This window comes from Rattus norvegicus, chromosome 2, assembly GCF_036323735.1.
Source record: "Rattus norvegicus strain BN/NHsdMcwi chromosome 2, GRCr8, whole genome shotgun sequence".
Taxonomy (NCBI): domain Eukaryota; kingdom Metazoa; phylum Chordata; class Mammalia; order Rodentia; family Muridae; genus Rattus; species Rattus norvegicus.
Window position 1 is genome coordinate 222,862,852 of NC_086020.1, and position 72,089 is coordinate 222,934,940.

Genomic DNA, 72,089 nt, shown 5'->3' on the forward strand with positions numbered 1-72,089 from the left:
GTAAGAACTGAAACATGGGCAGAAATGATGTGGACAAAGGACCGTATTAAAAAGTACTTTGAGGCAGCATCTGCAGGGTAGTTGTTCGGATATGGTCTAGCATGAGCAAGGAGCCCAGGTTGCCCTTTGACTTCTTCCTGTTGCTGTGTTTGGATGGAAAATGGGCTGCTTACGGCAAGAAGTATCCATGAGATAGAGTTCTGGGGTGACACGTGGTGACGGCTTAGATACGAGTTTGTCTACAGCTTTGTAGATGGTCCATGAGTGCTAATCCTTTCCTGTTACCTGACTTTCCCCCCACAGAATATCTACAGATGCTCAGTAGGTATTACAAGTGAATTTTAGTGGGAAATGAGTCTTCAGCCAACAAAGATTTAGAGAGTTGTTTCCTCTACAGAAAGTGGATATGATTGCCTAGAGAGATAAATGTAGCTTAGGATAAGTAGAGGCAAATTGCTGAATTTTCAAGCAAATGAATACTAAGAGAGGGCTAAAGAAGCATTAAAACACATTGGTTTCTTTCCTATTCTCATTATCCTCTTTTTCTTCCTTCTCCTTCTTTGGAGAAGTCTCCTTGGAATATATCCCTGGGTGACTTGGGGTTCATGATCCTCTGACTGCTGGGATCCCAGGTCCACACCTCCTTCCCAGTTCTTGTATTGTTTTCAGCATCACACGGTTGTTCCACGTCTAGCTTCATATTTCAGTGAATGTATAGACTCTGGATGTTCGGATTTGGGCTTGAGAAACATCCAAACAACTCTTTAGAGACAAGCGAAAACAAACGATAGTGACCTAATTATGAGATAAGCCATTTTTAAAGCAAAAAAGAATGAAAAGAGAAAAGAAAAGAAAAGCAGCTAGATTGATGGTTGCCATTGTGTTACTGGTTTCTAACATTGTACCTACTGGTAAAGCTGACCCTGTGTCGGCGAGGCTGAGCATGGTTTTCTTCTCAGCACAGGATCTGCCTAGCGGATCTGCCTGTAACACCCATCAGAACTGGTTCTCTCCTGGCCAACCTCTATAGCTGCCCTTTGGCTGCTGCCTTTTGTGTTTGTTGTTCTTCTTGACCCAGGAAGCACCGTTCCTGGGAACTTCATTTCATTCCTCATTGCCTGCTTTCCAACCAAGTCTACGTGATTAGGTGTTCTCTTTAGGGGTCTAATAGTTGATCTTAACTTGATTAACTGAGAAGCACCAAAGAGCTGAGCTTACCTGTGGCCGGGCCTGGCGGGGCATTCCAACAAGATAGCTCCTGGGGGAAAGGCGAACTTGGAATGTAGGTGACTGGGGCTCAGAAGAAGGGACAGGTCAAAATGACCTGGCAGCTCTGGTGTAGGTATTTCTTCTAATTCCTGGGGGTCCTGAGTGGAATCCACTCTTTTCTGTCTTCCCCATAATGGTATGGAATCCAGTATGAGCCACAGTAAATCTCTCTGTGAAGTTGATTTTGTTCTTAAAATATCTTCTCAGAGTAATGACTTACTGTCTGTATCACAGAGATCTTTAATTTCTTCAAATAGAAATGGAAGGTTCAAATGTAGATGAACGTTACTATGGCTTTTTAAAATGTTACAATGGTATATTCAGTGTGGCCAGTAACTAGGGAGATGGATGAACACCTTCCCAAGGAATTAGAAGCTGAAGAGGCAGCCAGGCAATGAATAGGAAGCAGCTAAATTAAAAATGAGATAAGCTTAGCGTATGGGGGAAAAGATCACCAGTCTTGAAAACGTGAAAAAGAATATTTATCTATGCTTTTCCTTCTTTATTTTTATCCCACTTAAGAAGTTCCATCATTTCATGGCTATGAAGGCGCCTGGGTCTTCATGTTGCCCTGACATGACCTATGAGTTGTTAGCGATTTCAACTTCTGGGCATGCGCGGCCACAGGACGACATCTCTCCTGCTTACTTCTCTTTTCTGCCTGTTGTCATTACAGTTCAGTTCACTCTCCCCACTCTCAAGTGTTATGAAGCACAGCAGACATCCAGGTTGTTGATTCTTGACTAATTGAATAAGCAAATCTATACTAATATGTTCATGATGCTTCAGAGTATTAGAGACAGGAGCCTTTTAGAGATATTGGATTTTTCCTCTGTGTCTTCATAGGATGACTTCACAGGTAGAGGGATGTCAGGGACGATACAGAAGCATGGTAGCATGGCTGTTTAGATAGCTGGCTGATTATTATTATTTTTTTTTTAAATTAAACTCTGGACCTTTCTAAAGTCATCCTTGTGTTGAGGAAATAAATCAGAACTTTAAAACCAAGTCTGTTATGGGTCACCACACAGGAAATTAAATTTGAGCTATAAATTCACATTGAGGAAACCAAGCTTACGGGACGAATTGAACCAGAGCCTCTGTAACATGCTCACTCCCAACACTCCAGCCTCCTTAGCTTCTTCCCATTCTTTACATTCATCAAACTTGCCCCTTTCCTCCGAGGGAGCTCTTTGCCATTACCTCAGCTCATGTTCTTTTTATTTAACCATGTGTAGGGTCAACTCCCTGAAGTGGTTCCCTTATCAGATATGCCTACTCTGTCGGACATGGCTTCCTCTCCACTGCTCTTTATCCTTGATGCTATCTATTTTCTTCAGAGTACTTATATATTGTTGAATAGTGTGTGTATTTACTTCCATTGTTTCTCTTGCAAGCTACTAGAGATCAGAGATTGGCTTTCTGTATGCTGAAGTAGAGTTCAGTGTTTTATGTACAGCCCCTACTTAGGGAAAGACTTTGAGTGCTGCAATTGAGCATGGAGCCCACAGTCTTGGTAAATCTAAGGCAATGCTCTTTTTGTTCTTCAAGGAGTTTTCTTAGGGCTTTGTGTTCATGTCCTGAAGCCACTGGGCCTCCACCATAGAACATTCTGTACAACCTCTTCTCATTTTCAAGCGTTAGTAGAAACGCATTGCCTAGCCACTTCCTGAGAAGACTTCAAGGATGGAGAGTTTCCAGTGTGTGTGTGTGTGTGTGTGTGTGTGTGTGCACGCCTGTGTGTACATGTGGAGGTCAGAGGACAAACTCAGATGCTGGTCTTTCCATCTTGTTGGAGACCGGATTTCTTTATTGTTCCCCCGTCTACCTCAGGATAGCGGGCCTGTGTACCTCTGGAGATTGCCCTGTCTCTGTCTTCCATCTCACCATGGGGCGCTGGGAATAACACTGCCTTACTGCCCCTTACATGGTTCTAGGAATTTGGGCCCAGGTCCTCATGCGTGTGTGGTAATAAGTGCTTTATGAGCGGAGCAAGCTCCCCAGTCCTGGCTCCCAGGCCTCCAGAATATCCTCTATTCGGAAGTTAGAAGTGAGTTCTCAGAGGAGAAGCTAGGTTGAAACAATGCTACAAGGCTAAGGATGTGGCTCAGGAAGTTCTGGCATGGAACCCATGCAGCTTAGTTACTTCTCTGGGCGGCGGGCATGACACAACAGAAGAGAAATGGAAGAGGAAGGGCTGGGAGGAGGATCAGAATGACCGTAAGTCGGCATGTGCGCCTTGGTTACGGTCTCTAGTCAACATGGAGGTGAGTGCTGAGCGGGTGGGGTAATTCTCGGGCTTCTGGAGGGGAAATTACCAGTTCCTTTCTATCCTTCCTGTGACTTAACCAGGAATAGAGACTTTTTCTAAGTTCATCATCAGGGAGGGAGGGAGGGAGGGAGAGAGAGAGAGAGAGAGAGAGAGAGAGAGAGAGAGAGAGAGAGAGAGAGAGAGAGAGGGAGGGAGCTGGGAAAACATTAATTACAAACACGTTCAATCCCAGTGTACTCACCAGAAAGATGCAAGAGATTTTCAGGAATGCAGGTTAACGGTTGACTTCAAAGAATGCAGGGCTCCAGGACCTAACCTTTAGGGCTGTTCTTCCTGGAGGGGGTGTTGATCTAAGTGTGTGCAAATGACTTGGTCATATTCTATGATTGTAATAATTACAATACATGATGGCTACTGCTATTCATACTCAGGGCTTCTCTAGGCTTTGTTTTCCTCTGACGAATTTCTCAAATGTTTCCAGCCTACTGTAAAAAGAAACAAATAAAAAAAAAAAAACAAGGTTTCTGTAACACATGTAAAATTTCTTGAGGTCTTCAGAAAAACAAAGAAAAGAAGACCTCCCCTAAGTGGCTACACACTTGTGTGTATCACCATTGAAGGGATCATCAGAAACCTCTAACCCCTCTCCCAAAGACTTAAGACCAGCAATGTCCAAAATCTATTTGGCTAAATGCCTCATGTTTCAAGCTGCATGTTTAGAAGAAACTTATTCCACATGCTATTAATTACTGTACACATAATTAAGGCCTTCCAACAAGTTAAAAGCATCTCAGAGATCCATTTCCCTTTAGAAACTGAAGTTTCTTTGGATTTACTTCTTAACTGAAGCATCGAGCATGCTAGCTCTCCCCAGCCTGGCCTCTGTTTGTAGCTGATGTTTGATGACCACACAGTCCAAGTCATTAACGTGAGGTCTGGCATACAGGAAGTGCTCTGTATTTATGGGATGGATAAAGAATTGGATGGCTCTAAGGTTTGTGATCCTTGGATTCTCACTCAGAAGCCCTGACTTCAAAAGAGCCATTTCCCTCCTTAAGAAAGTTTCCTAAGACTGGTCAATTGAAGTAGATAAAGCCGGGCAATCAGAACCTGTCCTTCCATAGTTCTAGAGTCTGGAAATGTAAAACTAAGAGATGTGCTCTCTCTGTTGGTTCTGGGGGGAGGGTTTTCATTGCCTCTTACAGTTTCTTGTGGCCCTAGTGCTCCTTGGCGGTAGCTAAATAATTTGCTTCTCTGCCTCTTCTTGTGGCCTTCTTCTCTCAGGGTTTCTCATCACTTATAAGGACAGTTACCAGGGGGTATTCCTGAATGAAACTTTCAGAACCCATACAGTCAGAATGGCATTCTCTACCTGAAGTCAACTCGTGGGTTGTGGGTTGTGAACCTATGTTTTAGAGAGCCACACTCAACTTCTGGTGGATTCGTGGAAATGTTCAGCATTTACAGTGGTGAGAAGGGCTAGTTCCTCTGATCGGTTTCCTCACTAGCGCTCCGGACTTAGATTTCTCTGGAGTTCTGTAGCTAAGAAGGCTGCGGATGTGGTTCATGATTAGGTCTAATTTAGAATAAAAGATGGGGTTGGGGGGGGCGAATCAACATTTCACCCACAGATGGGAAACGTTGACAAGTGGTTTGCTGGGAGAGGAAGTCACGTTACACCCAGCCCGATGATGCCTGCATGATGTATTAGGGATGGGTACTTGATATACAGAGGCATGAGTGATGACATCTTCAACAGCGTGGTGGTTAGCATGGTATAAGGCTGATTTCACAATAGTCTCCACGTTTGGCCCTCTAAGACAGAATGCCGGTTTGTATGGAGATTAAGTCGTAAAGACAAGGTCAGATACTCCTGGGAGCAACAGCTTGAAATGAAAGCCTCATGAATTCTCATCCGGAAGGAGACCAGGAGTAGACTGCAGCGACTACATCGAAACCATCTGCCTTGAATTTGGCAGCAGTAAAACCGGAGATCTTCCAGTGTACAAACACCAAAAGAAACAGCACCTTCCCCGTAAGGTACCGACGTAACTAAAGAGCCAGAGGGAGAAACTTTCAAAATTCTTGTCACGCTGGTAAACATCTTACTGAGGGGACATGATGGAGACTGAAAATCCTCAGGAGGTGGAACAAAAGTGACCTTTGGTTTCAGCCAAGCAAGGAAAAGGGTTTTGCTGAACCCCTTCCAACCCCCTCCCCCCCCCCCCCCAAAAAAAAACCGAGTCAGAGCTGACTAAGTGGAAGAATTGGTGAAGAAAAGGAACAAGGCATAGAGAGGAAACGGACAGAGGTGGGGCAGACATACCCAAGAGATTAGAAAGAGAATTTAGCCCCACAGGAAGACCTTGCTGACAAAGCTGTCAGCTGCTGAGGGACCTGGGAGTAATTAGAATAGAGGTTTTTTTTTTTTTTTTTTTTTTTTTTTTTGGTTATTGTTGTTGCTCTAAGGCTGAATTATCGAAATGACCTTTTGCCCCATAATGGAAAAACGAAATAAAAACGTGAAACATCCAGTGGATAGACAAGTCATGTATACATCTCTAAGTGAAAGTAGAAAGTACCTGTAACTCCAAGCGGTTTAAGCTAGATGCGTATTTGGGATCTTAAGGGGAAGATCGTAAAGGTAATTTTTCTCCTTCCCCTCCTGTCATTGGGAATTTGGTGATTTCCTTGCTGTTTCAAAGCACGGGGGATCCCACCTTAAAGGTTCACGTGAAGATACTGGAGATTTATACAGAAGGGAAGCTCACACTTGTCACATGGTCACCCTTGGCTCTGTGCCAGGAAAACAGCTTCGTATCAACACTTCGAGCCTCAAAGCGCTAGGATCAAGCTTTTTCTACAGCTTCAGCGTCGGCTTGCCCCATCGGATTCACCATCGGATTCACCCTCTCCCCGGCTGATGTTTAGTTATTATTGTTGACTTGACTTGATCTGAGGGTCACCTGCTATGCTGCCTAGTTCTTACATCAACTCAAGCCAGAATCATCTGGGAAAGAGGGATCCTTTATTGAGAAAATGAGAAAATGCCTCTGTCACATTGGCGTGTAGGCAGCAAGTCCATTGGGACATTTTCTTGATTGACAATTGATGTGGGAGGGGCCCAGCCCACTTAGGGTGATACCCAGTTCCCGGACAGGTGGGACTGGGATAAATGAGAAAGGAAACTGAGTAAGCCTCGGGGAGCAAGGCGGTAAGGGGTATCCCCTGCCTCCCATGCCTCTGCTTCAGGTCCTACTCACAGGTTCTCTTCTCTAGGTTTCTACCTTGCTTTTCTGACTTTGCCTCCCGTGCTGGATTGCGCCCTGTAAGTCAAACACATCTTTTCCTCTCCAAGGTGCTTTGGTCCTGGTGTTTTGCCACAGGAATAGAAACCCTAGTAAGATAGCCAAGAAGAAGGAACCCCGGTTACTTCCGTACTAGCATACCATTTAATGTACGGATCAGCAGTACTTTTCCCAGTTTTCCCTCCAGAAACCCGTTATCCCATCCTCACTACTTCTATGTGGGAGCTCCCTTACCCACTCACACACTCCCTCCTGCCTCCCCACCCTGGCAGTCCCCAACACTGGGGCATCGAGCCTTCACAAGACCAAGGGCCTCTCCTCCCACTGATGCCTGACAAGGCCATCCTCTGCTGCATATGCAGATGGAGCCATAGGTCTACCCTGTGTATTCTTAGGATGGTGGTTTAGTCCCTGGGACCTCTGGTTGGTTGATATTGTTGTTCTTCTTACGGGGTTGCAAACCCCTTCAGCTCCTTCAGTTCTTTCTCGAACTATTCCATTTGGGACCCTGTTCTCAGTTCAACGATTGGCTGCAAGCATCCACCTCTGTATTTGTCAGTCTCTAGCAGAGCCTCTCAGTAGACAGCTATATCAGGCTCCTGTCAGCATGCACTTCTTGTCATCCACAATAGTGTCTAGGTTTGGTGACTGTATATGGGATGCATCCCCATGTGGGCAGTCTCTGGATGGCCTTTCTTTCAGTCTCTGCTGCACACTTTGTCTCCGTATTTCCTCCTGTGAGTATTTTTGTTCTAAGAAGGTCTGAAGCATTAATATCTTTTAAGAAGTAAGCAGCTGAATCAATAAGGCTTTAGAACTTCGAATCTAAGGCTTTAGGGTTACAAATACTCCCCACCCCCAACTCAGTGTTTTCAGTACTGGGCATAAGCATTCTCAGGTTTTGGGGCCCCCAACAATGCTGCTGAGTCCTAGCCCCTCAGACAATGTCTGCTCTTCACAGCTACATCTGTTTTGAAGACTTGGTCTATTATATCCCCGTCTATCCCCTTCCTGCCTAATTGCCCCATTAGAACACACATTCATTTGAAATTTCCTCTTTGAGCAGTCGTTCTTCCGAACTGAAAAGTTGCCAGATCTCCGGTTTAGCCGGAGGTTCTAGTTCTGTGGAGTTTGTTCTGCTCTTTTATGGAGGATGGAGATGGTAGTGATTGGTGGTGGGTTTTAGTGTCTCATATATGATAAAATTAGCTTCTAGGGGTATTTCTCCAGTCACGGTTGGTCATTGTGTTGCTGACAGTTAATCTCTGTTTTTAATACAAATTTTAGGAGTTTTTATTAAAGTCCACTTAAAGTAAAATGCTTATTAATTACCAAAACAATACTCAAGGGGATATCTCAGTGGGTAAATTGCTTACCACCAATCCTGGAAGACCTTGGCTTGATCCCTGGCACCCGTGTGCAAAGCCAGGCATGGTATATGCTCATGCAATCCCAGTGCTGATTGGGTGGGGGTAGGGACAGGTGGGTGACTGGAGCTCCGAGGTGAGCTAGCCCAGCGGAACCCAGGAGCACCTGGTCCCAGTGAGAAAACCTGTCTCAACAAACAAGGTGGATGGTTCCTGAAGAACAACACCCTAGGCTGACCTCTGACTTCAGCACACATGCACACGCCTGTTGTATACGTGTACGCACATACACAACCGCACACAAAATAGCAGGGATTAATGTGTTTATTGTGTCAGCATTTTGGCATTTTCCTGTCTTTCCTGTTTTGTAACTTCCTTTTTCTACTAATGGATTACATTTATTTACTTTACACCCCTACCCCAGTTTCCCCTCTCCTGTCCTCTCAGTCCTTTATCCCTGCCTCCCCTCCTCCATCCACTTCTTTTAATCTTTTCTGTCATGGACAGCTTTTAAATATTTTCTTGGAAAAAGAAAGCCCTTTCTATAGATGTTTGAATGAGGACATTCTACATTCTAGGCACTGGGCTAAGGCGCAGAACGTGAAACAATGCTCGAAACACACCCCAGCTTTGTCCTTTTAGGATCTGACCATCCATTAGGCAATTCAGATGATAGAGAAATGATTTTTAAGTGAATATTGCAAAATTGAAGATGCAGAGTGTCTTTAATTTGAAAGGGCATTTTGTAATCCTATTACCAATGCAAGGGGGAAAAGACAGTCTTTGGAACATTTTATTTTGTTCTGCCCCTCTGCCTACCTGCCATTTACCACATCCTTTGTCAGCCCTCCCCTACATCGAAACCTCTTTCCCATCATTCTCTGCTTTCCCTTCATACCACGGGTGGTTCACTATCCCCGTTCTGTTATATGTCTCTTCCCTCTCTCCATCAACGGTTCCTTTCTAATTTCACACATTTTACAAGCACTCCATATTAAACACACAAACCTAAAGGTTTGACACTAGGGTCCTCATAGGATTGAGAACACAGAACTTCTGCGTTTCTGGGTCTGGATTTCCTCAGTCAGTATACAACGTTTCCAGTTCCATCCATGTACTTGCAAATTTCACATTTCACTTCACATTTCACTTTTCTTTACAACCATTGTGCATGGCTACGGTATTTTCCTTATTGGCCACCAGTTAATGGGCATCTAGACTGTTGGCATGTCCTAGACATTGGAACCAGAGTAGCTGTGAACAGGGATGGGCCTGTGTCCTTGTAATAAGAGGTAGGGTTCTTGGGCCTAGGCCTAGGGTGGCACAGCTCAGAGGTGTGGCACAGCTCGGTGATGTGGTACTAGACCCATCTCTGGTGTTTTGAGAACCTCCCCACGGGTTTCCACAATGGCTGAACCCGTTTGCACTCCTACCAACAGTGCCCCATTCCCCAATCCTTGCTAACACTTGTTGTCTTTTGTTTCCTTAGTCCTTCTGACTGCAGCAAGATGAAACCTCAAAGAAGCTTTAACGTGCATGTTCTTTTTTATTTTTCCATCTTTATTAACTTGAGTATTTCTTATTTACATTTCCATTGTTATTCCCCTTCCCGGTTTCCAGGCCAACATCCCCCTAACTCCTCCCCCTCTCCTTCTCTATGGGTATTCCCCTCCCCATCATCCCCCATTACCGCCCTCCCCCAAAGAATCCCACTCACGGGGGTGGGGGTGAGGGGGGAGGGTTCAGTCTTGGCAGGACCAGGGGCTTCCCCTTCCACTGGTGCTCTTACTAGGCTATTCATTGCTACCTATGAGGTTGGAGTCCAGGGTCAGTCCATGTATAGTCTTTGGGTAGTGGCTTAGTCCCTGGGAGCTCTGGTTGGTTGGCATTGTTGTTCATAAGGGGTCTTAAGCCCCTTCAAGCTCTTTCAGTCCTTTCTCTGATTCCTTCAACTGGGGTCCCGTTCTCAGTTCAGTGGTTTGCTGCTGTATTCTGGCTGTGTCTCTCAGGAGAGATCTACATCCGGTTCCTGTCAGCCTGAACTTCTTTGCTTTATCCATCTTCTCTAATTGAATGGCTGTATATGTATGGGCCACATGTGGGGCAGGCTCTGAATGGGTGTTCCTTCTGCCTCTGTTCTAAACTTTGCCTCCCTATCCCCTCCTAAGGGTATTTTTGTTCCCCTTTAAAAGAAAGAGTGAAGCACCCACATTTTGGTCATCCTTCTTGAGTTTCATGTGTTCTGTGCATCGAGGGTAATTTGAGCATTTGGGCTAATATCCACTTATCAATGAATGCATACCATGTGTGTTTTTCTGTGATTGGGTTACCTCACTCAGGATGATATTTTCCAGTTCCAACCATTTGCCCACGAATTTCATAAAGTCATTGTTTTTGATAGCTGAGTAATATTCCATTGTGTAGATGTACCACATTTTCTGTATCCATTCCTCTGTTGAAGGGCATCTGGGTTCTTTCCAGCTTCTGGCTATTATAAATAAGGCTGCGATGAACATAGTGGAGCACGTGTCTCTTTTATATGTTGGGGCATCTTTTGGGTATAAGCCCAAGAGAGGTATAGCTGGGTCCTCAGGTAGTACAATGTCCAATTTTCTAAGGAACCTCCAGACTGATTTCCAGAATGGTTGTACCAGTTTGCAATCCCACCAACAATGGAGGAGTGTTCCTCTTTCTCCACATCCTTGCCAGCATCTGCTGTTAACTGAGTTTTTGATCTTAGTCATTCTCACTGGTGCGAGGTGGAATCTCAGGGTTGTTTTGATTTGCATTTCCCTTATGACTACAGATGTTGAACATTTCTTTAGGTGTTTCTCAGCCATTCGGCATTCCTCAGCTGTGAATTCTTTGTTTAGCTCTGAACCCCATTTTTTAAATAGGGTTATTTGTCTCCTTGCAGTCTAACTTCATGAGTTCTTTGTATATTTTGGATATAAGCCCTCTATCAGTTGTAGGGTTGGTAAAGATCTTTTCCTAATCTGTCAGTTGCCATTTTGTCCTAACAACAGTGTCCTTTGCCTTATAGAAGCTTTGTGGTTTTATGAGATCCCATTTGTTGATTCTTGATCTTAGAGCATAAACCATTGGTGTTTTGTTTAGGAAATTTTCTCCAGTACCCATGTGTTCAAGATTCTTCCCCACTTTTTCTTCTATTAGTTTGAGAGTATCTGGTTTGATGTGGAGGTCCTTGATCCATTTGGACTTAAGCTTTGTACAGGGCAATAAGAATGGATCGATCTTCATTCTTCTATATGCTGACCTCCAGTTGAACCAGCACCATTTGCTGAAAATGCTATCTTTTTTCCATTGGATAGTTTTTGCTCCTTCATCAAAAATCAAGTGACCATAGGTGTGTGGGTTCATTTCTGGGTCTTCAATTCTATTCCACTGGTCTATCTGCCTGTCTCTGTACTAATAGCATGCAATTTTTATCACTATTGCTCTGTATGCTTGAGTTCAGGGATAGTGATTCCCCCGGAAGTCCTTTTATTGTTGAGAATAGTTTTAGGTATCCTGTTTTTTTTTTTTGTTATTCCAGATTCATCTGGAATAATGTGCATGTTATTGATGGCTAAGGGAGAGGAACTTATTTTTAAAATAGTCGCTCGCCATTTGTACTTCTCCTGAGAATTCTCAGCTCTGTTGCTTAGCCCACCTTTTAATCAGTGTGTTTCTTTTCCTGTGTTCATGTTTGGCTTCTTCTCATATTCTAGACAGTAATCCTCTGACAGGAGCATAGCTGGCAAAGATTTTTTTTCCCATTCTGTAGGCTGCCTCTTCAGTCACTAACACTTTCTTCTGTAATATAGAAGCTTTGTAATTTCAGAAGGTCCAACTTGTTGACTGTTGGTTATATTTTCTGGGTAGCTGGAGTCCCATTCAGAAGGCCCTCCATCTTCTTGTATCTTACTTAGCTACTTTTCTTCAGTGTTTTATGGTTTTAATTCTATAGGTCTTTTACTTCTTTGATTAGGTCTATTCCAAGGTATTGTATTCCGAGGCTAAAGTGAGTAGGATTGTTCCCTTGTTCTCTTTCCTCTCTGTCTTTGATAGGTAGACTACTGATTGGTGTGTATTAACTTTGTAATATGCCATTTTGATAAAGTCTTTATTAGCTCTAGGAGTTTTCTGGTAGAGTCTAGGATCAAACTCTAATGTAGAGGATTGTGTCATTAGGGAACAGGGATACATTGATTTTTTTCCCTTTCCCATTTGAATCCTTTTTATTTCCTTCTCTTATTGCTCTAGCTAAAATTTCACTTGAAACTTGACAACTTTGCCTTATGTTCAGTTACATGACTTTTTTTCATTTAACAAAATGGTGGCTGTTGGCCTGTCATAATGAATCTTCATTATGTTGAGATATGATTCCTCCATTCCTAGCCTCACAGTTTTTTTTATCATGAAGGAATATTATATATCTCAAAGGTCCTTTATGCATCATTTGAAAAGATCAGATGATTTCTGTTCTTGAGCCCATTTGTAATGAGTTACAACTATTGATTGACGTGTGTCGACTCCTCTCTGCACACCCAAAAGACGGCAACTTGATCATAGCATTGGATACATTCTTAAATTTGGTCTACAAGAATTTATTGGGAATTTTGGATCTATGTTCACCAGGCAGATTGTTTTAGAATTGTCTTTTATTTTTGTTGAGTTTAATTGGTTTTGATATCAGGGTAATATTCGCTTCATAAAAACAGTTTGGGAGTGGTCTAGTCTTTTTTTGTTTCTATTTTACAGCATAATTTAAGGATATTGGTGTTATTTCTTTTAAGGTCTGGTAGAATTCTTCACTGAAACCATGAAAGTGAAGATATTTAAATTTCAGCTAGAAGATATTTAAATGACTGCTTGTATCTTATTGACCTTTATAGTACAGATGCTTAAGTTATTTGGATCATCTTGGTTTTCCTTTGGTAAGTCATAAGCTTTTGGAAATTCAACTACTTCTTTTGAATTTCCATTATTTATCTTCAATTCTCTAAAATTCCCCAGTGTCTGTAATTTTGTCTCCTTTTTAATTTCTAATTTTATTTATTGGGATCTTCTTTCCCTTTTGGTTAATTTGTGTGCCGCAATTTTATTTTTTAAAAGACCAACTCTTTGTTTCTTTGATCTTTCTATTTCTATTTCATTGGTTTCTGCTCTGATCATTTTCATCTCGCTATATCTAACGATTTTGGGGTTGAATTGTTTCTGTTTTTTCAGGACCTTCAGTTTAATCATTAGATTGCTTATTTGGGTTTTCTCTATGTTTTTTCTAATGTACGCAGTTAGAACTACAAAATCTCTTATGACTATTCTCATTGTATTGAATACTTTGGGTATATTCATTTAATTCTTGAAATTTTAAAATTTTCTTCTTGATTTCTTCAATGACTCATGTTTTCATTCAATAACATGTTGTTTTACTTTCTAGATATTCATATGCTGTTTTCAGTTTTTCTTGCTCTTGATTTCTTGCTTGATATCCCATCATGGTCAGCAAGAACACAGGGTATTGTTTCAATGTCCTTGTATTTGTTAAGGTTTGCTTTGTGTCCTAATATGTAATCTATTTTGTAGGAGTTCCATAGAGTATTGAGAAGAATGTGTACTTTTTGGTGTTTGGATGAAATGTTCTGTAAATGTCAAGATATACTTTTTAATGATGTTATCTAATTACAGTGTTTATCTTTTTTATGGTTTCATTTTTCCATAATTTATCAGTTTAACTGTGAAAATGAGATATTAAAAGCAACCACTGTTGCCACGTCAGGGTTAATCTGTGATTTAGTATTTATTTTATGGATGAACCTCTATTTTGATTGTATATATTTAGAATTCTCTTAAATAGTATAATGTAATCTTATTTATTTCTTCTGAAAAGAATCAACTCGAAGCCTCTATTGTCAAATATTATAGCATCAGCACTTGCTTATTTTCTGGTTTCCTTTGCCTGGAATATTTTTCTTCCCATCTCTTTACCTTAAGATATTCTCTCTCTCTCTCTCTCTCTCTCTCTCTCTCTCTCTCTCTTTCTCTCTTTCTCTCTCTCTCTCAGCAGTAAGCTGTATTTCCTGAGGCATCAAAAATATGGATTCCATTTTCTTATCTAATCTCCTAGTCTGTGTCATTTGAGGCATAAATGCTATAATTTATATTAAGATTTATGATTGAAAGAACAGTACAACTGTGTATTGTTCACTGTCATTTTGTTGATTTTCTAGTGCTTAGGACTTCCATTGTCTTCTTTTGTTTAACAAGTATCATAGCATTATCTTTATTTTCAGACTGAACTATTTCTCCCAATACCTTTTGTTGGGCTGGCGTGGTGGTCATGAATTCCTTTAACCTGCTTTTATTATGGAATTTTTTTTTTTAAAAAGAACATCCTTATGACAGGTAGTTTTGCTGGGTATAATAGACTGTGTTGGCAAGTGTGATCCCTTAAGAATTTGGAAGACATCACTCACTCTGTACCCTTCTTGTTTTCATGGCTTGAGTTGAAATGTCAGCATTTGTTATAATGAGCCTTCCTTTACACATGCTTTGGCCCTACTTTTTTTCAACTTTCTGTATAACTTCTTTGCTCTACATATTTGATGGTTAGCTCTAATATAACACAGATAATTTCTTCTTTGGGTCTGCCTGTTTGATATTTTGTCTACTTCTTGTAGCTGGATAGTCTCTTTCCTTAGATCTGGAAATTTTTCATCTATGATTAAAAATATTTTGTTAAGTTTTTGAGAATTTTATATGATGTATTTTAAGTATATTGACCCCAACTAACTTCCTTAAAACCTCGTGGATAAAATCCAATCACCCAAACTTCATGTCCTAATGTTTTTGAACTCTAGTTTCTATCATCTGTATATATTCTTCAGGGTGTGGGATGGAATACTGGCAGTACTATGATTGATTTACCAAGAGCTATACTTTTGAAGGAAAATTTCCTCCTCTAAAAGCCACTAACTTTCCATAGATAGTTAATGGTGGGGCTCATGAATTCTTCCCACTCCATGCTAGAATATTAACTGTCTTGATCTTATGCAGTTCTTATTCAGGTAACCACAGCCACTGGGAATTCATGGATTTAGTGGTCCTGTCATACCCAGAAGGCATTTTTCCTATGGATCTTCCCTTGCCTCTGGCTCTTACAATATTTCTACTCCATTTTCCATGATGGTTCCTGAATCTTAGGTCTTCTATGATTTTACTAAGAATATTTTCTATGCCGTTTGTTATTAAATTCTTTCCTTTCTCTTTAATTTTTCATTTTGTTTTATATGTGAGTGTTTTGCTTGAATTATGTATGTACACCCCCATGTGTGCTTGATACCCATGGAAGTCAGAAGAGGGAATGGGATTCCCTGGAATTGGAGTTATCAATGATTGGGAATTACCATGCGGGTGGTGGGAATAGAACCCTGGGTTTTGGAAAGAATGAATATTCGTAACCACTGAGCAATCTCTACAGCTTCTTCTTCTCCCTCTTGTGTATCCATGATACTCAGGCTTTGCCTTTTTGTGGAGTACCAGGGTTCTTATATGTTATATTCATACATTTTTAAAATTTGGTGATTGACCTTTATTAATGATCAATTCTTCTATTTTGTCTTCATAGACTGTTTCTATTTCTCATATTATCTGTTCCATTGAGGAAGATTGTCCACTCAACTTTTCATTTACTCTATTTTGATTTTCATTTCCACCATCATTTTGATTCAGATTTTCTTCAGTATTTCTATCTCTTTATTATATCATTTTCATATCATGGGCTGACTTCCCCATTTTATTTAGCTGTTTGTATTTTCCTGAAAAATATGAAGTCTTATTTGAATCTTTTTTGGGGGGAAGGAACATATTTATAATTGTTTTTTTGAGTTCGCTACCTAGAGTTTTGACTAAGTTACTTTAATCCACAGTAATTAATGTTGGGTTGGTAATTTTTGGAGGAGGCACATTTTGTGGTTTTCATGTTACTTGCATTTTTGCTCTGGGATTTGGGTTATACTGTTGCTTAAGATTTTTGCTACTATTTTTGTTCTTTTAATTCAGGATGTCTCTCTTCTTTCAGTGGATTGTTTATAGTGTCCAGGAGAGTCTGGGTTATAGTACAGTTGTGGTGACATTTTCATCTGGTAGACTGATATTCCAGTCTGCAGGCTGTCTCCGGCCTGCCGGTATAGGGTGAGCTTTCACAGCAACACTCACTATCCAGTAGTTAACTCAGTATGACTAAACAGAATAGTGGGTAACTGGAAACAGGCACTTGCTAAGTATAGGTTAGTTTAGGAACTAAAAGACTCCACTGGTACTGTCTGTGCTATTGCATTAGTGTGAGGGAAAGGAAGTAAGTCTCGTGAAAGATGTTGGGCTGTTAGAGGGAAGTAGAGGAGAGACATTTGTAGGAATAATTGAGGCAGGAGAAAAAAAATGGGTAGATGTGTCAGAGCTTCAGTTAGCATAGGCTTTTAAAGAAAGGTAAGGATTTGTGCCCAGATAGTGTAAACCAGGTCAGCCTCTGGGCTTCGGAAAATATGACAGGAAAAAAAATGGGTATGAGAGAGAGAAAGTAAGAAAAGAAAGGGGAGAGACAGAGGCAGAAACAGAGAGATATAGACAGAAGAAGAAGAAGAAGAAGAAGAAGAAGAAGAAGAAGAAGAAGAAGACGAAGAAGAAGAAGAAAGAGAGAAAGAGACACACAGAGAGAGACAGAGAGACAGAGAGAGACACAGAGACAGATTGTGAGAGAGAGAGAAAGAGAGAATCATAAAAAGAATTGACAGTAGGGGATAGTATTAGCTTCCTTATGTGCCCTACTGTACTGTATTGATAAGACTTATCTGCGAATAGAGAGGTAGCTGGGTGGGGAGAGAAGGTATGGACTCTCTGGCAGATGAAGAAGAACTGTAGTTGAAGAGGTGAGTGGAGTAAGGTATAAGAAAATAAGGTCCCTGACCTAAAGGTTGAGTTTGTTCTTCTGCATTATTTGGTCTCTCTGGTCCTGATTTTTTTTTCCGGAGCTGAGGACCGAACCCAAGGCCTTGCGCTTGCTAGGCAAGCACTCTACCACTGAGCTAAATCTCCAACCCTCTGGTCCTGATTTTTACTGTTACCTTTCTTCTCCCGCTCCCAGAATCCCTTGCATGTAGGTTTGTTTGTTTGTTTGTTTGTTTGTTTGTTGACTGTTCTGTGAGCTGTGAACTGCTCAAGCAAACTGTCCCACTGAAGTTGCTGAGGCCTATACTTACCTGGCAGGGGAGATACCATGATCACGAAGGTGGTTTTCCCAGGGTGAGGCTTATCCATTGCACTCCGGATGTGCTGACCCCTGTGATTTCCCCAAATGTGGGAAACTCGACTGCATAATTTGTGGTAGTGGGGGACTGCGTTCGCGCTCTCCCCTGAAAATAAAATAAAATAAAATAAAAAAAGAAGAAGTTGCTGAGGCCTCACAGGGTCAGGAGCCACAGAGAAGCTGGGGTGTCTAAAGTGCTTTCAACCACATCCATGTAGCCTCGCCTCTCCTGTTTGCACACTGACAGTGGCCCTGGCAGCAGTTGTGGGTAACCCCATCTATGAAATCCCATCTTGAACCTCTTGTAGATTTCTTAATAAGAGTCTTTTAGTCAGTTTGCTTGGGGTAAAAACACTGCTATGGTAGTGCTGGCTAGCCAATCCAGTCAGATGGCAGAGGAAGTTCAGGGGTCTGAGGGCAGAAGATGTTAATGTTGATCAGGAAGTCCCGGGCCTGGAGAAGTAGTTGATGGAATGAAGAAACATTTGCGTTCTTTTCATCTCCCAAACTATAATCGGCCAGCCATTTCCTCACCACTTCCAGTTTGCCACCTTACCTTGAACCCTATTTTGAAGAATTATCTAATCATATCACTCTGAGAGAGAAACAGTATTGATACCGAAATGTTTGCTTCGTGAATGCATGGATCACCTCTGAGGTATATTTTCTTTAAAATCCTTTATCTTTGGAACTACAAAACATGAAGCAGTTACAATCACAGACATGTCTGTTTTGACTGCTCACACGAAACATATATTTTTGGAATACTTAGCAACCACAGCATCCAGTAACCCTCTGGCTGTGGATGATGGCAGAGAAGATGGGAACAGAGGAAGGTGGAACAGAACCTGGAGTCCAAGTCAGGGCTGTGTGTTCTTAGCTTGTTTAGCTGCGCCAGCCATGCTGCTTTCATAACCACAGACAAGCTAGGACAATGCCATGGAAATTTGGTTACAAAAGATTAGGGGAAGACATTTCAGTGAGACCTCTACAAACACTCTTAATTTAATTGTCTTAGATCATCATTTTACTCACTCTGCCTTGCGGGTTCTTTGTTCAGACAAATTTCGGAAACATTGTATTACGTAAAATTAAGTAGGTTTTCTTTCTTTTATTTATTTCTTTAAAATAGCGGGCTTTGCAGCATCTTTAAAGCTTTAATGTGCCTTGTGCCTGAAGGAGAAAAAGAGTATGCTGCATTTCTCTAATGTATCTGACCCAAGAGTCATTCTTCTGAGGATCCCTATTCTTAGTGCATGGGGGAACAATTGAGAAGAGATGTAGTTCACATGGTAGCCCTCATGGCCTGTCGTCCCACTTGACAGAAAGGAGTGCGAAGGGGGAGTCACACCTATGTGTGAAGAGCTTCCAGGGAAGGGAGATCTTAAAGGAAAGGGTTGTCTTGTCTGCTCTGAAGGATATGGGTATATGACAAGAGAGGTATAGCTGGGTCCTCAGGTAGTGTAATGTCCAATTTTCTGAGGAACCTCCAGACTGATTTCCAGAATGGTTGTACCAGTCTACAATCCCACCAACAATGGAGGAGTGTTCCTCTTTCTCCACATCCTCGCCAGCATCTGCTGTCACCTGAGTTTTTGATCTTAGCCATTAGTGAGGTGAAATCTCAGGGTTGTTTTGATTTGCATTTCCCTTATGACTACAGATGTTGAACATTTCTTTAGGTGTTTCTCGGCCATTCGGCATTCCTCAGCTGTGAATTCTTTGTTTAGCTCTGAACCCCATAACAAAGACACATGCTCCACTATGTTCATAGCAGCCTTATTTATAATAGCCAGAAGTTGGAAAGAACCCAGATGCCCTTCAACAGAGGAATGAATACAGAAAATGTGGTACATCTACACAATGGAATATTACTCAGCTATCAAAAACAATGACTTTATGAAATTCATAGGCAAATGGATGGAACTGGAAAATATCATCCTGAGTGAGGTAACCCAATCACAGAAAAACACACATGGTATGCACTCATTGATAAGTGGAAATTAGCCCAAATGCTAGAATTACCCTAGATGCACAGAACACATGAAACTCAAGACAGATGACCAAAATGCGAATGCTTCACTCCTTCTTTAAAAGGGAAACAAGAATACCCTTGGCAGGGAATAGGGAGGCAAGTTTAGAACAGAGGCAGAAGAAACACCCATTCAGAGCCTGTCCCACATGTGGCCCATACATATACAACCACCCAATTAGACAAGATGGATGAAGCAAAGAAGTGCAGGCCAACAGGAGCCGGATGTAGATCTCTCCTGAGAGACACAGCCAGAATACAGCAAATACATAGGCGAATGCCAGCAGCAAACCACTGAACTGAGAATAGAACCCCCGTTGAAGGAATCAGAGAAAGGACTGGAAGAGCTTGAAGGGGCTCGAGACCCCATATGAACAACAATGCCAACCAACCAGAGCTTCCAGGGACTAAGCCACTACCTAAAGACTATACATGGACTGACCCTGGACTCTGACCTCATAGGCAGCAATGAATAGCCTAGTAAGAGCACCAGTGGAAGGGGAAGCCCTGGGTCCTGCTAAGACTGAACCCCCAGTGAACGTGATTGTTGGGGGGAGGGCGGTAATGGGGGGGGAGGATGGGGAGGGGAATCCCATATAGAAGGGGAGGGGGAAAGGTTAGGGGGAATGTTGGCCTGGAAACCGGGAAAGGGAATAGCAATCGAAATGTAAATAAAAAACACCCAAGTTAATAAAGATGGAAAAAAAACCCAGCAATTTTTCTGAACTCTTTGTCCAATAGGGATGAATTCCTCATACTGGAACTATGAGCATCAAGGAATAAAGACTGGTGGGTGATAAAATGTAATGGCTACTTTATTTGTTCACTCATCCCATGGCAGGACTTTAAATTTCACTTGCTAAGCAAGTAAATATTAGCAAGAAAATTAGTAGTAGTAATTATCATTATATTATAAACATATAAATATTTTTAAACATTGCATAATCATTATTGTAATAAAGATAATAATCTTTCAAAAAAAAGGAAACCAACAGCACATTTGTGGGGAGCACAAGGGAAAGCTATGCCTTTGCTACAACTGTCAATCATTTCACAAGGTTAGCTAAGTGGAGACGTGTGTGGGAAATTGGCCCCAGATACAGAAGAGCTGGAAGAGGAGACACAGATACCCTCATAGCAAGACTTCCTTCTGTCACCACACAGATGGTAAGCACAACAGGGAGCCATGATGGTGTGACCAAGGAGGAGTGACAGAGGTGACAAAGTGACATTTGAGGCCATAACGGAGGCACACAAGACGACGGATGCTCTCTCCTCACATTAGCAGTGCCTGTGGAGAGCCCACTTAGCCCTTTGAATGCTCCCTGTGACCCCAGCATTCTCCCACTCAGCTCTAAGGTCATCAGAAATTACAAAATCAGAAAACAGGTTTTTTTTGTTTGTTTGTGTTTAAGTCCAATTTTTCTCTGATTCTTTGAAGATGTAGCACATGATAGAGTTCTCACAACCACTCACCACATTAAAGGCATATTTTTAAAACCATGAACAGCCAAGACCTAGAATTATTCTCCAAAGGCAAGTGTGTCTGGATGTGTGAGTCACTCACGCTGGTTTTAACTTCGTGATCAAGCTGATTTACATCTATCGATAACAGATTGGCTTTGTGTTTTTAGATGGCATTCTATTTATTAGCCCAGCAAAGCAGTGGATGGATGCTATAGTTGGAAAAAATAACCGTCCTCAGAACCTAGTATCTGACCATAAAGACCATTTGTTGTCCAACTTGATATACGTAGCCCGTGTTTGCCCCAGGCGAATGGTAACTGACATTTGACACAGAAGAGACCCAAGTCTGCCATCAGATTACAGTGTCTCCCTGGAGCTCTGTAGGGCTTGTCTCCACATTGGAGATCTAAGCAGGGCACAAAGTAGAGCTACAGGCGTTGAGCAGGCCTGCGAACTAAGCCTGAGCCCTGTGTATCACACATGACAGCAGCCTTCTCTCCTGAGGTCACACTGCAAATGGAAATTGCAAGCAGCACTTTGGTCCATAACAAGTGCTGAGCTGTGGGAAGGAGAGGGGAGAGGGGGGGAAGGGAGGGGAGGGGAGGGGAGGGGAGGGAGGGTGGATTCCTTGAGGAGGAGATGCCTTTCTCCTATGAGACATGAATTGGCAGCAACTCACAAGCAGCTCTCAGCGAAGGTCAGAGACAGTGGTCATCATTTTAAACCCCCACCCCTATAACTGGGTACTGCGTCCTTAAAAACCAACCAACAAATAACGAGTTAAAAGAAATAAAGTAAATCAACACACCCTTTCTTTTAGGATATTTCTATGACAGTCACCTTTCAGTGATTCGGCCTCCTACCTTAAGATCTGATGTAATTTCTGGTTGGAATACAAATCCCTCTGGGTCATGAACACACTGAGAAAATGTTACACGAAAGACTGGGGATATAGCTCAGTGGTCTAATATTTGTCTAGTATGTGCAAAGCCCTGGGTTTAACCATTAGCATTGACTAAAATAAATAAAAGCTGCACTAGTGTGCTGCACCACTCCTTTTGTAGATAGGAAATCTTTTTATGATGAGACTGTGACTTTTATTTTGATAAGATGTTGGGAGAATCTTTTTCCTTTCCTTTGCTTTCCTTATTTTTTGAGACAGGGATCTTTCTATGTAGCCCTGGCTGTCCTGGAACTCAGTCTGTTGGGTTGAACTCAGAGATCTGAATGCCTTTCCTTCCTCCTCTGCTAGAATTAGAGTCATGCACCACCACCACCCAGCTTCCTTCTTTATTCATTAAAATTTTATTTCATGCAATATATTTTGAGCATCTTTCCCCCCTCTCTGAATCCTCCCAGATTCTCCTTGCAGCCCTGTCCACCTAATTTCATGTTCTTTGTCTCTCAAAACAAAATAAAACAAAACGAGTAAATGAAAAATCAAAGCAAATAAATAAAAAGCCAATAAAAGAAACAAACAAAATTACCCAAACAAAACAAAATTAAACAAAAAGCCCACAAACCCCCACAGAGTCTGTGTTCTGTTGGCCAGCTGCTTTTTGTCTCAGGGTCTGTCTTAGAGTGTGGTTGATATATCCAGTGTTACTCACTGCAGAGAACTGATTTTTCCTTTCCCGACTTATCAATTTCAACTAACTTGTTGGGGCAGAACCTTGTCCACTTGAGGGAACCTTTTTACGTAGAGAACTTTGATTTTTATAGACAGCAGAAGACTCTTTCATATGTATATCTCTGCAGCAAAGATTTGACTCAATTCATTAGGCAAGGAGCTTTCTAAAGGATTTCTATAAACACTGTGTTTTGAATATCTACACGAAACTCAATTTTAATTTTGTAAAAAAATATGAATGCTAAATATATCCATTACCAAAGTTTAACACAGAGAAACCCAGAGACACATTCTGTATCATCTCACTCTTAATTTTGGCAGACAATCATATTAAAAATAAATTTTAAATTCAGGGCTGGAGAGATGATTATTCAGTCAGTGACCAAGAACCCTGACTTCTCTTGCAGAGGACCTGGTTCTAATTCTCAGCACACACATGGCGGCTCCCAATTGTCTGTAATTCCAGACCCCAGGGATTGACGCCCTCATCCGGGCTCCCAAGATCACTGCATGAATGTGATATGCAGACATCCAGCATTCCCATAAGCATAAAATGAATAGAACTTTAAAATTTTTTTTAAATAAAAATAATATTCTCAAGAAATGTTGCCTTTATCCAATTTCTGTATTGAAATTTCTTATTCTAAATGTGTTCTGTGAGAAAGTGGGCCCATAAATTTGGAATGTAAAAATCAGAGAAAAATACCAACAGCTCAGTAAGTAGGTAATTCCCCAGGCTTGTGAGAAGTCCATGTTTGCTTGCCTCCTTATATAATTTTCAACTGTACTTGCTCAGTTACACTGAAATAATATATATTTGGGAGGTGGGTGGGCAGGGTCTTATGTGGGCCAGGCTGGCCTCGAACTCAGTCAAGGATGACTGGAGTAGCTGAGCCTCCTGCCCCTGTCTCTCAAGTGCCAGGATCACAGCCCCACACTTACATCCTGCTTTGTACTGAAACCATTTGAAGGAACCAAGGATGAGCAAGGCTGGCCTTGCTTTGGGACCTGAGACCCTGGCAAAGCACTCATTTCCTGCTTCCGGAAAAGCTTGGCTCATAGAATCTGTAATCATAAATTATTTCTTGGACACAGATTGATGCTTTTGAGACAAGATCTTGCCAAGTAGTCTAGGCTGGTTTTGAACCTATGATCTTTCTGTTTTATCCCCTGAGCACTGGGATTACAGGTGCGTATCATCATGCTTGGCTCAAGATTGATTTTCGAGAGGGGACTGCACATTTTCTTCTTCCATATCTGATGTAAGCTCTCTATTTGGAAGAGAAAGTAAATCAATACATATATAAAGTGTTAGAGAAGCCAAATGCCCTAGTTTTACATGGCATACTTGTAACAGACCGTCACATGGTGCCCAATAAATACATATAAATCATACCGTTATGTACCAGTTAAAAAATCAGAAGCCAGGCATGGTTGTGCACACCTGACATTATAACATTTGAAATGCTAAGGCAGCCAGATAGTGAGTATAAGACCAACTTTGGCTACACAGTAAGTTTCAGGCTAGTGAGACTGTCTCAAAACAAAAAAGATGATAGGTGATATAATTCAATGGTAGAGAGGTTGCCTACATGTGTAAGGCCTTGGATTTCATCCCCAGGAACACACACACACACACACACACACACACACACGCACGCACGCACGCACGCACGCACGCACGCACACACACACACACACACAGAGAGAGAGAGAGAGAGAGAGAGAGAGAGAGAGAGAGAGAGAGAGAGAACACAAGGTTTGCAGGGCTCCTAGTATCTAAATGAAACAGCCTCATTTGGTAAATAGTGTTTTGCTACACAGTATCTACAGTGGTGACCAGGAAAGGTAAATGCAAATCACTGAGTAGCAAGTTCAAACTCAGCCTTTAATCACGCTGGATGGTATGCTTCCATAGCCACAGTTTTCTTTGGAGAAGCAAATAAATTGAAAGAAATCATGCAAAGTCACTCTATTCTGATCCCAAAGGCTTACTTTATGTTTATTGTCCTGCTGCTTGCCATAAATATATTCAAATGAGGACTCTAAGATGTTTGTTTGTTTTCCTGTGGGAATTATTCTAAGGAAGACAGAACTCTTATTAGACACAGAACAGGGTTGCTCCACAATCAGGCAAAACTTAGCAGCAGGAAATGTTGAAGAGTCACAAGGGGCCAAGCATGTCCTTGGAATGGACCTTTGAAATCTTTTCCTTTAAATTCTCTTTTTTAAAATCTTTTCTTATTATCATGTATTTAATAATTTAGTGATTACACAACTACCGGATTTTATATTACAAGAGGTTTGGTACGAGATCGTTTTATTACATCTACCATACATCTATAACAACCTATCAATATTGAGTCTGCTTTAAGAGCTGTATGAATAGAAAATCCTACTGAGCATTCTTGTTATATTTTCTTCCATAGGAAGAACAGTATCAACCAACCAGACTCCTCAGAGTTCCCAGGGACTAAACCACCAACTAAAGAGTACACATGGAGGGAGCCATGGCTCCAGATGCATATGTAGCAGAGTATGGCATTGTCAGGCATCATTGGGAGGAGAAGCCCTTGGTCCTGTGAAGACTCCATGCCCCAGTGTAGGGAAATGCAAGGATGGGGAGGCACAAGTGGGTAGGTGAGTGGGGGAGCGCTCTCCTAGAAGCAGGGGGATGGGGGATGTTTTAGAAGGTTTCCGGAGGGGAAACCAGGAAAAGGGATAACATTTGAAGTATAAGTAAATAAAATATCCAATTAAAAAAAAAGAAATAAAAGATTCCCTTAAACTCTCTAAGCATCAGACACTTAAGGCAGCATGAATACAACCAAGTACCCAGACTAGAGAGAGCATACTCCTCTCCTAAAGGGTAAAGTCACGGGGTGTGTGGGAGACTAGGAGAGTGAAGAGCATGGGTAGAAGGAAGTAGAGAGGGGGAGGATGGAGGGAGGGAGAGCAAGAGAGAGAGAGAGAGAGAGAGAGAGAGAGAGAGAGAGAGAGAGAGAGAGATTACTCAGATATGTAGACACCCAAGGCAGCCTCTTCTTGTACCTGTTGCTAAGGAGTGAGATGAGTAGACCTAACTTTAGGCTGGTGGACACTCAGGGTGGGGAGGCTGTCTTAGGTAGGATGTAACCAATAGTAATCATCTTTTATTCTCACTGTCAAGTGCAGTAACACAGCTCATGCTGCGACTCACTGATGGTTGATAAGGCTGAGATAATAATCTCCCCATAGAGAGTTTAACAAACCCTACAAGTTCTTATAGGTCATCTACCTCTCTTCCCAAATTTCTATTCTGGCAATTTCAGAAGAACTTCATCTTAAGAGTTTTTTTAGGACCAAGGTGATAGTTCTACAAGGAAGAGATAGGCTGTCACCTGACTAAGGGAAACAGCTTGTTTAGGTGTTTTCGATCCCTTCCGATCCCTTCTGCTGTGACCTGAGCAGAATGGAGTGGGGGACAAAAACCACAATTACGTGGGGCAGCTGCTAGGGCCATGGCATCTTTAAGGGTTTGTGTACTCTGAATGTCACCACACCCAATCTGTGTACCACTCTTAAACAGACAAAACCTTTTCCCCTATGTGAACAGAGAAAATAACACATACAACCTACCTGGCCTGTCTGGTATGGCTCCAAAAGGTTCAAGCTTGAAAACTGAGTCCTAGGGAAAGAGACACAGTAATCATTGTTTCCATATTACAAAGCTGGGCCATATTCCCTCAAATTAAAAAAAAAAAGGAAGTCCTGGGTTCTACATTGTTTTACAATGTTAACTTTAGGCACCATTTTGGCAACAGTCTGGTATCTGAATTCAGATGTCTCTATCACAGTTGGGTTTAAGAGTCAGGACACTGTGTATATGCCTGTATCTTTGTGAAAGATGACAAAGGAGGAATAAGTTGTTGGAGAAAATGTAAGTGACACTTGGGGTAGAGAGTGGTGATCTGGTCCATGGTCCATGGTGTCTGGGAGCAGAATATCAAACACAGAAAGCTGGAGGTAGGAAGTCTACAGTTGTCCGTTCTACCATGCTTCTGGATAGGACAAGGTGGAAGGTTGGGGCATGTGCACAGGGATCCTGTGACAGAGTCAAGAGATGATAGTAGTAGGAACGGGGGAAATTCAGGGGCCAAGTGCTGCGGTCGTGGTGGTTCTAGTGAAGGTAGCAATGGGGAAGGAGGTAGAGGAACAGGAAGACAAGGATGAAAAGGAGGGAGAAGACGATAACAAAGGAGGAAGAGGCACATGATAAATGCCATGTACAGGGCTGGGCATAGCCTGCTGCACGCACTGTGTGTACCATGACAGCAAGATTAATCTGATTAAGTTACAGAGTTCAAATTCTCTACTTCATACCCGTGTGAATCAGTGAAACATTATTCCTCCCTTCCCAGTCCAAAGGTCCGTTTGTGAACCCAAAGCGAGGTGGGCAATAGAGAGCCTTAGTGCAAGCAAGCAAGGAATAAGTACAGAAGTCTCTTTCCTGCTTCCCTTTTATCCTGTTGGAGCCAATGAAAGTCAACACTCTAGCTTTATTATGCAATTAAGTACACATTTCTACACATCCTTATTATTATTATTATAAAATTTCTATGAGATAGGCCCATTATTTCTATCCTTTAAATGAAGAAGTGGTGTTTAGGGGAATAGGGAAAGCGACTTATCGAAAGTCAGCAAGGGGCAGACTCAGGCTCAGACTCCCATTGCTTTGGCTATAGGCCAGTGTTTCCATGACTATCTGATTACCTTTGATCAGCCACCGTAGACACATCTGTTGTTTCCCAAGGGCCAGAACTGTTTGACACTGATACTGTGAAGCCCAGTCTTTGCTTGGAGGACAGAGTACCAGAGACTTGTCCAGTTAGCACTTCAGAGTTTTGAAGAACATTACACCGAAATCTAGCACACAAGACTCTTGGTCAATGAAGCATGTGATGGACTTCTTCGGAGAAACTGCTTGCTGACTTGTAGGGGGATGCAGGGGAGACTTACTCTCCTATGGAATAAGATAGTGTTTTAGAACAGGAGAAAGATGAGAGCAATGGAAAATGGGAACAAAGAACAGGTTCAATTTTAAACAGTTTCTTTTGGAAGTAGATCGCCTTAAGTCCATAGAGCTTCTCAGTTCTGTTATTTGCAGCATTTGGAAGTTGCAAACCTTTTGCGAGACAGGCCTTCCACACAGGCGCTTTAAGCCGAGAAGGCAGCGGCCCAGGGTTAACAGATGCTCCAGCAGGCACATTCTCTCCAGCCGATGAGGGTGTTTAATGGGCACCAGCCTTTGCTCTGCTCACCACTCACTTTTCTCCAGAGGAAAGCCGTTTATCACATGGGCCCGAGTCTCCTAGAATTTCAGTCTGCCATTCTGGGCACTGGTGAGGTCCTGACCATATGTTTAGAAATAAAAAAGATCAAAGAGCTAATAAGTGGTGGTCAGCATGCCTCTAGTCAGTACGAAAGGAGAAACAGAACACACGCAGCAGCCTTCTCTCCAGCCGCGGTGCCAGCAAAGAGCCAAATCGCTACCACACCAAGAACGGCATGCTGAGCTGGGAATCCGGTCTATAAATCATGCAGTGCGAATGCCTCAGAAGACAGAGGGCAGAACAAAACAGCAAAAACCCACCCGCAATAAAATCGGTGTTCTGGGCTCCAGCAGACAGCAATGCCTTATTGACTTGGCAGGTTTTTCTTCAGAGTGTGTCAGGGGCTCTGCGGACCGTTTACATTCAACTCATTCGTGCAACGGACACATTACTTGAACTTCAAGATGGGGCAAGTCACGAGACTTTGGTCCAACTTGCTTCCTGAAAATAGAAATAGGGTTGATGAGTACATGTAATATTTACTGTTCTGGGTCCCACTGTCTTAATGTCTGCCTCAAAAGCATCTCATGGGGAGATTGGGCAGTTTACCCAAATGCTGGTAAACTCCCTCAGGGCTGAACCTTCAGAAAGAGATGCCCGAGAGAGGGCAAATTCTCCAAGGCAGTGGCTTTCTGGGAACTCTTGCTGAACTTCTGGGGCATACAAGGCTGGGTGAATTACAAAGCAGGAGTCCAAAGACAAAGTAACAGATGTGACAAAGAACCGGATAGAAAGATGAACACAAGTGTGCTTTGGACAGAATGCTAAATTGAATGGATAACTGACTTAGATTCCCAATCTTGGTGGACCAAAAGCAAAGGCAGACAGTAGGAAGTAAGTTTTCATTATTGGAGAAAAGGAGAGAGGGCAAGAAAATTGGATGTATTAAACTTCATTTCATGCAGACTGGATACCAGCAAGATGACTGGTAGGTAAGCCATTGAGCTTCCAGCCGACCTGCTGAGATCTGGGATGGAAGTCCTTGTTGTTTTGTTCCTTGAATGGAAGGCTTTGTTTCTAAGCTATGTCAAGTGCCCTTGGAAAGGACAGGTCTCAAAAAATAATTTGTTGTATATGTGTTTCTGTTTTATCACTGCCTGTTCCCAAATCATATCATAGAAAAAGGATCATAAAAACTCTGACTGCAGATGGCCTCATGTGTTCGCCAGAGATTTATTTATTTCTTCCATTTTTAATCAATCACTTAATAGGAAAAGGTGTCAAATCTGATGGTGGGTGGATCAAATAAAGCTAAGACCCACTCTTGTCCCCATACTCACTGTATCGCACCACGGGCTGAAATCACACCATGCTTATTCCTACTAACTCCAGCCTCAATGATTCCTTCCGAGATGTGGAAGATTTGCTGTGCATCTCAGCCCAATTAAGCGGACCCTACCTAAAAGTCTAAGTTTACTTATTAAAAAGTAAGAACTTACTGGTGCTTGCTTAATTTTGCAGAAACAAGCTCAGCCTCCTGAGAGTTCATGTTGGGCCATCAGACGAGAGCTTATTATTTAGAGAGCCTTCTGCTTGAGAGTTATAAAGACAGTGCCTCTTTTTTTCTCTCTCTCCCAGAAACATGGTGCTAAGCAAGTGTGACTGAAGCATTCCCAAAACTGTATGTAAAGGCTTGGTTTTCACTGTGGTATTGAGATAGACCGTGTGTGTGTGTGTGTGTGTGTGTGTGTGTGTGTGTGTGTGTAGGGGGCAGTAGGTGGGCTAACAGGGCACTAGAAACACATCCTTGAAGGAAACCAGGGAATTCCAGTCTCTTCTAACCTCTGCTTTTTGGCTTGAACTATGCCCATTTTCTCTAATACACGCCCTGCCAGGATGGGCCACCATGGACAAGTTATGCAGGCTTTATGACTGTGAGTCTCTGCAGCTGTGAGTTAAACACTTTTCCTCTCTGGGCAAGTGAGTTTTAGAAGGTGTTTCATTGTAGCAACATGGACTTGATCACTACAGATGCCTTGGCAGACTCTGTCAAAGGCAGCTGGAGCGCTGCTAAGTGGAACTTCTTTAGCCAAAAGACAACCAATAGCATGGACTTGGTGGCACTGGTGCCTCAGACTTAGCCAGTCTGTGGGAAGTGTGAACAACCAGCATGTGGAACCCAATGGCTGGAAATGGCTTCAAATCAGCATTCTCTGCCAGGGGACTCTCGAAACCTAAGGGATGCTTCTGGTGACTGAGCGGAACCTCAAACTAAAATGTAACTTGTATGAACCCTATTGGGACACTACATGCTCACAAATCTGTGCTTGCAAATGGAATGAACTAGAAAATATCATCCTGAGTGAGGTAACCCAATCACAGAAAAACACACTTGGTATGCACTCACTGATAATATCCATTAGCCAAAAAGCTCAAATTACCTAAGATGCAATCCACAGACCACAGGAAGCTCAAGAAGGATGACCAAAATGCAGATGCTCCCACTCCTTCTTAAAAGGGGGAACTATCCATAGGAGGGGATATGGAAGCAAAGTTTAGAGCAGTAACTCAAAGAATGGCCATTCAGAGCCTGCCCTACATGTGGCCCATATATATACAGCCACCAAAACTAGATAAGATTGATGAAGCTAAAAAGTGTATGCTGAAAGGGAACGGATATAGATCTCTCCTGAGAGACACATCCAGAGCATGTCCAATACAGAGGTCAATGCTAGCAACAAACCACTGAACTGAGAACAGGACCCCCTTGGGGGGAATTAGAGGAAGGATTGAAAGAGCTGAAGGAGCTTGCAACCCCACAAGAACAACAATGCCAACCAACCAGAGCTTCCAGGGACTAAACCACTACCCAAAGACTAAACATGGGCTGATCCAGGGCTCCAACTGCATATGTAGCAGAGAATAGCATTGTTGGGGCACCAGTGGAAGGAGAAGCCCTTGGTCCTGCCAAGGTTGGACCCCCAGTGCAGAGGAATGTTGGGAGGGGGGCAGTAAAGGGGGTGGATAGGGGGAACACCCGTATAGTGATGGGGGTGGGGATGGGGGCTTATGGACAGGAAACTGGGACAGGGAATACCATTTGAAATGTAAGTAAAGAAATATATCTAATAAAAAGAAAAGAAAAAACAAGTTGGATAGCAACTGAAAATGACATTTGAGTTTGACCTCTGTCTTTTGCCCATATGTGCATTCATACCCGAACACACATGTGCACGAAAGTGAATGTGTGCACCCCCTCCCAAGAACAACAACTCCAATAATTCAGTATATTCGCTGACTAAATTCTTCAAAGGCGAAATACCATTGGCTATTAAATATGGAAAAGCATCCAACATCACTAGCCATAGTGAAACGAAAATTAAAACTACATGAAATTTTTATCTCACCCTAGTCAGAATGGCAATCATTAAAAAAAAAAAACAAATACAATGGAACAAAAACAAATACCAAATAAACCTGCTGGTGAGGACCAACACAGAAGGGAGCCATACGTACTGCAGGCCAGAATGTAAGGGAATGCAGTTGTCATGCAGGTCATCATAGAGATTCCTGAAAACCTAAAAATATATGTACCAGTGATGGAAAAAATATGTACCACTTTTGGGAGAAAGTGGGTCACTGGAGGGCAGAGTTTTATTTTTTATTTTTAAAGATTTATTTATTATATATCAGTACACTGTAGCTGTCTTCCAATATACCAGAAGAAGGCATCGGATCTCATTACAGATGGTTGTAAGCCACCATGTGGTTGCTGGGATTTGAACTCAGGACCTCTGGAAGAGCAGACAATGCTCTTAACCACTGAGCTATCGCATCAGTTCAGAGCTTGAGGTTTTATGGACAGGTACTACTTCCTATTTACTCTCTGCTTCTTGATTATAGATACAATGTGACAACGTGGTTGGTTTTGGGTTTCTGGATTATGGATACAATGTGACAATGTGTTTGTTTGTTTTGTTCCTGACCCCATGGACCACTGCATCCCTTCTTAAACTATAAGCCAAATGATCCCGCCCTCTTTTAAGTTGTTTCTTATAAGGTATTTTGTCACAGTGACCAGAGTAGTAACTAAGATTGTTCCCTGAAGGGTTCACATGCTGAATTTCTGGCTTGAATAAAATCAACTTAAATTATTTTTGCTCCCTCCTTTCATTTGCAAATGTGGCTCTAAATTTTGAAAATGACATATATGGTTTACATTTTTGATCCCACGGGGCGGTATCATTTGAGACACTATTTTCTATTGACTTATTCTTTCATCCGGAGTCCAGATTCTTGGGTTGTGGAGAAAAAAAACCCAATTCATGTTTCGTCAGGCTAAGATAAGGGATCGTTATGAAAGATGAAGGTATCGTAGGATGAATCGCAGCACGGTGGCCTAACAAAAGTCATAGAGGAGAAAGCCATGGCAGGTGACAGCTCTCGGCTCCCCTTCCTCTGCTTGTGACTGGGTGCGTGGCTTTCCACATGAACACACAGGCCAATGGACTCTGCTCCGGTGTTACAGTGTGGAACTTTTTGCCTGTGGGTGGGTCTGACTTTGGACCTTAATTCTTTCTCCTGCAGTTCACCACCTCAATTTCAAAACTGCAGAGAAAGCTGATTGAATTAGCTTGGTGTGGATTACTTTGCACCAGTGGATCCAAGGAGCATATTACTTTCTGGAGCTATGCATGAAGTAGAAGAAGCAGTTGGGTGAGGCTGGGAAATTGAAACGTTGGACCATCACATATTTCCCGGCACTTCTTTGTTTATTCATTTGGCTCTCCCATTGTTCCTGTATCATCCATCTTTCTCAGTTTGTTGGAGCATCCTCACCAGACGAGAAGCCTGCTCCTAAGGCTTCTATTCTTTAACACGTCAACGTTGTTATTGATCTTTTTATGCCATTCTAACTAAATCAGAGCAGACATTTTTTTTTTCAAGTAAGTATTGTCTGGCTCAATTACACAAATGAATTTTATGTATCTGCTACAGAGCATGAAGCGCTCAGGCAGCTGGAGGACAGTGGGACAAAGAACATGGACACTTGAGGAACATTCAGGAGCGCTCAGAACACAGGCACAAATGGACGTGCTACATTTCAAGCTGGGGGACGTACAAGGATTTTCACATAAGCATTCAGCATTTTTATATGCCTTTAAAGAGGTTTGCATACTACATGTTAAGAACATGCTTTAGGAGAAGACTGATATTTTCTAAGGTTTTAGTCTCCTAAGACTGGCACCATTATTTTTTTTATATAGACTACCTATTGCAATATCTGAATTAGATACTTGCAGTATGCTAAATGTTTGTATTTCCTTGAAATTCATATGTTGAAGTATTAACCCTTGGGGCTGATATGAGGAGGTGAGGACACAGGGACATGATTTTATGTCACATGGGCAGAGTTGTAGAGGAACTTTAATCCAGCAACATGGCTGCTCTGGCAAGGGTTTATACCCAACGACCTAGGTCTGTGTGAATCACTTTGAATGCAGACACACCACACACCTTTAATCCCTCTGGTTAGAATATACCATTTGTACAAACCTTTAATCGCAAACATTCTAGGTAAGGTTAGTTTGCAGAAGGAATCAGTCATGTTTGAAAGCGACATCAAATTGAGGGGCAGACAAAGTGATGAATCAGAAAAAGATTTGACAGAAGGAGTCAGAGCTAGGATAAGCCCAACTCTCACAAGAACAGCACAGGAGGGGAAAGCTACTTAAAAAATAGCACAGGAAAGAGAGGTGACTTAAGAGAACAGTTGAAGGGGCTGGGGATTTAGCTCAGTGGTAGAGCGCTTACCTAGGAAGCGCAAGGCCCTGGGTTCGGTCCCCAGCTCCGAAAAAAAGAACCAAAAAAAAAAAAAAAAGAGAACAGTTGAGAGAGAGAGAGAGAGAGAGAGAGAGAGAGAGAGAGAGAACAGTTCAGTGAGTGTAGTTCAGTTGACTTCCTACTGCTCTGTTCAGTTCCATTCAGTTCATGCAGTCAGTGCAGTTCAGTTTGTGGAATTTAAAGGCAGTTTTTCCAAGCAGAGCAATTCAGTGGAAGTTGAGAGAAGCCAATTTGAATCAGTCAGCTTGGAGAGGAGTTTGAGCTAGAATAGCTGAGTTGAATCAACCAGCTAGAGTTCAGACAGAAGTAGAAAAGGTGAGCTTATTCAGCAGTAAGCCTTCCACAGAACAATTTATATTTGAAGAATAAAAGTTACACATACACAGTCTTCATGAATGGTGTTAGTGCCTGTGAATTAGAGATTAGCCTCCTTGACTATGAAAATATACAGTGAGAAGTCATTGTTTACATAGAGGACCCTTACCAGACATCTGCACATGCCTTGACCTTGACCTTGGATCTTTTCACTTCTATAACTACAAGAAATAAGCTTCAGTGATCTATTAGCCACTGGTTTTATAGCACAGTCTAGAGTAGCCTGCATGGTCTAAGACAAGTTTCTTGCCATTTTAACTCCTGCTTATTATTATCTTACCATAAACCTTAACTTCTGTATATTACAGACTTCTAAGGTTTCACTATTGTATCTTCTGCAATTACCAATAACATAAAGTATTGTACTTAGTAAACACTTACTAAATCGTGTAATAAGTGTGGGACAACGTCATCAGTGAAGATCATCGAGAGTAGGGGAGTAAGGAAGTGGTATAGGTTAGAACTTACCTAGTAATTACTAGGTTAAAGGAAAAAACTTTTTATTTCTGTTCTAACTTCTCAACCACTTTTTTCTCTAGACCTGTACTTAAACATTTTTCTTGTTAGAGTTAACTTAGAAATAGCCTGTGCAAGCTGGCAAGTTTGTTTATGAGATTGCCTAAAAACATTCCAACTTTGGAAAAGAGTGTAATTGTGTTTAAAATTTTATAGGGTAGAAAAGAGAGGCAGTCAAGAACTACAGAGGGCCATGTATTTCATTGCTGGCCTTTTCAATAAATATCCTTTTATGAATCATAGTACTTTAGTGACCAGAATAATAATTTCCAAGAAAATAAATGTTACAGCGTCTGTGTTTTCCTTTCATGACTTAAATGATTTCATTAAGGTTTGGCATAGTAAAATAATGTGATTTGTGCTTACAGCTGTAACCCTCCCTGGTCACCCAAGTACTAGGATAAGTTCTTTTGATCAACATTTTCATGCACCTCTCCTAAAATTTTTATATTTGGGAAAACTGCTATAATTTATTTTGAAATCAGATAAGGACTTAAAACATATTATTTTGAAGTAACGTACTATCAGGCAACTGTTTTAGTTTATGTCACTGTAACCCACCACCCCAAGGATACCATGTTCTCAAAGACAACCTTACTGAGTCTGTCTGCTCTGAAGAAAGCTCATATCAGAGTAGCCCCTTGTACCCAAGGTCCTAGTTTTAAATTTTGCTTCCCGTGTCTGTCACAGAAACTTTTCATTTAAAACCACCGTTGTTTGTGTAAATGTTTGTGGGTCTTGACAAATATAAATTCTAGCTTTCGGTAAGAAAATACTTATAGGTTTAGTATAGATTTGTTCATTTTTAATTTTAAAATGTATATATTTTATGTTTAAAATTAGAACCATATCCTGAAAAGTGTCAAACTTTATTAATTTCAGTTTTCTCAAAGAACAGGTATGTTAGAATTATTATCTTGTTGAAACATGCTGGAATGGTTATTTGGGACAAAGTCATGTGCCGTTGGAAGACAGGTAGACAGCTTTGTGCTTTAGTGACACACATTTCATTTTGGAAGCTCACTTTGCCTACTTCAAAATTTGTCAATTTTAAAACTTTACGAACAGTATTAACTAATTGGACCCCTCAGAGCTCCCAGGGACTGAGCCACCAATCATAGAGCATGCACGGGCTGGTCTGTGGCGTGCTACGTATGTGGCAGAGGACTGGCTTGTCTGGCCTCAGTAGAGGGGAATGTGCTTGGTCCCTGGAGCATCCAGAGAAATGGGGTACAGCTTTAAAACCTAATGAACAAACAAATATTGCATCTAGCTTACTACTACTTTTTATATTAATTGTTTTATTTGTTCACATTTCAAATGTTGTCCTCCTTCTGGATTCCCCTTCCACAAGCCCCCCACTTGATCCTTTGCCTCTACTAGGGTGCTCTGCCCCCTACCCACCCATTTTCACCTCAACCCTCTAGCACCCCTTTTTCTGGATGCTCCAGGGACCAAGCACATTCCCTCCGACTGAGGCCAGACAAGCCAGTCCTCTGCCACATACGTAGCACGCTGCAGACCAGCCCGTGCATGCTCTATGATTGGTGGCTCAGTCCCTGGGAACTCTGAGGGCTCCACCTAGTAAATTCTGTTGTTCTGCCTGTGGGGTTGCAATCCCCTTCAGCTCCTTCAGTCCTTCCCCAACCCTTCCACAGGGGTCTCCAGGCTCAGGCCAATAGTCAGGTTTTTACCCATCGCCTTTACTTACGGTGCCTTTAAATTAGAGAACTGAATTTTTATAGCCAAGTTATTGTTTCTTCATATGACTTTTTCCTCTTTCGGGGCAAGCTTCCTTTCCTTCCTCCAAGAGAAGGAGGTGTTCTCCTACATTTCTCCTGGTTTTTGCCGAAGCTCTTTGATTTATCTGGAATTCTTTATTCTACATTTGATAGAGAGAATGTACTGTATATACCTGATTTACTTCACTTAGATCAATGCTCTTTACTTTCCTGAACTTTAAATGGCAGGATTTTATTTTATTTATTTTTTATGATGCAACAGTGTTCAGTTGGAAATTTCCACCACATTTATTTATATGGTCTCCCATCAGTAAGTGCTAAGGCTTATTCCATAGCTTCGTCCTTGTGAACCGTGCAGCAGTGAACATGGGCACCTGGAAACATGGTCACCAACAGCCTGTGAGGTTCTCTCTTTTTCTCTATTTACCACCCTTCCCCCCTTTTCCATAACCACTCATGATAATCATTCTAACTGGGTCAAGTGCATGTCTCATTATGGTTTAAGCATGACTTTCCCTGACAGTGATGCTGACTGCTTTTCATTTTCTTTTAACATAGTTATCGGCCATTATTGTTTCTTTAAGGGATGTCTAGTTGGCACCCTTTCCTATTTTAAGTCGGATCATTCAGTTTTCATCATGGATTTTCTCGAGTTCCCTATCCATGAGTCTTTGGTCACGTTGCGGAACCTTTTCTCCCATCATTCCTTTGCTTTAGATACTCATCTTGGTTAGAAATAGTTCCACCGACTGCTGTTGCTTCTGCTTTTTTGAATCATTTTTAAAGTTATAGAGTGTCTTCCAGAGCATTGTGCATTACTTACTCAGAATTTCTCTGAAAATTTTATAGATTTTTGTAAAATGTTACTTTTCCCACACAAATATTATATAGTTTTAAAGTAGGGTATTTTTTAGATAATTTTGTTTTAGCTGATGCTACAAATATTTTTCATTACAGTTTAAAGTTGGCCCATAGAAATATTGACATATTTATGCATTGATTTTCTGTCTAGCCACATGACCACTTTGCTAAATAATTCTGACTTTTCTGTTGATTCTAATCTTTGAGAGGCAAATATGTTATATGTAAACAAAAAAACTTGTCTTTTTGCTTCTGCTATCTGACTTCATTCTTTTCTTATAGAAAATAATTTTCCATATACTATATTCCAATTGTGGTTTATCCTACCTCATTTTCTTCCATATCTCTCCCTTCTCCCTACTATCCAACTCCATGCCTTATACTGTCTCTCTTTCAAAAGTAAATAAGCAAATACAAGAATAAAAAGCATGAAAAGAAATACACACACACATGCACACACACACACAAATCAACACAAAAACCAGAAACGATGATATAAAAGCAAAAATTCAGTAAGGTAAAAGATACCCAAACAAAACAATATGAATCTTTAAAATCTAAAAATTACCAACATTTAGTTTATTTTGTGTTGACTATTTTCGCTGAGTATGGGACATATATACGTGTGGTTTGAATGCCCAGTGACCCCACTGGGAAAAGCTAGGCTGTTCTTTGCTGGTGGTTACACGACTTCCCTCCTTTTCTGATTTTAGTCCACTGGTAATATCACCGACATGGATTTAAATGTGCATGACATGGCAGGCATCTTTGTCTTACTTCTTTACTGATGCTCATGAAAATGTGTTGGCATATAGAGTTAAAGGATTGAAGGAGTTGAAGGGGCTTGCAACCCCATAAGAACAACAATATCAACCAACCAGAGCTCCCAGGGACTAAACCGCCATCCAAAGAGCACACATGGACAGACTCACGGCTCAGCCACATATGTAGCAAAGGATGGCCTTGTTGGGCACCAATGGGAGGAGAAGCCCTTGGTCCTGCCAAGGCTGGACCCCCCTAGTGTAGGGGAATGTCAGGGCAGGGAGACAGGAAGGGGTGGGTGGATGGGTGGGAGAACATCCTCATAGAAGAAGGGGGAGGGGAGATGGTATAGGGGGTTTATGGATGGGAAACTAGGAATTTGAAATGTATATAAAATAGCCAATAAAAAATTAATAGCAATTTCTTTTTGTAGTTATAAACAAATTCTAATGATCATTTTCTATGTTCTTAGATTAAAATTAGATTTCTTAGATTTTTTTTTTAGAAAACATCCTTTTTAAAAATGAGCGGATATTATATTTATTTTTTATATCTGAGTTTTTAAATGAGTTTTACTTGACGTCTATTTTAGATGCTTGCTTTGTTACATGCATTGCAGATATACAGGGTGGCTTGAATGTAAGCTTATTAAAAGCAAGTCAAATATGTAGAAGAAGAGTATTGCTTCTCAACTGGAAGAGGATGAGTTCTGAGAGAGTGTAATTGTGTTTGGAAATGAAGCTGGATTTTGGAGGTCCTTGAATACATGCCTATGACATTTGGTCTTTGTTCCATAGGAAAACTGTCGGAGTTTATGCACAAGAAAAGCATAATTTGATTTGTTCCTTGGAGACTCAACACGGAAAAAAAAAGTATTGTCTCTACAGAGAGATCACATATGAAAAAATACAAAAACTCCTAAAAGAATAATTGGGCTTGGAGCTGTTGGATCATGACTTTTATGAAAACGGTATCCGGACAGTGTCACGAGCAGGCAAGCAATCATCACCACTAGGAGGCCATTAGGGAATATTGAAAAGGAGCTTCAAGATGTGCCTTGTAGCAATGACAAAACAATAGCCACACTTCTCAAGAGCTATTGTCTTCTAGGAAGATACTGTTGGAAATTGAGCAATGAAGATAGAGAGAATGGAAGTGTTTATTAGGCTCCAGACTGTACTTGATGGTACAGTGACGACCGGTGGAATAAGAGTTGGGGCCAAGGACTTGAGCAAAATTTATACATCCTTGAAGTTGCATTTGTCTACGGCAGCAAAGTAGACATTGCCCTAACTAAATGGCTAACACATTGGTGACTTAGCTCTGTAATGTGAGTGTATGACCACAAACCCAAGATTGGTTAAGGAAAGAGTGCTACAATTTCTTCAAGGGTGTTTTGTTCTGAAATGTCCTGAACACTTGCATTCCTTAAACTTCTATTTTGTTAAAAAAATAGAATATTTTTAACTCAGCTAATCAGTTAGAGAGTGTAGTCATCCATTCAGATGAAGAGAACATTGCTAACAGCTCCTAAATAGGTCTTCCATTCACTAACTGTAGTGACTCCCCAAAAGAGAACTCATGTCATTATTTTAATAGAAGTTTTGTCTTTGCTTTTCTTTATGGAGTATGATGCAATGATGTCTCTCTAAATAATATAGTAACCAATTTACCTTCTTTTGGAAAAATTGTAGATTATCTCACCTTGTTGAATATAGTGACCGCATTATTCCATTTAGACAGTGTCTTAGGTAATTTTTCTATTATGAAACACCATTAGCAAAAGTAGACTGAGGAGGGAGGGGATTATTTGGCTTAAGATTCCACATTCCCCAGACCCGGTGAGAGAGAGACCCAACCGCCTGGTCAGGTGGGCACTCCTGAGGCTGCAGAGCAGAAGAGACCACCAACACTGCTCACCCCTGCCCACATCCCTGGCCCAAGAGGAAACTGTATAAGGCCTCTGGGCTCCCGTGGGGGAGGGCCCAGGAGCGGCAGGACCCCTGCCAGAGACACCGCCGGAACCTGAAAGAAACAGACCGGATAAACAGTTCTCTGCACCCAAATCCCGTGGGAGGGAGAGCTAAACCTTCAGAGAGGCAGACAAGCCTGGGAAACCAGAAGAGACTGCTCCCTGCACACACATCTCGGACGCCAGAGGAAAAAGCCAAAGACCATCTGGAACCCTGGTGCACTGAAGCTCCCGGAAGGGGCGGCACAGGTCTTCCTGGTTGCTGCCGCTGCAGAGAGCCCCTGGGCAGCACCCCACAAGCAAACCTGAGCCTCGGGACCACAGGTAAGACCAAATTTTCTGCTGCAAGAAAGCTGCCTGGTGAACTCAAGACACAGGCCCACAGGAACAGCTGAAGACCTGTAGAGAGGAAAAACTACACACCCGAAAGCAGAACACTCTGTCCCCATAACTGACTGAAAGAGAGGAAAACAGGTCTACAGCACTCCTGACACACAGGCTTATAGGACAGTCTAGCCACTGTCAGAAATAGCAGAACAAAGTAACACTAGAGATAATCTGATGGCGAGAGGCAAGCGCAGGAACCCAAGCAACAGAAACCAAGACTACATGCCATCATCGGAGCCCAATTCTCCCACCAAAACAAACATGGAATATCCAAACACACCAGAAAAGCAAGATCTAGTTTCAAAATCATATTTGATCATGATGCTGGAGGACTTCAAGAAAGACATGAACACACTTAGGGAAGCACAGGAAAACATTAATAAACAAGTAAAAGCCTACAGAGAGGAATCGCAAAAATCCCTGAAAGAATTCCAGGAAAACACAATCAAACAGTTGAAGGAATTAAAAATGGAAATAGAAGCAATCAAGAAAGAACACATGGAAACAACCCTGGATATAGAAAACCAAAAGAAGAGACAAGGAGCTGTAGATACAAGCTTCACCAACAGAATACAAGAGATGGAAGAGAGAATCTCAGGAGCAGAAGATTCCATAGAAATCATTGACTCAACTGTCAAAGATAATGTAAAGCGGAAAAAGCTACTGGTCCAAAACATACAGGAAATCCAGGACTCAATGAGAAGATCAAACCTAAGGATAATAGGTATAGAAGAGAGTGAAGACTCCCAGCTCAAAGGACCAGTAAATATCTTCAACAAAATCATAGAAGAAAACTTCCCTAACCTAAAAACAGAGATACCCATAGACATACAAGAAGCCTACAGAACTCCAAATAGATTGGACCAGAAAAGAAACACCTCCCGTCACATAATTGTCAAAACACCAAACGCACAAAATAAAGAAAGAATATTAAAAGCAGTAAGGGAAAAAGGTCAAGTAACATACAAAGGGAGACCTATCAGAATCACACCAGACTTCTCGCCAGAAACTATGAAGGCCAGAAGATCATGGACTGATGTTATACAGACCCTAAGAGAACACAAATGCCAGCCCAGGTTACTGTATCCAGCAAAACTCTCAATTAACATTGATGGAGAAACCAAGATATTCCATGACAAAACCAAATTTACACAATATCTTTCTACAAATCCAGCACTACAAAGGATAATAAATGGTAAAGGCCAACATAAGGAGGCAAGCTATACCCTAGAAGAAGCAAGAAACTAATCGTCTTGGCAACAAAACAAAGAGAATGAAAGCACACAAACATAACCTCACATCCAAATATGAATATAAAGGGAAGCAATAATCACTATTCCTTAATATCTCTCAATATCAATGGCCTCAACTCCCCAATAAAAAGACATAGATTAACAAACTGGATACGCAACGAGGACCCTGCTTTCTGCTGCCTACAGGAAACACACCTCAGAGACAAAGACAGACACTACCTCAGAGTGAAAGGCTGGAAAACAACTTTCCAAGCAAATGGTCAGAAGAAGCAAGCTGGAGTAGCCATTCTAATATCAAATAAAATCAATTTCCAACTAAAAGTCATCAAAAAAGATAAGGAAGGACACTTCATATTCATCAAAAGAAAAATCAACCAAGATGAACTCTCAATCCTAAATATCTATGCCCCAAATACAAGGGCACCTACATACGTAAAAGAACCTTACTAAAGCTCAAAACACACATTGCACCTCACACAATAATAGTGGGAGATTTCAACACCCCACTCTCATCAATGGACAGATCATGGAAACAGAAATTAAACAGTGATGTCGACAGACTAAGAGAAGTCATGAGCCAAATGGATTTAACGGATATTTATAGAACATTCTATCCTAAAGCAAAAGGATATACCTTCTTCTCAGCTCCTCATGGTACTTTCTCCAAAATTGACCATATAATTGGTCAAAAAACGGGCCTCAACAGGTACAGAAAGATAGAAATAATCCCATGCGTGCTATCGGACCACCACGGCCTAAAACTGGTCTTCAATAACAATAAGGGAAGAATGCCCACATATACGTGGAAATTGAACAATGCTCTACTCAATGATAACCTGGTCAAGGAAGAAATAAAGAAAGAAATTAAAAACTTTTTAGAATTTAATGAAAATGAAGATACAACATACTCAAACTTATGGGACACAATGAAAGCTGTGCTAAGAGGAAAACTCATAGCGCTGAGTGCCTGCAGAAAGAAACAGGAAAGAGCATATGTCAGCAGCTTGACAGCACACCTAAAAGCTCTAGAACAAAAAGAAGCAAATACACCCAGGAGGAGTAGAAGGCAGGAAATAATCAAACTCAGAGCTGAAATCAACCAAGTAGAAACAAAAAGGGCCATAGAAAGAATCAACAGAACCAAAAGTTGGTTCTTTGAGAAAATCAACAAGATAGATAAACCCTTAGCCAGACTAACGAGAGGACACAGAGAGTGTGTCCAAATTAACAAAATCAGAAATGAAAAGGGAGACATAACTACAGATTCGGAGGAAATTCAAAAAATCATCAGATCTTACTATAAAAACCTATATTCAACAAAATTTGAAAATCTTCAGGAAATGGACAATTTACTAGACAGATACCAGGTATCGAAGTTAAATCAGGAACAGATAAACCAGTTAAACAACCCCATAACTCCTAAGGAAATAGAAGCAGTCATTAAAGGTCTCCCAACCAAAAAGAGCCCAGGTCCAGACGGGTTTAGTGCAGAATTCTATCAAACCTTCATAGAAGACCTCATACCAATATTATCCAAACTATTCCACAAAATTGAAACAGATGGAGCACTACCGAATTCCTTCTACGAAGCCACAATTACTCTTATACCTAAACCACACAAAGACATAACAAAGAAAGAGAACTTCAGACCAATTTCCCTTATGAATATCGACGCAAAAATACTCAATAAAATTCTGGCAAACCGAATTCAAGAGCACATCAAAACAATCATCCACCATGATCAAGTAGGCTTCATCCCAGGCATGCAGGGATGGTTTAATATACGGAAAACCATCAACGTGATCCATTATATAAACAAACTGAAAGAACAGAACCACATGATCATTTCATTAGATGCTGAGAAAGCATTTGACAAAATTCAACACCCCTTCATGATAAAAGTCCTGGAAAGAATAGGTATTCAAGGCCCATACCTAAACATAGTAAAAGCCATATACAGCAAACCAGTTGCTAACATTAAACTAAATGGAGAGAAACTTGAAGCAATCCCACTAAAATCAGGGACTAGACAAGGCTGCCCACTCTCTCCCTACTTATTCAATATAGTTCTTGAAGTTCTAGCCAGAGCAATCAGACAACAAAAGGAGATCAAAGGGATACAGATTGGAAAAGAAGAGGTCAAAATATCACTATTTGCAGATGACATGATAGTATATTTAAGTGATCCTAAAAGTTCCACCAGAGAACTACTAAAGCTGATAAACAACTTCAGCAAAGTGGCTGGGTATAAAATTAACTCAAATAAATCAGTTGCCTTCCTCTATACAAAAGAGAAACAAGCCGAGAAAGAAATTAGGGAAACGACACCCTTCATAATAGACCCAAATAATATAAAGTACCTCGGTGTGACTTTAACCAAGCAAGTAAAAGATCTGTACAATAAGAACTTCAAGACACTGAGGAAAGAAATTGAAGAAGACCTCAGAAGATGGAAAGATCTCCCATGCTCATGGATTGGCAGGATTGATATAGTAAAAATGGCCATTTTACCAAAAGCAATCTACAGATTCAATGCAATCCCCATCAAATTACCAATCCAATTCTTCAAAGAGTTAGACAGAACAATTTGCAAATTCATCTGGAATAACAAAAAACCCAGGATAGCTAAAGCTATCCTCAACAATAAAAGGACTTCAGGGGGAATCACTATCCCTGAACTCAAGCAGTATTACAGAGCAATAGTGATAAAAACTGCATGGTATTGGTACAGAGACAGACAGATAGACCAATGGAATAGAATTGAAGACCCAGAAATGAACCCACACACCTATGGTCACTTGATTTTTGACAAAGGAGCCAAAACCATCCAATGGAAAAAAGATAGCATTTTCAGCAAATGGTGCTGGTTCAACTGGAGGGCAACATGTAGAAGAATGCAGATCGATCCATGCCTATCACCCTGTACAAAGCTTAAGTCCAAGTGGATCAAGGACCTCCACATCAAACCAGACACACTCAAACTAATAGAAGAAAAACTAGGGAAGCATCTGGAACACATGGGCACTGGAAAAAATTTCCTGAACAAAACACCAATGGCTTATGCTCTAAGATCAAGAATCGACAAATGGGATCTCATAAAACTGCAAAGCTTCTGTAAGGCAAAGGACACTGTGGTTAGGACAAAACGGCAACCAACAGATTGGGAAAAGATCTTTACCAATCCTACAACAGATAGAGGCCTTATATCCAAAATATACAAAGAACTCAAGAAGTTAGACCGCAGGGAAACAAATAACCCTATTAAAAAATGGGGTTCAGAGCTAAACAAAGAATTCACAGCTGAGGAATGCCGAATGGCTGAGAAACACCTAAAGAAATGTTCAACATCTTTAGTCATAAGGGAAATGCAAATCAAAACAACCCTGAGATTTCACCTCACACCAGTGAGAATGGCTAAGATCAAAAACTCAGGTGACAGCAGATGCTGGCGAGGATGTGGAGAAAGAGGAACACTCCTCCATTGTTGGTGGGATTGCAGACTGGTAAAACCATTCTGGAAATCAGTCTGGAGGTTCCTCAGAAAATTGGACATTGAACTGCCTGAGGATCCAGCTATACCTCTCTTGGGCATATACCCAAAAGATGCCTCAACATATAAAAGAGACACGTGCTCCACTATGTTCATCGCAGCCTTATTTATAATAGCCAGAAAATGGAAAGAACCCAGATGCCCTTCAACAGAGGAATGGATACAGAAAATGTGGTACATCTACACAATGGAATATTACTCAGCTATCAAAAACAACGACTTTATGAAATTCGTAGGCAAATGGTTGGAACTGGAAAATATCATCCTGAGTGAGCTAACCCAATCACAGAAAGACATACATGGTATGCACTCATTGATAAGTGGCTATTAGCCCAAATGCTTGAATTACCCTAGATCCCTAGAACAAATGAAACTCAAGACGGATGATCAAAATGTGAATGCTTCACTCCTTCTTTAAATGAGGAAAAAGAATACCCTTGGCAGGGAAGAGAGAGGCAAAGATTAAAACAGAGACTGAAGGAACACCCATTCAGAGCCTGCTCCACATGTGGCCCATACATATACAGCCACCCAATTAGACAAGATGGATGAAGCAAAGAAGTGCAGACCGACAGGAGCCGGATGTAGATCGCTCCTGAGAGACACAGCCAGAATACAGCAAATATAGAGGCGAATGCCAGCAGCAAACCACTGAACTGAGAATAGGTCCCCCGTTGAAGGAATCAGAGAAAGAACTGGAAGAGCTTGAAGGGGCTCGAGACCCCAAAAGTACAACAATGCCAAGCAACCAGAGCTTCCAGGGACTAAGCCACTACCTAAAGACTATACATGGACTGACCCTGGACTCTGACCCCATAGGTAGCAATGAATATCCTAGTAAGAGCACCAGTGGAAGGGGAAGCCCTGGGTCCTGCTAAGACTGAACCCCCAGTGAACTAGTCTATGGGGGGAGGGCGGCAATGGGGGGAGGGTTGGGAAGGGAACACCCATAAGGAAGGGGAGGGGGGAGGGGGATGTTTGCCCGGAAACCGGGAAAGGGAATAACACTCGAAATGTATATAAGAAATACTCAAGTTAAAAAAAAAAAAAAGATTCCACATTCCTGGAGGAATCATTGAATCAGGAGAGGAGCTCAACAGGACAGGACCATCGAGGCAGGACCTCATGCACAGGCCATGGAGGGATGCTGCTTACTTCCGGGTCAGCCTGCTCACTTATTGAATCTAGGACCACAAGCCCACAGTAGGTCGTACCACCCACAACAGGTTGATTTCTACCCTGTCAATTACTAATTAACAAAAATGTCTTGTAGCCAGTCTTATGGAGACATTTTCTCAGTTGATGTCTCCTCCCTTTAGATGATCCCAGCCTGTGCCAAACCAGCACAGAAACACATCATAACTTGTTTGTTTATTCCATAACTTGTGAACACAGTTCTGGTATGATTCTTGTCTATGTATTTTGGGTCATATATATACATGCTTCTTTTGAGTGGGAATGAAGAATACAGATTTTCAACTGTAGTAGGCGATGTTGCAGACACATGTGCACTTTCAAGAAAAGAACTCCTGTTGATCTGCATGTGTGCCAAGCCTCAGTGCTGTCAGGATCATACATCTGAGATACATGAATGCCGAGTACTGATAACCCATTGTATTTTAGTTTAATTTTGATATTCATATGTGCTAGTTATTGACCATTTGGTATCTTTGAAAGGACTTGGCCCTTCAAGTTAAATTTGCTGTCTCGTTATTTCCTCATTAATATCAAAGAGCTCCATACAAGTACATATGTTTGTATATATATATGTGTGTATATATATATATATATAATAAAACTTCTTTATAATCATATATATGTTTAAAACATCCCTTCTTACCTCATGCTCTGCTGTTTTAGCTTTTAATAAACTGTATTTTAATAAACATGCATTACAGACTAGTGTTAATATAAGCCAGTTTATCAAATTTTATATCTATGGTTTTCTAAAACCACTAACCTCCTTTCCTAAGACAATGAGAGTGTCTTCTTAGTGCATCTTTATGGTTTCTCTTCCTCTGAATCACATCCGTTGTCTTTCATTCCTGCTCACTGGAACGGGGCATATGTTTCTGATTCCGCTCTGCCTTCTGGGGAAACTAGGCAAAGACAGTATGTTTTGTATCCAGCAAATCTATATATCTTCTTTCCCTAGTTGGTTTCTGTCATTTAAGTGTTTTAAGGTCAGTTGCTTTGGAAGTTATTGCTTATGTATTTAAGTTTATATTTTGAGTTTTAAGAAAACTTTGAAGTCTTTTTGCTGACCTGTATCTCTTTTATGTTCTTGTTGTTCATATTAGATTATAATCTATATTTTGGGTTAGAAAATGCACATCTTTTTTGAAAAAAAATCATAGTTAACATGGTAATAATATTTATGACATATAGTGTGATAGCTTGACATATTATATTCTGTGTAATGATTAAGTCAGAAGAATTAGCATGTCCATCTCTCATTTTTGTCATTTCTGTGTGTTGTGAGTCTTCATAAGCTTCTTTCACATATATGTCACAAATAGCTGTTGACTGTAGTTATTCTTTTGTACCTTAAAATAATAGAACTCATTTCTCCTTTCTGCATTCTATTACACAATGTTTAACAGTTCTGTGCTCCAATGTCTTTTTCCCTTTTCTCTTATGCCTACTATTTCACTCTCCTCTATGAGATCAATTGATTTTGGCATCCAAACACAAGTAAAAACAAGTAGCGATTAAATTTTTACAGTCCTTTAAAAGATTACAATAATTTTTTTTGTCTTATCAAAGTCTAAAGTTACTTGGTAATTGTATTCTTTCTCAGTTAACTGGAAGATAATAAAACTTTTGTCAATCCAGTGAAGTTAATACTGTTGTTATATATTTTATTTGTATTTAAATATACAAGGCATTATTGTTATGGATTTAATCTATATGCTTTTGTCTTTTAGTTCACAAGTAAGACCTGACAAGAGGATTTAGAAGCAGGCTGTGTTTGGGAAGTGACCTCAGGAAACACTGCAGTAAATAATAGGGAGGAGAAACATTAATGAAAGAAGAGTTGGTCAAAGATGATGGGCATAGCTGTGACATCATATTGATGTAGAGAGATCAAGTAGAAGAAAATCTTCATAGGGTGGTGGAGACCCTGGAGTCTTCTAATCATGAGCAAATGAGGGGGACAGATCTCTTCCTAGGGCACTCGTAAGGTGTAGGACATTGTTAAGCATTGTTAAAATCATGTTAATGTTAACCATAAGTTCTATAGTTATAGTAAGTGTTCCTTCTGCTTTTTTGTTCTGTTTTGTTTTGAGTGAGCATGTCAGAGGATGGTGTGATTTGACTTTCTGACAGTGTTACACTCTTCCCAGGCATGCTTGTTGTTGTCTTGAATCAAGAAAGGACTATCAGTCAAGCAACTGCCTGGGCTGCCTTTATGTCAGCACCAGACACTTTGAATGCTCCACAGGTATCTCAAGGAAGGGTCACAACAACTGGAACTGATTGTCCTAGGAACACAGGCCCTGAAGCCACTGTTTTGTTCACAACTCTTCCAAGAGCTTCAACTTTTTTGTAACGATTTACCCTGAGTCAGAGGGCATGAACTTTCCTAGCACTGTTGTGACTGGCACAAAACATCATGATTGGTGTGAACACAATCCTTTATTTGCATGAAGCTCATTTTCTATTAGTATAAGCAGCCCTTTCCTGGCTCTCTGAGAGGGCTATTTATGTTACGTTGTGAGCTGGCCGAGAAACACCCTCCTTCACTGCCCACCTAAGAGTTAACAAGCGTAGATTTGTGCAAGGTTTTCTCTTGAATATTCTTTTCTTGCTTATTTTTCATAGAGCAGGATAAGCTTAGCCTAAAGAAAGAAATGGCAGGCATGGGGGTCCGTGGAGGCCCTGGCCGAGCCACAGAGAAGGTGGAGCGATAAAAGTAGCTGGTGGCCTTGGTAGCAGCAGGTTTGTAGTAGTGACAATAGGCACAGAACAGTGGCAGTGGAGATGATGACAGTACAGCCAGAGCTCTGAGTGGACTGGCACTGGCACTGGTAATAATAGAAGCGGTATCAGTGGACTGAAGGACCAAGGGACCTATACACCACAGGAAAGGGAGTGGTCACACTAGCAAATGTCAAGGGCTTAAGAATTCTGTATTCTGTGTTCTGTCTATCTGTTCTGTATTGAAGTGGAAACTTAAAAGGTTCTTTGGAAAGTGTGTTGGATGGTGTTCTGCTGGGGCAAACATGTAAAGCAACATCTGACTGATGTGAAAGGTAGACTCATGAAGGAAGGTTTCACTGAAGCAGACACAGGAGAAAGAATGTTCTGCTAAAGCAAACGTGTGAAAGGACACACGACGAAGGAGTCTTTGTTAACAACACACATGTATTGGTTCGCCTTACACTGAGTAGTTGAGTTGCATTTGTTGGGATTTCATAGAGAGAAAGAACTTCTGGTGGTGTGCTGCAGCTTCTGCAGACTTGGACTGATTGGCAGAGTGATGTCAGCTGAGACAAATGCATGTGCTGAGGTAAGACATATGAAGTTTGGAGAGAGCATAAAGAGGACTTGACAGACAGTGGGAGGTAGAGCTCGGCTTGCTTGCATAACTGAATGCTTGTTAGTCTTCCTCCCATCTTTGATGATCTTCTCTTCGCTGAGAGAGGCGCAGCCAAGAACTTTATTGGCGTTCCTGTTGGCCTTGCTGTCCCTTCAGGTCCCTCCCTCTGCTGACTCAAGCTGAGGCTAAGTCCTGGCTGTCTTTGCTAGGTGGTGCCACTGCTGCTAACGCGACTCCATTGAACTGGACTGCTGGTATATCCAAAAAGTGTTTGTGAGGGGATCAAGCTGTCACTGCTGACCCCTGTGAACTAAACTGCTGATTTCCTGGCCTTTCCCCTATACCTTTTCTTTTCCATTACCTCTGGTGGGTGTTGGGCTAAAAGGTAGATTAAAGCATTTAAGAACCATCTTTAAAATTAGGCTTTGAAAAATTAAAGTTACATTAATCTGGGAAGGCCATACTATTGGTTTTAAGCGAGTGGGTTTATTAAATACGGAGCAAGTAAAAGTAAAAGAAGTAGCAGGTAGGCAGAGGCAGTAGGTAGTAAAACACCGTCACATTAGGCACTCGCAGTCTCCAACAGAACCTGCTAGAACAAAGATGATGTGTTGGTTAAATTTCTGTTGTTGTGGTAAGACATTATGATGACTTTCATATGGAGAAGAAACAGTTTATTCAAGCTTATGGTTCCAGAGGGTTAGAGTCCATGGTAGTGGAGCAGAGGTAGCAAGTAACAGGTGGCTGGAACAGCAGAGCAGTTGAGAGCTTTCGCCTCCACTGCAGTGGAGCGAGTCTTTGAACCCTCCACCCCTGCCTGCAGTGCCCTGCTTTCCCCATCATGGCCGCCCCTCCGAAGCCTCCTCGAACAGCGTCACCAACTGGCAGCCAGGTATTCAAATGCATGAGAATATGGAGGAGGAATCCTATTTAAACCATTAAATGGTGGCGCCATTAAATTGGGGGTCAGAACACCCAGCAGTCATGCATTGGGGAATCCCCACAGTCAGTCAGCTAGAACTCATAGTTGAGAGACTTCCAGTTTCCTGTCTCCACTGCAGGCATTTTTATAGCACAGGATGAACGATGACAACCTGTGTTCTCAAGGACATAGTGTTTTTAATATCCTTAGCTGCCTGCTGTTTCTCCTGCTTTGTTACATAACAGGGGTCCAGTGTGCCCCAGGAGAGGAAGCTTAGGAAGTTACTTTAAATAAACATGCTTGAGTCTAAGGTAAAGGACGCCTCCTCACTCTGAAAGTCCACTTTCAACTACCTTAGACAGCAAATGAAAATTTACTAAGATACTGTATATTGTACTAGGCTTATATAGGAGTTTAGTACAAACCTGTCACTATTGAGGTAAAGGTCCTGAGGAGGCCTGTGCTAGGGCTGTCACAGTAAAGGGCACTATCTGCTATTGTTCCCTGTGGTCTAATGTTTATGATTGTTGGAAGTCAAAAGTCTCTAGTTGCCAAGGGACTAGTTGCTGGAAAAAATATATCCGTGACTTTTTATGATTTCTATTTGAGTCACATAAAAGGACCCCAGGAAGTTAATTTGTAACAATTTTCACTGGGAATTTTAGTGATAGAAACTATGGACCCCACTCTTGTGGCTTGTGCCAAGGTGGTGGGACAGCACATATATGGCTTGCACTGTGGCCACTCCGTTAATTACGTTGGCATTGAGTGTGGTTAAGAGCAGAAACTAGTAAGCAGTTCCGGTGCATTTGATGCGCTGGTTTGCTTGTTGAGGTTGTCAGGATCTCCTTCCTCTGTCATCTCCTATGTGGGGTGCATGACTGTGAAGTTAAAGCCTTGAGCAGAATTTCTCTCCTGTTACAGGTCTGTTCATGTGCCTCCTCTGCAGATGTCCCTGACTTTCATTTTTCAGAGGTGTATCGTGAGTTACCCTTTTCATTCTCTCTTTGGAAGGCTATCCAGACTATTGTAATGGGGAGGCAGCAGGACCAGCATCCCTGTGCTCGTTGACCCTAAGGGAAGCAGTGGATCTGTGACTCTGAGAGGATATGCCATAGCTTTTGATTCAGTGTGTTGGCTTTGGAGAACAGTAACAAGGGCTTTTCTCAATTCATTCCACCCTGATAGCTATTTCTAAAGACAAAACGAACAAATGTGAAGCTTCTGATAGTTGCTAGACATATTTATTCTGATTATATTTCACTCTGACCAGGAAAACCAAAAGGAGAGGGTCCACAGACACCACAGGGGTGACTACATTCTCATTATAACCAATGGGAAATCTGTGTTCCCTAGCGTGAGTATTACTCTAATACTTCATCCAACTCTCAAAGGAGATGGCTTGCATTTTCTCCCATGTTACCTTAGGAAACTCCTGTAGATCCCTTTGGAGGCACAGTCTAATTCATACTGGGTGTTCTTGTCTGTCTGTTATACTGTCTTGTCTGCTGATGGCCTCTGGCTCTGAGAATTGGTTACAGCCAGTTAAAGTATTAAGTTATCATGTTCTAATAGGATGCCTGACATTGGTCTTCTGTTCACCAGCTTAGGAATTTTTATCATTACGTAGATCAGGTTACATACGCATTCGCTGGCTGTCCACACCTCTTGCTTTGAGAGATAAGATGGTCTATTAGCCGCTGACACAGACTCCCACAGGTGAAGGCCCTTTCTATACCACTCTGGCCTTGTTGCCATTGTAGGGAATATATTCACGCCAACTCTAAGGAGTAAGTGCTGTCACCTGTCCTTTGTGAGTCTAAAGCCATGTCACCTATACAAACATCCAGACGTTTGGGCTCATGGGAGCATCCCCATCACATAGCATACAGCCTCCCTGAAGTTCCCAGCAGCAGAGCACAGTATTTACATCTTCAGTGACGGTCATGTCCACCATCCCATAGCCTGGAAACACAGGCAGCAGGTTTGCTCCCAGGCTCGCATAATTCAACTCCAATCCACCTAATTGGAAATTCCTTGTTCATTCCTCTACCATCAGTCTGGCACAACTGAGGCTGCACGCTAACTTGGTCATGAATTATATCATTAAAACCTTTAATCCTAGTTAAAAAGTATAAATATATTTATAAATTAGTTAAAAAGGGCAATGATACTTTTTTTTCCTCCCTCACGTACATGGATTATTCCAGTTTTGTCACAAATTTTGAGGTCAATACGCTATTTGTCTCAATATGTGCAACAGTTATTTTATTCTTCTTTCTTTTGTCCTTCTAGAGCAAATGTTCTCTTAAGAAAGGGTGCTTTTGTGTAAGAAAGCAATCAAGTTTTAATCCCTAGTTGATAATGTAAGAGTTGCCTAGTTGAGAATGGTATCCAAAAGACAAGGTGTTGGTGAGGCCACACAGAGAAATTGATAGAACTTGCTCTCCTGCCATCTGTGTCCTCACTCAGAGCTTCCTACTTCTCTGCCCACATATGTGCACATGCATATATGTATCATAATAATATAATACATATACGGAGGCCAGAGAGAATGACCTCAGGCATGGTTTCACAGGCAGCAAGCTTTCATCTTTGTGTGTGTGCGTGTGTGTGTGTGTGTGTGTGTGTGCGTGTGTGTGTGTGTATGAGAAAGAGAGAGAGAGAGAGAGAGAGAGAGAGAGAGAGAGAGAGAGAGAGAGAGAGAGAGAGAGAGGTGTCTCTCAAGGCCTGGAGCTTGCCTGCTCAACAAAACTCCATGGATTTGCCTGTCTTCACCTCCCCCAGCACTGGGACTAAAAGTCCTTATTACCACACCTGGCTATTTTACATGGGTTCCTGGGTTGATTGCACATCTTCACGCTTGCATGGTAAGCACTTTACCGATAAGTTACCTTGCAATCCCTAAGGAATATGAGTTTTAGAAAGACATTTTCTGTTTTCTTTCCAGGATTGCAGTATTAGGTTGCTTCTCTTTAGTATGTAAATGCACTGGCCATGTCTCTCGCTGTGGAATTCTAGCTGCTCCCTCTTGGGATTCACTATTGCATGTGTGCCAGTATCCCAGATCCTCCATACTGCTCCCAGCCAACGACGAAGCATGGAAAAATGCAAATTTCAAGATAAAATTGTAAGATGGGGGACTCTTCGAAGTTCAATAGTGTAGGCAAATGTCCTCCCTGAGTTCCTCCTTTATCCTGTATCTGACATCCATCAGTTAGAAGCTCCTCCAGCACTATTTCCTCTGTCCAATATTTATTTACATATTGTATTTTTTATTGTATTGCTGTGTAAAAAATGTTCTCTTCCAGTGGGCCATGACCTCTTTGGCTTTGTACTTGACCTAACTGGTGAGATGAAGGAAAGAAGAAAGGACAGACACACGGACAGATTGGGTGGGCTGTGGGCTCTGTTGGAGGTGCAGCAGCAGCACCGAGAACCTCGGTGTGTTTTGTTTTCCATGGAGGAGAAGGCAGATTCCTTGCATACAGCTGAATAAAGAGGTGGGCTTATTACATGCAGCTAAACTAGGAGGAATTGGGTTAGCTAATCTAGGTAGGTAGATGGTCTCTGTAAAGAACAGTTATGGCCAACTGTAGGGAGGAAGCTGTGGTTTATAGTTTCTTCATACATTGGTTTTCACCAATGAGCAATTGTTTGTAACATCTGTACTTGACCGGAGGAAGGTTTTGCCTGATCCAGGAAAACCTTTGCCATTCCCACGGGTCCGAGGCACTGGGTTTGAGACATAGCTGTGTTCATGTCAATGATACACACTCACTCAGGACTTACCACTCTGTACAAGTGAGCATCTTACCACATGCTTTTATCATCTCTCACTTACTACAATCATGGCGTGCCAGTTAGGTTTTGTGGGTGAGAGAATTTTGATTGGGAGAATGCCTCTAGAAGATTGACCTAAAGACATGTCTGAGTGGCATTAGCTTGGTTATTGATTGCTGTGGGAGGGTCCAGTCCACGATAGATAATGGCATCCCTGAGCAAGGGGGTCCTAGGAGGGATAATAAAGGTGACGAATGTGAGCCTGAAAGTCGTACACTTAGCATCTTCCTTCAGTATTCCTGCCTCGGCTCCTATTTGAGTTCTTGCCCTAACTTCCCATTGGTTAGCTGGGATCTGGACTTGAAAGCCAAAGAAGGCCCACTCCCCTTTTTCTCTCTAAATTGCTTTTGGTCAGTTTCTATCACTGTGATAGAGAAGAAAACTGCAGACACTGCTACCAGACAATGAGCTATTGCTATGGCAGTGCTGACCACGTTGCTTCATGGGACGTGTGGGAATGTTTGGAAAATTGGGTTGGAAAAGCTATTCATGCTCACAGCTTAATGGACTCTTCTGTGGAAGCTCAAAAGGTAAGAGTGTTGAGAGAAACACAGAGATTAAGACTTCTATCTGGGCTGCTCATGTGATATGTTTGAACACAGAATCTTTAGTTTCTGGTAAGCTGGGGAGAATTTTGTGATTTACAAAAGAACAGCACTGAACAGTGAAACTTTCAGTTTAGGGGATAATTGATGCTGGTTAGCTGGAGATAAACCATTGTGTTTAATAAGAGACGAGCATCATCGTGATGAAGTCTTCTAGGAAGTGTTTTCTGAGTCAGTACACAGAAACTGTGGTCCAGGTGTGTACCAAGGCTGAACATCAAACTGGAGGTAGAACTTAGTAAATGTGTAAGAGTCTATGTATATGGACTAGTTTTGAAGGCACAGAGGGCCATGGGGAAGAGCTGAGACATGCCATTATGTGGCAGGGTTGGATTTCCTGCAGAGAAGCCAAGAGGCCATTATTGAAGATTCAGCATAAGTCGTAGCGGAGACTCAGCTTTGACGGTATCATGGAAACAGAGATGTCTTGCTGTAAAATTATATAAATGCTGTCTTTTATCCCGCACTAGATCCAGCACCATAATTTACCAAGACATCTGTTAGATAGCCTCATTTCAGTCAGCAAAGCATCTCACCCGCTTTGCTCCATCCCATATCATACTACCCATGGATCCCATATCATACTACCCATGGATACTCTCTGAGCCTGGCAACAATCTCTCTACCCTTCTAGTTCCCTAGGCAGGTTGCCACCATGCCAGACATACATATCCCAATTCCGTGGCAGCCCAATGTCTCCAGCCACCATACACTCTTTTGAATTCAATTAAATTGCCACATGAAAGAACACACAACACAATAACCTCTGATCCAATTGATAAGATATAATTGCCTACCTAGACATACAAAGCCCTGTACACATTCATCCCTTAAGAATATTCATAACAACCTGTAAATGTGCAGAGAAGAATCTTAACATCCTCCTCCATGTTCTCTTGGCTGTTCCTCCTTCTCTGGTTCCAGTCTCCTCCTCCTCTCTAAAATTTTTCTCCCTCCCATCCTTCCTTCTTGTCTAATGACAGGCCTCATTCTGTCTTGTACCTGCCTTCACTGCAGAATGACATCATCCTACAGAACTTTCCAAGCCTAGAGTCCAGAAGATCCTTAGTGAGTCCTAAACATTAGATATTGAACTATTTACATGGTTTTGCTTTGATCTGATTGTAACTGTGCCTTACTTCTCTTTTGGAATGAGAAAGTATTTAACTTGTGTTTTATTTTATAGGAACTCACAATGAAGAGACTTTGGTTACTTTAAAGATACTTTGAATCTTTAAAGTGTCAGAATTTTTAAGGACTGTGAACTTTTATAGTTATACTATGTTTTATATTGTGACACAAAAATGAGCTCTAGGGAATAAATGAGAAAAGTAAGGTTATGGTTTAGTAGTGATGTGTCAAGTTGACATAGCAGAAGTTGCAATAGTTACTTTTTGTCAACTTGACACAAACTAGAGTTATCTGGGAGGAGAAAATTTCAGTTGAGAAAATGCCTCCCTCAGATTGCCCTATAGGGGCAGGTGCTCTTTGAAAGTATAAGAGAGGTAGCTGCATCTGCATCTGGAAGTGTTCCAGTAGCAGCATTTCACCATGGTTCTCGCCTCTGGTCCTGTTGAGTTCTTGCTCTGACTTCCCTCAATGATAGACTTCAGTCATGGAGACTTGTTAGCCAAATAAACCCCTTCTTCCCTTTTTGGCCAGTGTTTTATCGCTCTGTGTGGAGTCTCTCAAAGATGGCAATTAAGGCTAGCTCGTGTTTGTATCTCATTTAAGGCTCAATTGTGGAAAGATCTAGAGGATTTAGTTTTTTATGCATTGATTTCCTGGGTTCTTAGTTCCTTGTTGAGTTTTTATTGGAAGCCTTGCTTAGTCCTTTGCCACCTGGATTTCCCCAGGGCAGTGGCTCGCTTTATCAAAGTGAGTGAAAGGAAGGTTTCTGGCAAGATTTCAGTATTTTTTTAGTTTCATCACAGAAATTAAAGCAATGACCTTTTCATATTCTACTTCCAAAGAAAGTCATTGGAGGAGCCCAAGTGTAAGTAGAGGAAATTATGCAAGAATTCGATGACAGGGAGAGAGGGCAATTGGGATTGTTTTAGAAATTACTCACTGTTTACCTCTGACACCATCTTGATGTCAGAGGGCTTCAACATCTTTTTTAAAGATGTAAGAAATAGCTTTGTTTACTACGATACTTTAGCCTGACAAGTAACTTCATTAAAATGGAAAAAAATTCCTTTTGTTGGAAGAGAAATAAAAATTTATTTTCGCAAATTTGGTAGAATTGATTTGAGCAATGCCCCCCCCCCCCCCGCCCCTTCATCAATAACATCGAAGAAAACCAAACCAAACTAGACAATTCATGAATCAGGTAGCACTCGCAACTAGATTTTTTTTTTTTTGAGTCCCACTGTGCCCTTCTGGGCAGCAAGCACTGGCAGAACACCAGTATGATTTAAATGTGGTGACATGTGATGGCAGGTTTTCCTAATTCGGACTGTCTCCGTCTCATTAGTTAGCTGCCTGTGACTGTCTGCAGCTTTAACTGGTCGAGACCTGCCTCTGCATAATGAAACTCGATTTCTTAGGTGGGATTCCACTGGTCTGCAGTTGTTTATGTATGACTGAAAGAGTGGAGATAGAGAGGCCGCAGACACTGGCCTCTTATTTATGTGACAGCTATTTCAGTGCACCGAGGAAAGAGAATTTTAAAGCAATGTTTGAATGGGGTTAGGCATTCTCCCACCTTGTGCTGCATAATGTTTTCTTTGGTGATCACAACATCCAGTGGCGACTTCACGTCTAGCTTGGTAAGGGCGGGAACTTATGCACTGTGAGTAATTAACTCTCCTCTTTCCATGACTGTGACTACGGCACGGCAGAGTGGGAACTGAAGTCCCTGTTGGCAAGACTGCTACTTCCTTCATTAAGCTGGGTCGAGAAGGCTGCAATTGCCCGCTATGCAGGTAGGGGGAACTTAGTTTATGTCAGCCTCATAAATTATGGCTGGAGAGCAATTCCCGATATCAGCAACAGACTCCTTGATACTGACCAAGGAATGTGGGTTTGTGCAGTTAAAGGATGGATAGAAAGATAAAATTGTACTGTGAGTTTCATTTGTTGTGACAAAGGAAAGCTTCATGTGTAAGTATTGATAAATTAGTTTGATTTCCTGAAAGAGATTTAAGGCGAACACTCTTACAGGTGGCAAGCAGAAGCCACAGAAATATTCTCTTAGATGATTTTGAAGGGGGGAAGCAGGACAAAGAGTAGAATCCTCCCTTCCCTCTTAATAAATACATAAACAGTAGAACAAGGCCAGGTTCTAGCACCTGGTTCACTCATCTGGTTTTCCTATTACAATGTGTCTATTTTGGATCTCAGAATCCCCTGAGGGAATTTGACAAGATGGTAGCATTTCAGAAAAAAAAAAAAAAAAGGCGCCTGGTGGTGTTATCAAAGGAAAGGCAAAAGCTACACAAGGAAAATCTAGATGTGATTCCGTAAGGAGGTGGGATGTTACTTATTTATATTCTAGCTGCGTCTGAAATTGGCATTGGAAGGAATAAAAAACTGAAAATAGGAAAGGATAAATTCTATGTGACTTTCCGAGGCGGGGGTTGAGGATTATTAAAGGAAATGGTGGAAGTTCATTATGTAAGACAATGAAACCTGGGCCAGCTGCAGCCTTCGACATGCACCCAACGTAATCCTAGCCGGGCTCCTGGGAGCAGCCTGACCTGGACAGTAATATCCAGCTCGGGTGGAGAATCCCTATTATTGCATTATTTTGTGGGTTGGCTCCAGGCGCAAATAGTTTACAATGGAGATTCTCCCTTATTTCCTGTAGTTGAACTCATATTTCTGTGGACTGCCTCACGTGGAAGGCTGCTAAAACCTTTTATCTTCTTCAAGGCTCTGGGGGAATCTAATAGGAATTTTCACACTGCGGTATGGACAGCTTGCAAAATAAAAAGCCTGCAATGGGATATGTGGTATCTGAGCCAAGAATATTCATCACTCACGGGTACCTGCGGGTTCAGAGTGATCCAGAAATGTCCTTCCATATGACCAGAAAATCCTCATATGGGACACAGTCCATTTTATGAGGTGAAAGATTTAGGGCTAAAATGATAGAGAAAAAGCTTGTGAGTATGGATGAAAAATTTTGTCAGTGCTGTATATAAGTGATGGATGAGAGGCGGGGGTTATTTTCCTTTTATGGGGGCTTGTGTGATATGTTTGTTCTTATGAAAGATGTTCCCTTTGTATTTTGAACTTTGAACTCAGCTCCTGAGTTCCTTAAAGCTCTTTACTCCAAGGTTACACTTTACTCCAAAGAATGCCAGCTAGAGAGACAGAGAGAGGCAGAGAGACAGAGACAGAAAGACATAGAGAGACAGAGACAGAGACAAAGAGACAGAGAGATCACAACAGGTTGCAAGCTGCAGTTGGTCTTAGCCTTCAGGATAGCTGAGAGGCAGCTTGAGCCCTTGGGACATAGCCAGCTATAGCTGCTTGTCCATCTTCCCCAGTATTTGCACAAAGTATTTATCATGAATATATTCATGTTGCATAACTCTAGGAAGCACTATTTGTTCCTTGTTATGATCTCTCTAGGCCTCCAGACATCCGGGGATAGTTAAAGTCATATGTTGTGTTTCCATCTTGACTATTTTCTGTGATTAACTTTCTTTTTTTTTTTATTTTATTTCTTGAATATTTTGAGTTAGGAACTTTTTGAGTTTTTTATTTTCTTTGACTCTTGTGTCAGCATCTTCTATGGTATCTTCTATGCCTAAGATTCTCTTTTCTATCTCTTGTATTCTATTGGTAATGCTTGAGTCTGTGACTCCTGCTGTCTTTTCTAGGTTTTCCATATTCAGTGTTGTTTCCTTTTGTGTCTTCCTTAATGTTTCTATTTCCATTATCAAATCCTGGATGGTTTTGTCCAATTCATTCACCTGTTTGTGTTTTCCTGTGTTTCTTTAAGAGATTTTTGTGTTTCCTCTTAAGTCTTTCCACTTTTTTATTTTACCTTTGTTCTCTTGTATTTCTTTAAGGGAGTTACATATATCCCTCTTAAAGTCCTCTATCATCTTCATGAGTTGAGATTTTAGATCTCAATACTTTTTTTTAGGTGTGTTGGGTCTTGCTTTTGTGGGGAACTAGGTTCTGATGTTTTCAAGTAGTATTATTTTCTGTTGCTTATGTTCTTACCCTTGTCTCTGGTCATCTGGTTGTCTCTGGTGTTAACTGGCTTTGCTGTCTCTGCTGGATCCTTTGTCCCTCCTAAGAGCCTGTCCCTCCTGTGATCCTGTGATCCTTTGATCTTGTGATCCTCCGATGTGTCAGAACATCTGGGGCTCAAGATGCATCTGAGTGTGGACTGAGTGGATTGGGATCCAGAGTTACCCTCCACTATGGGTACAGGTTCAACCTGGAGCAGTGTGGGTCTCTGACTTCTGCTACTTCCCAACATGTCAAGATAACTTGAGTCTCTGAATGTGTTCCCACCATGATGCACTCTCATTCCTTTGTATCTATAAGGCATAATCAACCTCCATTCTATCAGTTGCTTTGTTTGCAGCATTTTATTACAAGAACATAGAAGTAACTAATACATTGTATCCTACCTTTATTCACCACTATTTCTTTGTAATTTTCGTATCTAAATAAAAGCTTAATAAAAATATGCTCAAGTCCACAGTTCTGAAGACTATACCAACACGCCATGATACTGCCTGAAACTCTTTTAATAATTTAGTGTGTCTGGCATGGTTTCATACCAATACTAAAGTAATGATTACATATACCACTTTTTTGTATATGGCAGGAGGACAATACTTTTGGAGTAGGAATATAACCTGATACAAAGCTTAAGAGAGAGAAATCAAGGTAAGATCTCTTGGCAATTATATTATAGAAATAATGTCAGAGTAAGGAAGTTCTAACTCTAGAAGTTTTCAAAACCAACTATAAGTTGCCTTTATTTTATCTTTCTAGCTTAGAGTTCAGACTTATTTTTTTTAAACATATTTTTTTATTTTATTTTATTTTATTATTATTATTTTTTTATTATTAACTTGAGTATTTCTTATATACATTTCGAGTGTTATTCCCTTTCCCAGTTTCCGGGCAAACATCCCCCTCACCCCTCCCCTTTCTTATCGGTGTTCCCCTCCCCACCCTCCCCCCTTGTCCCCCTCCCCCCAACAGTCTAGTTCACTGGGGGTTCAGTCTTAGCAGGACCCAGGGCTTCCCCTTCCACTGGTGCTCTTACTAGGATATTCATTGCTACCTATGAGGTCAGAGTCCAGGGTCAGTCCATGTATAGTCTTTAGGTAGTGGCTTAGTCCCTGGAAGCTCTGGTTGCTTGGCATTGTTGTACATATGGGGTCTCGAGCCCCTTCAAGCTCTTCCAGTTCCTTCTCTGATTCCTTCAACGGGGGTCCTATTCTCAGTTCAGTGGTTTGCTGCTGGTATTCGCCTCTGTATTTGCTGTATTCTGGCTGTGTCTCTCAGGAGCGATGTACATCCGGCTCCTGTCGGTCTGCACTTCTTTGCTTCATCCATCTTGTCTAATTGGATGGCTGTATATGCATGGGCCACATGTGGGGCAGACTCTGAATGGGTGTTCCTTCAGTCTCTGTTTTAATCTTTGCCTCTCTCTTCCCTGCAAAGGGTATTCTTGTTCCCCTTTTAAAGAAGGAGTGAACCATTCACATTTTGATCATCTGTCTTGAGTTTCATTTGTTCTAGGCATTTAGGGTAATTCAAGCATTTGGGATAATAGCCACTTATCAGTGAGTGCATACCATGTATGTCTTTCTGTGTTTGGGTTAGCTCACTCAGGATGATATTTTCCAGTTCCAGCCATTTGCCTACGAATTTCATAAAGTCGTTGTTTTTGATAGCTGAGTAATATTCCATTGTGTAGATGTACCACATTTTCTGTATCCATTCCTCTGTTGAAGGGCATCTGGGTTCTTTCCAGCTTCTGGCTATTATAAATAAGGCTGCAATGAACATAGTGGAGCACGTGTCTTTTTTATATGTTGGGGCATCTTTTGGGTATATGCCCAAGAGAGGTATAGCTGGATCCTCAGGCAGTTCAATGTCCAATTTTCTGAAGATTCTCCAGACTGATTTCCAGAATGGTTGTACCAGTTTGCAATCCCACCAACAATGGAGGAGTGTTCCTCTTTCTCCACATCCTCGCCAGCATCTGTTGTCCCCTGAGTTTTTGATCTTAGCCATTCTCACTGGTGTGAGGTGAAATCTCAGGGTTGTTTTGATTTGCATTTCCCTTATGACTAAAGATGTTGAACATTTCTTTAGGTGTTTCTCCTCCATTCGGCATTTCTCAGCTGTGAATTCTTTGTTTAGCTCTGAGCCCCATTTTTTAATAGGGTTATTTGTTTCCCTGTGGTCTAACTTCTTGAGTTCTTTGTATATTTTGGATATAAGGCCTCTATCTGTTGTAGGATTGGTAAAGATCTTTTCCCAATCTGTTGGTTGCCGTTTTGTCCTAACCACAGTGTCCTTTGCCTTACAGAAGCTTTGCAGTTTTATGAGATCCCATTTGTCAATTCTTGATCTTAGAGCGTAAGCCATTGGTGTTTTGTTCAGGAAATTTTTTCCAGTGCCCATGTGTTCCAGATGCTTCCCTAGTTTTTCTTCTATTAGTTTGAGTGTGTCTGGTTTGATGTGGAGGTCCTTGATCCACTTGGACTTAAGCTTTGTACAGGGTGATAAGCATGGATCGATCTGCATTCTTCTACATGTTGCCCTCCAGTTGAACCAGCACCATTTGCTGAAAATGCTATCTTTTTTCCATTGGATGGTTTTGGCTCCTTTGTCAAAAATCAAGTGACCATAGGTGTGTGGGTTCATTTCTGGGTCTTCAATTCTATTCCATTGGTCTATCTGTCTGTCTCTGTACCAATACCATGCAGTTTTTATCACTATTGCTCTGTAATACTGCTTGAGTTCAGGGATAGTGATTCCCCCTGAAGTCCTTTTATTGTTGAGGATAGCTTTAGCTATCCTGGGTTTTTTGTTATTCCAGATGAATTTGCAAATTGTTCTGTCTAACTCTTTGAAGAATTGGATTGGTATTTTGATGGGGATTGCATTGAATCTGTAGATTGCTTTTGGTAAAATGGCCATTTTTACTATATTAATCCTGCCAATCCATGAGCATGGGAGATTTTTCCATCTTCTGAGGTCTTCTTCAATTTCTTTCCTCAGTGTTTTGAAGTTCTTATTGTACAGATCTTTTACTTGCTTGGTTAAAGTCACACCAAGGTACTTTATATTATTTGGGTCTATTATGAAGGGTGTCGTTTCCCTAATTTCTTTCTCGGCTTGTTTCTCTTTTGTATAGAGGAAGGCAACTGATTTATTTGAGTTAATTTTATACCCAGCCACTTTGCTGAAGTTGTTTATCAGCTTTAGTAGTTCTCTGGTGGAACTTTTGGGATCACTTAAATATACTATCATATCATCTGCAAATAGTGATATTTTGACTTCTTCTTTTCCGATCTGTATCCCCTTGACATCCTTTTGTTGTCTGGTTGCTCTGGCTAGAACTTCAAGAACTATATTGAATAAGTACGGAGAGAGTGGGCAGCCTTGTCTAGTCCCTGATTTTAGTGGGATTGCTTCAAGTTTCTCTCCATTTAGTTTAATGTTAGCAACTGGTTTGCTGTATATGGCTTTTACCATGTTCAGGTATGGGCCTTGAATTCCTATTCTTTCCAGGACTTTTATCATGAAGGGGTGTTGAATTTTGTCAAATGCTTTCTCAGCATCTAATGAAATGATCATGTGGTTTTGTTCTTTCAGTTTGTTTATATAATGGATCACGTTGATGGTTTTCCGTATATTAAACCATCCCTGCATGCCTGGGATGAAGCCTACTTGATCATGGTGGATGATTGTTTTGATGTGCTCTTGGATTCGGTTTGCCAGAATTTTGTTGAGTATTTTTGCATCGATATTCATAAGGGAAATTGGTCTGAAGTTCTCTTTCTTTGTTGTGTCTTTGTGTGGTTTAGGTATAAGAGTAATTGTGGCTTCGTAGAAGGTATTCGGTAGTGATCCATCTGTTTCAATTTTGTGGAATAGTTTGGATAATATTGGTATGAGGTCTTCTATGAAGGTTTGGTAGAATTCTGCACTAAACCCGTCTGGACCTGGGTTCTTTTTGGTTGGGAGACCTTTAATGACTGCTTCTATTTCCTTAGGAGTTATGGGGTTGTTTAACTGGTTTATCTGTTCCTGATTTAACTTCGGTACCTGGTATCTGTCTAGGAAATTGTCCATTTCCTGAAGATTTTCAAGTTTTGTTGAATATAGGTTTTTATAGTAAGATCTGATGATTTTTTGAATTTCCTCTGAATCTGTAGTTATGTCTCCCTTTTCATTTCTGATTTTGTTAATTTGGACGCACTCGCTGTGTCCTCTCGTTAGTCTGGCTAAGGGTTTATCTATCTTGTTGATTTTCTCAAAGAACCAACTTTTGGTTCTGTTGATTCTTTCTATGGTCCTTTTTGTTTCTACTTGGTTGATTTCTGCTCTGAGTTTGATTATTTCCTGCCTTCTACTCCTCCTGGGTGTATTTGCTTCTTTTTCCTCTAGAGCTTTTAGGTGTGCTGTCAAGCTGCTGACATATGCTCTTTCCTGTTTCTTTCTGCAGGCACTCAGCGCTATGAGTTTTCCTCTTAGCACAGCTTTCATTGTGTCCCATAAGTTTGGGTATGTTGTACCTTCATTTTCATTAAATTCTAAAAAGTTTTTAATTTCTTTCTTTATTTCTTCCTTGACCAGGTTATCATTGAGTAGAGCATTGTTCAATTTCCAAGTATATGTGGACATTCTTTCTTGATTGTTATTGAAGACCAGTTTTAGGCCGTGGTGGTCCGATAGCACGCATGGGATTATTTCTATCTTTCTGTACCTGTTGAGGCCCGTTTTTTGACCAATTATATGGTCAATTTTGGAGAAAGTACCATGAGGAGCTGAGAAGAAGGTATATCCTTTTGCTTTAGGATAGAATGTTCTATAAACATCCGTTAGGTCCATTTGGCTCATGACTTCTCTTAGTCTGTTGACATCACTGTTTAATTTCTGTTTCCATGATCTGTCCATTGATGAGAGTGGGGTGTTGAAATCTCCCACTATTATTGTGTGAGGTCCAATGTGTGTTTTGAGCTTTAGTAAGGTTTCTTTTACATATGTAGGTGCCCTTGTATTTGGGGCATAGATATTTAGGATTGAGAGTTCATCTTGGTGGATTTTTCCTTTGATGAATATGTAGTGTCCTTCCTTATCTTTTTTGATGACTTTTAGTTGAAAATTGATTTTATTTGATATTAGAATGGCTACTCCAGCTTGCTTCTTCTGACCATTTGCTTGGAAAGTTGTTTTCCAGCCTTTCACTCTGAGGTAGTGTCTGTCTTTGTCTCTGAGGTGTGTTTCCTGTAGGTAGCAGAATGCAGGGTCCTCGTTGCGTATCCAGTTTGTTACTCTATTTCTTTTTATTGGGGAGTTGAGGCCATTGATGTTGAGAGATATTAAGGAATAGTGGTTATTGCTTCCCGTTATATTCATATTTGGATGTGAGGTTATGTTTGTGTGCTTTCATTCTCTTTGTTTTGTTGCCAAGATGATTAGTTTCTTGCTTCTTCTAGGGTATAGCTTGCCTCCTTATGTTGGGCTTTACCATTTATTATCCTTTGTATTGCTGGATTTGTAGAAAGATATTGTGTAAATTTGGTTTTGTCATGGAATATCTTGGTTTCTCCATCTATGTTAATTGAGAGTTTTGCAGGATACAGTAACCTGGGCTGGCATTTGTGTTCTCTTAGGGTCTGTATGACATCTGTCCAGGATCTTCTGGCCTTCATAGTTTCTGGCGAGAAGTCTGGTGTGATTCTGATAGGTCTGCCTTTATATGATATTTGACCTTTTTCCCTTACTGCTTTTAATATTCTTTCTTTATTTTGTGCATTTGGTGTTTTGACAATTATGTGACGGGAGGTGTTTCTTTTCTGGTCCAATCTATTTGGAGTTCTGTAGGCATCTTGTATGCCTATGGGTATCTCTTTTTTTAGGTTAGGGAAGTTTTCTTCTATGATTTTGTTGAAGATATTTACTGGTCCTTTGAGCTGGGAGTCTTCACTCTCTTCTATACCTATTATTCTTAGGTTTGATCTTCTCATTGAGTCCTGGATTTCCTGTATGTTTTGGACCAGTAGCTTTTTCCGCTTTACATTATCTTTGACAGTTGAGTCAATGATTTCTATGGAATCTTCTGCTCCTGAGATTCTTTCTTCCATCTCTTGAATTCTGTTGGTGAGGCTTGTATCTACAGCTCCTTGTCTCTTCTTTTGGTTTTCTATATCCAGGGTTGTTTCCATGTGTTCTTTCTTGATTGCTTCTATTTCCATTTTTAATTCCTTCAACTGTTTGATTGTGTTTTCCTGGAATTCTTTCAGGGATTTTTGCGATTCCTCTCTGTAGGCTTCTACTTGTTTATTAATGTTTTCCTGTGTTTCCCTAAGTGTGTTCATGTCTTTCTTGAAGTCCTCCAGCATCATGATCAGATATGATTTTGAAACTACATCTTGCTTTTCTGGTGTGTTTGGATATTCCATGTTTGTTTTGGTGGGAGAATTGGGCTCCGATGATGCCATGTAGTCTTGGTTTCTGTTGCTTGGGTTCCTGCGCTTGCCTCTCGCCATCAGATTATCTCTAGTGTTACTTTGTTCTGCTATTTCTGACAGTGGCTAGACTGTCCTATAAGCCTGTGTGTCAGGAGTGCTGTAGACCTGTTTTCCTCTCTTTCAGTCAGTTATGGGGACAGAGTGTTGTTCTGCTTTCGGGCGTGTAGTTTTTCCTCTCTACAGGTCTTCAGCTGTTCCTGTGGGCCTGTGTCTTGAGTTCACCAGGCAGCTTTCTTGCAGCAGACAAGTTGGTCTTACCTGTGGTCCCAAGGCTCAAGTTTGCTCTCGGGGTGCTGCCCAAGGGCTCTCTGCGGCGGCAGGAACCAGGAAGACCTGTGCCGCCCCTTCCGGGAGCTTCAGTGCACCAGGGTTCCAGATGGCCTTTGGTGTTTTCCTCTGGCGTCCGAGATGTATGTACAGAGAGCAGTCTCTTCTGGTTTCCCAGACTTGTCTCTGTGATTAACTTTCCTTTGTCAAGTCTTCTGTCTCAATGTCTACTTCTCAGTTAACATATTAAAATAAAGATATGAATATATTTAATTGATTAAGCTATTTATTTACTTTGCATCCTGATTGAGGCTTTCCCTCCCTTCAGATGTTTCAGTCTCTCCCGCTCACCTCCCTTCCCTCCCATTCATCCTTCATCCCCTTCTCTTCAGCAAAGGGGAGGTCTCCCATGGATATCTGCCAGTCTCGTCATATCAACCTGCAGTAAGACTAGGCGCATCTTCATTTGGCCATGGACTTTGACTTAGCACAGGAGATGCACCATCAGCACCAGCATCAGGAGCTGATGCTTCTCCATTGCAGAGGCCATGGCATGCACTGCAAGGTGCTCAGTGCTCATCGGTATCTCTGGCTTCACCCAGTGGCCATCATTCCTACTCCTGGCAATTAAAAAACTCTTGGCAGACAGAAATGTGTTTTAGAAATGCCCTTAGAAAAGGGGTTGCTTGGGGTTGAGAAGCACTGACTTAGAGTAAGTTAAAAAGGGAATAATACAACCTGATTTACACTATCTATACATATATATGTCTATGCATATATACACATAAATATATACTATGCATATATACACATATATTTACACATGCATGCATATATGTATATATGTGCATGCATATATATACATATATAAATTTTGGCCAACATATAGAAAATGAAAAGTAGCAGGTAACAAAGAAATAAGACCTAGAGAAACTAGTTTGGAGAATGGGGGTAACAGAAACCTGGAGTAGGGCAGGGTGAATGGAGAGACTTACTTAAATTAGCAGTTAATACTTTGCATTTATTAAACATGATCCTTTGGAGACAAATTTTTTCTACTAAGCTCAGACCTCAATCTCTTATCAATCATCCTACCTTAGCTTCCCAAGTGTTTGAATTCTAGGTAAGCAAGTGCCATGTTTAGCTTTTAAATGTGTTTTTGACTAATATACTAAAACATAAAAATAATATTTATACTACAATTAATAGTATAGCATATATATATTTACTTATATATACATTGTACAATGTTTAAATCTGGGTTGAATATACCTATGTTCTCAAATACTTTTCATTTTTTTAAAAAATGTTTTTTTTGAAACATGGCCTTATGTAGCCCAGATTGCTTGACATTGATTGTAAACTCCTGACCCATGGGCCTCCTGAGTGCTGGAATTATTAATTTCACTTTTGTGTATGCTTACAAATTGTGTGTGTGTGTGTGTGTGTGTGTGTGTGTTGCATGCCTGTGTGTACCCATGAATGTACATGTGGAGATCAAAGATCAATGTTAGACATCTTCCTTGATGCCTTCCCACCCTATTTTTTGACATAGGATTTCTCATGGAATTAAGCCCTCACTGATTGGTTCTCACTGAATTGAGCCCTCACTGATTGGTTACACTGGCCAGGCAGCTCTTGAGTTCTGTGGCTCCACCCGTCTCCATCCCCTACCCCCATCCCTCAATGCTGGCATAATATATTTGTGCCATCATCTTTGGAATTCAGCTTAGGTCCTCGTGCCAATTCAGGAGCCGTCTTTCATCCATGGAGCCATCTTTCTAGTCCTGAATTTTCCATTTTTTTATGTCAGTTTTGTGACATATGTAGTACATTAGCATTACCTGTAGCCAACGTGCTATGCAACCCTTGCTCGTTTTAACTGCAGCAGCGCACGTCAGCCAGTCTTTCCTGTGTGTATGAGGGGATGAGCTGTGCCCTCTGCAGTGAGTAAATTATAAAGCAACGTACGTCTCCCAGCATACAGTAGGCACCCTCAGTTAGTGAATGCCCAGCAGTGTCCAGTGTAGTCACTGCCTCCCCGCGCAGCTTCTGGATGTGAAAGCCGAGGCTTCCCATTGGATACTGAGCTGTAACTGACAGTAGGTGTTGGAGCTGGTACTTTTAACAGAACTGAATAGTCCTGAAGAGTCCATGGACGAAGAAGGAAGCCACAGTATACAGAGACACAGCCTCCGGGTGTTTCTTTGTTAGCAGGTAGTTCTAAAAGCACTAACGGCTCAAATCTGTGCTCCCTCTTTAGATGCGGCCTATTGTCAAAGCAGATTGTTGGGGAGCACTAGAAGGCACCCGAACTCTTTTCAAGGGAAGCTGTTTATTTCCAGCCAGAAGTCAAAACCATCTTCTTTGTGTGCTTCGCATCCTAAAACACACTCTGAGTACCACAACCTTTCCAGGTGAGTTGGCTTAGCTATGTCCTGCATTTAAAAAAACCCAATTATTTTAATTATTATTATTAAGAACGATTCTTTCCCTTAAGATTTGCTTTGATTTTAATTATTTGTATGGACGTATGTAGGTGTGGGTTATTTGCATCTATGAGAGTAGGTACCCATGTAGGCCATTAGAAAGGGCTGCAGACCTTGGAGCTGAACTTATAGGCAGCCGTGAGCCATTTGGCATGGGTGCCCTGAACTGAACTCAGGTCTCCTCTGAGAGCAGAACTCACTCTTACGTGCTGAGTCACTTCTTCAGTCCCTGTTTGGAATGGCTCTAGAAACTACCCACTGTGAGATAGCCATCTCATCCTTACGGAAGCGGAAGTGCTCAGAAGTGACGGGACTCGGTGCATAGTTTGGGTTTTTCAGAGGAAAAAGTTCCCTAAGAATTATATTTCCCTTGACGCGTCTTCACCTTCTCCTGCCAATGGCACTTGGTGTATCACAAATAAAATAGTTCATGATGGCGCCTTTACACACCGTGAATGCTTCAGGATAAACAATGTATATGAAATATATAAGTACAAAAGACTCCGTCTGAAAAATGACCAACTGTAGGGATGTTTGAGCTATTTTAAGATTAAAAGGAAGTTGGGATCTACAAATCCACGCTACAGCTGGCTTCAGGCGGTTGCTTTCCTGCTTCCTGGCACCTAGACGCACTGGTGGATTCCACAGTGTTTGCGCAAAGGGCCTATTAAACTTATTTTTAAGGAGTTGATTTGTGTTAGGGGGTTGGAAGGCAAAAACTGCCGGAAAGGAAGTAAACACATCAAATGCAGTCACACTCCTTAAAATGAAGTTTATAAACTTGAACAGGGTTTCCAGGAAACACAGGGAAACCATGGTCTTTATCATTAACCTGATTGCTGTCCATCTGTGTTCTTAACTTAAAAACACAAAGATATAGCGCTCTACATTTCTATCCCATTCCAGCCATCAATGAGTAGAAAAGTTCCCAAATCATGAATTTCCTATTGTTAACGAGTGAAAATTAATTGTGCTATTAATTCTCGTAGGTAGGGAAATGAGGACAGGCATTTAGCAGTGAGTTATAGTCTCAGTCTGTTTTTCCCTAACATGCTCGGAAGATGGAGGTCTAAACAAACAAACATTGACTACACCAGATTCAGTGCTCCCAAATAAATCTTCATCATTTTAGTTCCTGCTCTGGGCCAAAAGAATGTTTTGCAATGTTTACAGATTTATTTTTTTGGTAATCATTTTTATTTCTGTCACGGACAGGAACATATAATCCTTGTTCTCATGCTGGGGACCAGGAATCATTATCAGGGTTCAATTTCCAGTTTATTAATACATATATAATATATTAATTAATATATTAATATATTAACACACACACACACACACACACACTGGAAGATCACAAACAATTAATTGTCTTGGAACATAAAATGTGCTAAGTGTGACATAGTTCCTCAAACCTTTTTTTTTCTTTTTTCTTTTTTTCTTTCTTCCTTTTTTTTTTTTTTTTTTCGGAGCTGGGGATCGAACCTAGGGCCTTGCGCTGGCTAGGCAAGTGCTCTACCATTGAGCTAAATCCCCAACCCCTTCTCAAACCCTTCTTTGGATTTCAGGTTGTTTTTGGATGGGCAGAGTGCGGCGAACGGTGAGTGTTCACTGCTAGGAAATCAGAGAGCCTTTGTGATAGGATAGCATGATTGCATCAGGAAAAGAGGTTCAGCTACCTCACCGGGTTGGAAGCCCCGTGAGATGGAGAGACGACAGAGTTACGGATGAGGGGATGAGCTGTGCCCTCTGCAGTGAGAAGAAAACATTGCACAACTTAGCTCACATCTTTCAAGATAAATCAGTCTCTGTGGTGCAGATCGTAAAGGATGTACTCAATGCTAAGATGTGGCGGTGAGATGAAGAAAGGGACCAGTTGTTTCTTTTCCACTGTGATGTTTGTATACTGGTTTTCACTACATATGCAAAGTAGGTTCCAGATCTGGAATTGTAATGCTTGCTGTGCTGGTTTTTCTTTTCCTTCCTTCCTTCCTTCCTTCCTTCCTTCCTTCCTTCCTTCCTTCCTTCCTTCCTCCCTCCCTCCCTCCCTCCCTCCCTCCTTTCTTTCCTTCCTTCCATTCATTTATTCACTTTATATCCCAATCACAGGTACCCCTTCCCTCCTCTCCTCCCAGTCCTAGCCTCGTAAACCCCTTCCCCCATTACCCTCTTCTGGCCAGCGTGTCACAGTGTCTGGGAAAATCCCATGCCCTGTGACATGGTTTGCTGTTTCCTTGTCCTTGGATCTCCTCAGAGGAACCTTTCCCAAACAGGGTTGGGACAGTTTATCTTTCTGTTGTTCCCGTTCTCTCTTTCTCTCGTAGCAGTCTGACATTGGTTTGTAATTACAGGTGCATGTATAGGTCACGTGCCCTGGAGGATCTATGATATGACGTACAGGGCAATAGTTTAAGACATGACATTTTGCAGACAGAATGTATTTCTCCATACTCAGCCAAGTATGGACTGAAAATATTTGAAAAATTAAATGCATCAATATT

The 72,089-nt window shown here is 41.3% G+C and overlaps 1 non-coding gene across 1 annotated transcript; it reads left to right on the plus strand.

The window, feature by feature from the left end:
• Nucleotides 1-17,468: 17,468 nt before the first annotated feature.
• Rnvu1-6 (RNA, variant U1 small nuclear 6) lies at nt 17,469-17,632 on the plus strand. The gene has a single exon (XR_005501709.1). It is a non-coding gene; the product is annotated as a U1 spliceosomal RNA (small nuclear RNA).
• Nucleotides 17,633-72,089: the final 54,457 nt, after the last annotated feature.